The sequence below is a fragment of the Rhynchophorus ferrugineus genome, unplaced genomic scaffold (assembly GCF_030347505.1).
Source record: "Rhynchophorus ferrugineus isolate W39M unplaced genomic scaffold, kcgeb_rfMv2 rfM11, whole genome shotgun sequence".
Lineage (NCBI taxonomy): Eukaryota > Metazoa > Arthropoda > Insecta > Coleoptera > Curculionidae > Rhynchophorus > Rhynchophorus ferrugineus.
Genome location: NW_027472590.1, coordinates 9275659 through 9347747, shown reverse-complemented (window position 1 = coordinate 9347747; position 72089 = coordinate 9275659). Strand labels below are relative to the sequence as shown.

The following is a 72089-nucleotide window of genomic DNA, read 5'->3' as shown; positions in this document are numbered from 1 at the left end:
AATTTTATTCAAACTTTTTCTTTAAATGTTTTCATTAAAATTAGTGTACAACTAACAATTAAACTAAATCTGACTTAACCTACTAACAACAAACTACAAATACAAAGCTATTTTCTACTGAATCACTTAGTGGTCAAACATTTACAAGATCGGAAGGTTTTTTTCGTTTGACACGTCTAATGACATTTGGCACATTTATAAATTATAAACAATTTCTAGGTCGCCATGGAGGTCACAAACGCGTATATAACAGGTCAATTAAAAAGTCCGGTATACCATAGTAAAACATATTTTTGCCAAATTTTTTTTTTTATTAAACATAATTCCCTTCAAGGGTGATACACTGATTATAGCGACCCTCCAACTTTTCGATGTTATTTTTATAGTACAATTTGTCCTTTGCTTCAAAATAGGCCTCAGTTTCGATGATCACCTCTTCATTCGACGAAAACTTCTTCCTAGCGAGCATTCTTTTGAGATCTGAGAACAGGAAATAGTCGCTGGGGGCCAGATCTCGAGAATAGGGGCCATCGTTTTCACAGACTTGTGACACGATGCATTGTCTTAGTGAAGCAGCACTTTCTTTTTCTTCAAATGCGGCTGTTTTTCGGCGATTTTGTTCTTCAAACGGTCCAATAACGCTATGTGAGAGTCGCTGTTGACGGTCCTTCCTTTTTCAAGGTGGTCAATGAAAATTATTCCATGCGCATCCGAAAATACAGACGCCATAACCTGGCCAGCAGACTGTTGAGCTTTCCCATGCTTTGGAGCGGGTTCATCGTGTGCAGTCCACTTGGATGACTGTCGATTGACCTTCGGAGTGAAATGATGGAGCCATGTTTCGTCCATTTTCACATATCGACGAAAAAACTCGGGTTTATTACGCCTGATTATCTTCAAACACTGCTCCGACTCATCAACTGGTCGTTGTTTTTGGTCAAAAGTGAGCTCGTCCGGCATCCACTTTGCACAGAGCTTTCTCATACTCGAATATTCGTGAATGATAAGATGTACACATTCATTTGATATCCTTAGAGTGTCTGCTACTTTATTCAATTTCAATTTACGGTCATTCAAAATCATTTCATGAATTTTTTTAATGGTTTCGTCGGTAACAACCACTTTTGGGCGTCCACTGCGTCCACTGTCTTCGGTACTTATTTCACCACGTGTAAACTTAGCATACCCATCCATGATAGTTAATTTTGCTGGGGAAGTGTCCAGAAACTCGGCATCAAGCCAAGTTTTTGCTTAAATTGTATTTTTCCCTTCAAAAAGCAATATTATCAACACGCGAAATTCCTTTTTATCCATTTTTTTCACGATAACTAAAGTTGCTTCACTCAAAATGCTATAATTCACAAAGTAATGATCCCACAATTGTCAAATATATTCACGCAACTTTTAAGGGTTAAGCCTAACTAAAAAATGTATGGATTTAAATCTAGTAGCGCCGTCTATGTGTCAGGCCGGGAACGTTTCCATTGACCTCTTTCCTAACCGCTAACCAAATAAAAGAACAAACAGTGACTGCAAAATTTTATCCTAGATAAGTCATAAATTACATAAGTCATTTATCATTGCGCAAAATCTGTCAGCAATCTCCTACTGAAATTTAACAATCGAGAAAATATAATTGAATCTCAAAAAAGGTTACAGTGTCGACAAAAGCTCCTTCGTCCAACTGAGAATACTAAGTATAGTTGCATAATTGCTAAACAGCAATTACATATTAACATGCTACCGATGTACCTAGCGAATGAACCAAGTAGGCTAATGGTGATTGTGTGGAAAAATTCACGTCTGTTGTTTTAAATCATTTTGATTTTTTGACGTCGTTATATTGTCCAACTCTTCGGCTACTTTGTTTATAAAGTTGGTGCGGTGTTTTGTGTGTGTCTGTATTATTCTAATTAGCCCTCGATTGGAATGTACTTTAATTAGTCGTAAGGTCAGTGAAATTAAAAGAAAATTAAAGTTAATAATGGCTGACTGGTATCGTTAAGGTCGTAGTTTTGTTTTATTTTAGTTTTTGTAGTTATGTATTAATTTTAAAGACAAATGGAATAAAATAATTGCTAGGATGTCAGTTTTAGTTGATATATCAGCGAAAATTCAATACAAATTCTTATTAATGGAGCATTTTGAGCAAATTTGTTATAGAATTTGAGTGAAATTCTTCCCAGTGTATCAACTATGTGAGTAGATAACTTCTAACTCCTCACTAACTCTCCAAATCTATGACTCATATGAATTTGTGTCTTTAGTAATGAATTCTGTGATGTTAGACATAAAGAAATTTGTTCATTCAGGTATTATCAGATGCAATCTGTCATTTTTCATGAAAATTTTAACATTTTTAATTATAATTTTCCTCACATTATTATTTAATCGAAGTTTGGTTTGATTATAGTAAACTGAAAACTGTGCTTTAGCAAAAATTATTAAGGAAGGAAGAATTAAGGAATTATTTCTTGAATACAATTTATTGTGGTAGTCTGATTTTACTATGATTTTTCGGCTTGGCATCCGGGGTTATGTCCAGGTATTTGTTTGTCTTCCTACACCAAATTACTCTATTGCCAATTATCATTGGTAGGTTATCTATTTATTTGTATGTGAAATCCACATGTGAAGACTTCGCTGCATTCTATTTTATTCGCCAATATTCAATATTTCTTTGTATAATAGTAGTTTATTATATACTGAGGTTTGTGACTTTCTTCCAATTAACCAATACGCTCTCCTATATTTGAACTCCAGTTTTATCTATTTCTTTTTAACATGTTTCTTCCAGAGAAGTTTTGCATCAAGATTCATTTCGAGATATATAGAGTTATTGCTATATGGAATGGTAGTATTATTAATTGTTATTGATGCTTGTACGGTTTTATGATACGTAAACTATACATACATAGATTTATTTTCGTTAATTTTTGGGCCCAATTATTTATATTGTCAATTGCCTGTCGTAATTTTTATGTGGCTTCTTCGCTATTGTCTCCGACAGCAAGAATGGCAATATCGCCAGCAAATGCAACCATTGTTATATTTTCCATTTGTAGTATATCACCGTGAAAAGTAAGTAACGAATTGGCACCAATACACTTTCTTGTGTTATTCCTGCTTTAGCTTATTTTTATTGTAGAGTAGGTTTTCGCTTGTTTGCCTTTTGTTGTATTTTAATAGTTCACTGTATTCTTCCGGTAACATTTTCTGTAGATTATGAACAAAGCCGTCATATCATACCTTATCGAAAGTTTGTGCTACATCTAAGTATATGGTTGAATATAGCTTTTACTTTCATAAGCTCTTTCAATTACAGCTATTTTTCTAAGCACCAGGTCACTTGTTGAATGCGTGCTAATAAACCCAAAGTGGTGTGTAGGTATTAATTTTTTCTCTCTCCCTAGAATCAGTTTTATTCTTTTTCAACAGGAGTTTGTTTAAATAATTTAGATATTACTGGTTGTAGCGAGATAGGTATATAGGTTTATATCATGGTATGGTATAATGTTTCAGCTATCTTCCAAATGTTTTAGTCGAAATAGCTACATTAATCAGGCTGATAAGTTTTTCAATTCCCTTTCTTGATGGTTTTTGAAGCATTTTTCCTGTTATTAAGTTATAGCCTAGTGATTTCTTTGGATTAATGTCAACATTGATAACATTTGTTACTTTCTTCGGCGTGACTATTTGAATCGTCAAATTTTTACATTTTATGTTCAGCAAATTGTACTCATTCTCCACATGTGTGCTTCCAATTTGTGCCCAATTTCCACGTAGGTATCTTGTAAGTGAACTATATAGCCATGATATTTTTAGGTAATTGGTGGCTTTTCAGAGGGAATAACCTATTTTTATTTTCAGGTGTTATTTTTTTCGTAGCTTTCATTTTCAGCTACCATTTCATTGTTTTTTTTTGGTTTCTATAATGGTAAATAAACATTTAACTTGCAAAATGATTTGGTCATTTTAATTTAAACTATCTGCTTTTGTTGAACTTTGTATTTCGATTGAATCTTATTTATATCCAACTGTAAAGTTGTTATTTTTATCCATCTGTGTGTTGTCAAATCTAAAGTATTTATACATATAAAACATATAAATAATTATAATCAGTGTGTTGAGCATGAATCATCGGAATTTTCTCTGATGTCAATGAAAACATTATATTGCTTAACACTAGAAACTATTTTTAAACTAATTGTTATTGTGTGTTTGTTACAACTGAATGATAACAAGCCAAAGGGTGAGGCCTATCACATTAATAAATGTAAACACATTGTGTGTAATTTTATTTATACATTGTATGTATTGTTGTAAAATATACCGAATGAGTCATATAGTCACAAACAAATACACATAAAAAAATCATTGAATGTGTTTATTTCATAAATATATATTAATGAAAGCTTTGAGAGAAGTTTGGCTTTGGAAGATAAGTAGTAACAAAATAGATAAGTTCTGTTAACATTTAGTCAAAAATCTACAAAAATTGGCCTCGTGAAAATGGCTTCCTTTGTTGTTAATTACTTATTCACAAATTTCACTCATTCTTTTTTATTGTCATTAACTTTATAAATATTGCCAAATGTGTGCTGAACTTGATGGACATCAATTGTTTACTTTTTTAACAAATAAATCCAATCCTAATTCGATAAGAAAGTTGACAGGTTATTTCTTCGTTTCGAGTTTGCTCTAGATACCATTGATTTAAATTTGACGAATGTTTCGGGTTGCAGACGCGTTGAAAAAGAAAACTTCGGCTATTTAACATAGTTTCACTCCGGAAGGAATCATATTTACGAGAAGTATTCTCAGGTAATCTTCTTTATTCAGTTTTTCATCAATTTATCTATCATTAATGCTCCTTTTTTAACAATTCCAAATATTTTTATAAACAGTAAAATAACTTTTCTTACAATATACATAATACAGAATAAACATGGATTTATAAAAAAGATGTCCACTAAAAGTTATTTCCGGTAAGCAAGATGCTTGGGTTTGATTCCATGATGCTTATAAATTTCAAAATTGTTTAAAGAATTACCATCAAGTATGTCGATATTGTCTTGGAGCAAAAGTCCAAATAGTTAAAATAGGAATGTTACCTATAAGGCCCTTTCTCAGATAACGGAGCAACATTGATCGTCTATTATTCGGTTTGTTCTAGCCGACTGGTTTAGTTATCAAGTCACGAAGCACCCAAAATAATACGAATTTTGAAAATATATTCTTGAGAGCATATGATTACAAGTCTAATTTTTTAACTAAATTATTAGAGGCCCTAAGTAAATTTAATAATATATTAGGAACAAAGTTTAAAAGTTAATGTTACAAACCTTGGTACTAGTTGTTCCTACATATACATCTGTTATGTTTAATCTACTGTAAATTGTTTTACAGAACTCTCAACTGCGAGATATTTTACGCTCTTTTCAGTTCAAAGAAAATATGCTACTAAATATCTATTAGTGTTATGAGTGAAGACATCTATACTGTGTTAGGAAATATTATTTCATTACAGATAACACATAATGTACAACTCGAACAAAGTAACTATGAATGAATAACATTTTGGAATAAAAAACTTTTGTTTCGAATAAGTAATCTAATTTCTAGTAAATACCATCAAGGACAACTCTTCTATCAAGTCTAAAAGTCGATAGAGAAACGGTGATATACGAAAAATATTATACATATGGGGTAAAACTTATGATGATTTATTTAACAATCCTTAAATAGATCATTCCCTACATGTTATATCCACTAGAAATAGTCTTTTTTGATTAATAATTGTCTGATTCGATGTCACACCATTATATCATTACACCAGCACCATATTCATTCTTCTGAAGATCCGATATCAAGGACCCGTTATATTTTCTAGGTAGAATTTAGATAGTGTCAAAAACATGGTAAAACTATTTCCAATAATGATGTATGTACTTTTTCACAATAACACCTTGAATTTTTTTTAAACATAAATTACATATGCATAAATATGGTTATATTATAAATATATGCCTGATGATGAAACATAATAATATTCCACTGATGACACTACTATTTCTTGTTCAATACTGAAACCTTCAAACTCATATAGATAAAAAATAAGGCAGTACTTACTTATGTACCAAATATCATTTATCATCAATCATATTTAATTTGAGTTTCTATGTTATATTTCAAGGTTTAGAATTGAAATTGTCCACTATATTACTTCGTGTTTCATTTTGTTCTTGGTGATTCTTCTTATTTTCTTCCTTGTATCATCCAGCACTTTTTATATTCATTTAGTAAGTACACACTTCCACTTATATAATAAATTAGTCTGAAACCTTCTTGACACTTTGTAGATGAACAGCCTTATATGAGCCTTTTTATAGCAAAGCTAGCTCACTTCCTGTTTTTTGGAATATTTATTTAATTTTTCCTGTTTGTTTCTCTGGCCAGGTTTTTACCACTTTAGCATCTTCGAACTGCTTTCACACTCTTTAACATTTTACTATTTTACTTTTTCTTCATGCTGATATGTTATTGAATTTCAACATCATGGAAATCATTCTGGAGTAATTCCTCGTGTCTGATTATTATTAGCCAACAGACTCCGGATCTTTCGAGGTTTAGGGGAACTATTTATAACTTATAAATACTTATACAAATAGTGATTTAGGTGTTTATATCATGAATTAATAAATATTGATAGGTAGAAATGAAGGATATTTAAATTAATTACATGATAAATATGAAAATTCATTTATTATAATACCTTGTAATACTTGTAATAAAACTGTTTTATTATTATAATGTTTTTGGTCTTTCACCATAACATTTTAATATGTAATCAAATGAATAAATTTTAAACAACAGTTATAATCTCAAATAAGTGACCTTTTATTTGTTTTTGACCTATATGTTGGTTTTTCTCTCTTTTCCTACGTATATCTAAGTTATTGTATTTATGAGACAATTTAATTCGTATTGATTTATTACTGTTTTCATTTTAATATTTATTTTCTCAGTTATGTACATTTACTGAAATGTTTATTGGAATCCAAAGCATTGTGATTTATAAAAGACTTGAGCCCAATGAAAGATATTCTTATTAAGCACTGCTATTAATCTAAGCAACTCGAAAAAATCACATATTACTAAAATATGAAGTGAATTCATTATTAAAAAGATTAATCGGAATTACATTTCTGATTCTCTCGAGTCCATTAGCTCCCCTACAGGACCCTGTGCAGTCGGAACCACTATGGTTGTTAATATTGTACATGTGTGTTGTACATTTCTATTAATTAAATTGTTCCTTAAACCGGTTTTTTACAGAATCGTTTTTGATCAAATATCTTTATTTTTTACAGAAAACCTATATATTATTAGGTTGTTGCATATATTATTATCATATGTAGAGCAAGACAGCTTCGGTTCTGATATGAATGGATCTCTTTTACTAACCAATTACTTTTTGCTTAGTAGATAGAGTTTTTGACTATAATGATATATATATTATTAAAACAACTTTCAATTGTTGTCTAGTAAAGCACTTAGCAACAAAAATACGTAATTTATAGCAACTTGTATATCTTATAGTGGATATTTCATCATTTTACTATATGCAGCACCATAAAACTCGTTCAATATTTTTCAAAAATCCCATATTCTACTAATCGTGCTTTCTCCTTCTAGCCCGCACGGCCAGACCTAGGCGAAGCTAACGCCCCATCTTGCAAGAGGTACCGGCCGAGACCGAAGAAAGTAAAATCTGCATTATAAATGTACTTGCAATTGGTTTAGTGAAATTGTAAATATTGTAAAATACACTACACTTATTCTTGTGCCATAACCGTTATAGGCTTTTTCGATATAGATATCGAGTAGATCAACGTTTTTAACAGGAAGATTCTCACGTTAATTTTAAGGGAATAATGTTGTTGAGAGTAAGGATTGTCTCGTTGATATACTCAGTATTATTGTGGAAAGTCACATCGCCGAAAAAGCCCAATAATGTCTGTCCTACGATCAGAGATTATTTCACCATGCAGAACAATAGCAAATGCTGGTATGACTTTGCAGCGGAGTCTACAGTGGTAAGCAATCAAGGTTTTACTTAACATTATTAATCTTTTAATCTATAGTATGTCATAGTTTTTGAAAAGTGCGATTTTAATTGATAGCGATATATGACAATAGATTGGTTAGATAACGAAGTGTTTATTATTTATTATAATTTAATTAATATATTTTATTTCAATACTAGAATTACTGGTACGGTCAGTGTTAGAATTAATTTTGAGTAGTTCGTACGTATTCCTTATAAAATTAATTATAATCAATTAATTCAATTTACTGAAAGATTGTTGATTAGTCTATAATAGCTTTGAATGAATTATGTCGTATATTATTTTAATTTAAGGGCTTCATTATTTTTATACCAGGTGTGTCGGTAATTTCTTTCCGGTGAAAATATTCGCATTCAATTAAAAGCAATTTATGGATATTATTTTCTTTAGGAATATTTTCTCTCTTCGGCTGAACTGTTTGTCGCGTCATTTTTAAACTTCTTCCAAATCGGCTAAGTGTTACTCTGCGAGGGCGAGTCCTATCGATGCGAAGAGGTAGCAGGCGGATGGAGCCAGGTCTGGAGAGTACGGCGGGAGTTATAAAATATCCTATTCAAGTCATTTAAATACTTCTTTGACTGGGTTTGCTATATGAGACGACGCATTGTCATATAGAAAAATTACCTTATCGTATCTCTGAGTGTATTGTGGACGTTCTCGGTTCGGCAGTCCTGGTAACAGTTTTTCAGATTTTAATAGCTTTTGAACAACACTATTTTTGAATTATCTTATTGTCTATCTTTCAATTCATTTTAGCAACTTTGTTTCTATACTTTGGATATTGAAATCTTGAAATCACTTGCAAATTGGTAATTGCTCCTATAAAATTGTTCTGATAATTGTTTTTGAGTTAATTTCAGTGAAATGAAATGATATATGTATCAAATCATAAAATTTCACAGTTAAGGCTAGTAAAATCTGTTACAAATATATTAATGTTACAACATTAGGGTTATGTTCTCATTGCAATTCTCAAGTATTGCTTGGTAATATCCTCCATTATTATAGCAATATCTGTTAGTTGACTAATTTGGTTAATTTGATTATTTAACAGTTGGTTAATTTTTGTAAAATGCAAATGTTACTCTGTCACATAATCAGAATCAATCAGATCAAGTAACCATCGAAAAAAAAGTGAAAAAAATACATACTTTTTAAACATTTTTCTATATTTTGCAATAAGGGTGCGAGTGTATTAATGTTACAAAATTGCTCCATTGCATTTTTCATTCTACAGCGATTTTCTTGTTCCAAATTTCTATAATTAACTCACCGTTTATAGTTTCAAAAATATGTTGGGCTAATAACAACTACAGTATTTCTATAACAGATTTTACGTTGTTTATGTTTAGAAAAGGTGTATTTTTAAAGATGTAGTATAGTTAACAATTATCTTGTATTTTTACATATTTTATGCTTCCAAATGTTGTTATAATAGTTATTCTTTGATCTGATCCTTGTCAATATATTTCACCTTGTTTTCTAATTGATATACATTATTAAACTGAATATTCCTTCGTTCTCTTTGCTATTAGAATTAGAATATTATTTAACTGATTTATTTTTTTTTCGGATAATACATTGTTTAAAATCGAGCTTCCTTTGAACTTCCTTTCTTGAACTACCTTCCAAGGGCTCCTAGGACTTTTTCTCTATTTTTTATCGAATGATTTGTTTTTTTTAATAGACCCCAGCTTCTTTATCTTCACGTGAGCCAAACATCTATTTGATCACAGCCTTTGGACTTATTTTTCGATTTGTTATATATAATATATATATATATATATATATATATATATATATATATATATATTGATATTATAAATTAAATTATAATATTTGATATTATTAATTAATCAATAAAATTAATAGACAGTATTATTACTTACAGAAAACGGTGGTTATATCACGAAATTTAATTTATCACTTCTTTATAATCGGAATTTATAGTTCTAGTTAACTGGAATTATGATTCACGATATTGCGTAATTTAAATTTTGTTTAAAATGCTTTTGCAAGTTTGCAGTAGTAGTTTTACTGCTTTAACTTTTATATAATTAAGTTGTAGAACTAACATTATATAATTATTAGGGCATTTCAGTTGTTGCACATTCTGTCTGAGGTTTATATTTATGTATATAAAAGAATCAATTCCTTAACAGACTTTTAATATACAGAACATTACGTGTGATGAATATTCAGTCATGTAATAAGAGCGAGTATTTCCTACTTGTTTAACGCTCATTAAAGCTAATGATATTCATTTGTTTCTTTTCCTAAACGAACTAACGAATCCGTTATATTAATTATGATATTTTTTATCGAAATAACACGGCAATTCATTATATATCCCGCGTATATCACCCAGTTTTTGTTCTAATATTACGACCAATTACCAGAACTCATTACAAAGGAATTTCCATAAATCATTGACACGTAAATTGATTTAAATCGCTTAAAATGTATGATTTAACAAAAATCAAACAATGCAGTATATAATTAATTAATTTCATTAATTACCAATATTAATAATTACAGTAATTTAGTTTGATTATCCCTCAACGTGTCTCGTTTGATATTTCAGCCAGAAATCATTGAAAAAACCGGATATCCGTTGATAAAATATAAGGTGCAGACTGAAGATGGATACCATTTGACGGTATTCCGAATACCGGCGTTCGACCAGCATAAACCACCGATTTTTATGCTACATGGAGTTCAGAGCACGTCCGGCATCTTCGTGGGATTAGGGAAACGATCTATAGGTAAAAAATTTTAGAAAAAGTATTGTTATGTAACGTTTTTTTTGACCTGAATATTTATATTGTGAATTAATAAATATTCATAAGTGGTAATGAGGTATATTTAAATTAATTATGTGGGAAACATGAAAAATTAGCATTCTTTCGATAATGTCTTGTGATAATAGCTATTACAGTATTGTTATAAAAGTTTTTGCAGCTCCTCCGCCATTATTTTTTTTGTAATTAATGTATCTGCAAAAACAAATGTTAGTGTTCTCACTTTATTGGCTGATATTTTATTTCATCTAAATAGGATATTGCTATATATTCTATGTCAATAAATCGATAGAAAATCACCTTTCACCTGTTTTATTGCAGCTTTCCAGCTATCTGACGCCGGTTATGACGTCTGGTTGGGAAACTACAGAGGAACCGAATACTCAGAAGGCCATGAAACGTTAAATGTAACCGACAAAGCCTTTTGGGATCACAGGTACTGTGTTTATTGTTGCCACTGCTTTGTATCTAAGATATAAACTAACCAATCATATTTTTAAATATATTTAACAATAAGCAGACTGTTCTGTTAATGAATGTTGTCTTCTTGACGTTCTGTCGAAGGATATTTTACATGATATTTTACCTTTAAAGCGATTTATTTCTATTAAAATATATTATACTTAAATTAATTTAAATTCACTAAGTTCATTGAGTACATTTCGAACCAATTATATCGGAAAATATTTAGTCAAATATTGTTGTACATGTTTATTAGGGACTATACAGGGAATTGTCAAAATAATTCACCTGTTTTGCATACGTTTGATATCCGGACAGTATCGTGTCTCTTTTTAACTAGAATAAAATGATAATGAAAATATTGTCTGATTCTAAAACGAATTTGCAAATTGCGACAGGCAATACATTAAACATCTTGATGACGTATGTACAAAGAAACCTTGGATGTACTATAATATGTTATTTTTGAGCTTGAAAAGTTTTCATTGTTGGGCAGTGAAAGTCTAAAGTCCAAAATCTTGACAAACATTAATTTCGGCATTGTTTTCTGTATTTTTCCCCTCGCAACATGCAATTATATATCGGGTACGACTTCATATTCGATACCTGAAAGATTGATAATTACAACTGGGTATATAAATATATATTCAGGTCGATATATTGAATCGCGATGCATAATCTCGCCGTTACGACATCGTTGTGATTTCCACTGCCGCTAAATTACGGTTTGTTGCAAAATATCGAGTCGCCCGACACATGTCATCTATTATTAAATAGATCGCCCAATACTGAGCTATGTGTAATAATATCATAATGAGAAATCTATGTAATTACGCGGCTGAAAAAGATTGTGTCTGACAAGAACAGCGCTCTCTGTAATTCACCGATTATTTTCTGGGAGTTTTTTCAGTGTTTTTTTGTTAATAATAGAAACGCTATAAAGATATTGGCAAATTAAAACCAGACATACTTTTTACTTAATGCTCACTATATTATTTACGTCTTTAGCTGAACAGGTATTATTTATAATATTTTAATAACCACCTCTCATATAAGTTACCCACAATAACACATTTGTTAAGTAATGGGACGTGCAGACAAAACTTTTTATTTACTTGAAAATTATTTTATTTTAACGGGGACTTGTTAGAGTCACTGTGCAAACAATACTACTGTTCCAATGCTTAATTCTGAATACTTTACTGAACCAGGATAGTACCAGCCGCGTACTAATTTCACTCCTGAAGGAGCAAACACAGATATGCCCTAGTTGGTGCTCCATTAGGAGATATGGCGTTATATTCAAATTATTTGTTAGTGAAGACTTGACTTTTGTCTGCCAGTTTTCCTTCGATTGTCTTCATAGTGCCACTGTTTTTAGCCAAATATCCTAAATTTTTGTCCGCATTTGTCACGATAAAGGAATTAAGCTACTGTGATGTACAATTGGTGGTAATGGTAATGTAAGAAGTGATAATTATCTATCTAAATTGCAGATATAAAAATAGAACAGGAACAACAAACGCCAGAATTAGAAAACCATTAATTTCTACTTTACTATAAGTACCAATTTTATTAGTATTTTTGTTATTTTTTATTATTTAATTAATATATTGTTACTAGTCGTTTCCGTCTAACCTAAAATTTTTCTTTATAATGACTTAAATCTAGGTATATAACCAGGAGGACCTATCGGCCCTATCTCAGTCTCTGGTGAAATAATGTTTATACATGTCACTGCTGTATTTTTTATTAAATACACAGCAGTACACAACACTACGCAAGATCAGATGGTTTGATTTTTTTGAGTCTGTGTCCTGTTATTGTGGTATCCAATAATTGCAATATTTTAATATTCATATGAGAATGGAGTCTTTCCTCATGCCCCCTTGCAATTCTCTTGATTTCTTGACTGACTGTGGGTATCTGAAGGTATCGATGTAGGTAATCACTCCTATAGTATTTGGGTGCACCAACAATACCTCTCAGGAACTGAAAAATATATATTTGATTTATGTTACTCTTTGTAGAACATCCCCATAATTGATGTTCATATAGGTTTTAGTATTTGTTTATATAACAGCGATTTATTATGTACTGTTAATTGTGATTTTCTTCCAATTAGCCGGTACGTTTTCCTATATTTCAATTCCAGTTCTGTTCTTTTCATCTTTATATGTTCCTTCCAGCGAAGATTCATTCCAAGATATTTAGCGTTGTTGCTATATGGAAGAACTGCACATGTACAGATTTACTTTCATTAATTCTTATTTTCCAAGCTTGTGTCCAATTATTTATATTGTTACTCGCCTGTTGCAATTTTCATTAGGGTTCTTCTCTATTGTCTCCGACAGCTATAATCTCAGTATTATCAGCATATGTAGCCATCCTGATATTTTCATTTGTGGTATATCACAAGTGTAGAGTAGATAAAGCATTGGTCCTAGTACACTTCCTTGTGGTACACCTGCTTTGGCTTCTTTTATCGTAGAGTAAGCTTCTTCTTGTTTGACTCTAAACATTCTGGTTGTAATGTATGATTTTAATAGTTCGGTGTGTAGTTTTGGTAGCATTTTCTGTAGTTTATAAACAAGGAATTCTTGCCAAACCTTATCGAAGGCTTGTGCTACATCTAAAAATATAGCTGAGCATACGTTTTTACTTTCGTAGGCTTTTTCAATAACTTCTGTTATTCTGTGAAGCTGGTCAATTGTTGAGTGCTTGTTAATAAACTCAAACTGGTTTGTTGGTATTAGGTTTTTTACCTCTATGATTGGTTTTATTTTTTTCAACAGAAGTTTTTCAAAAACCTTAGATATTTCTTGCAGCAGTGATATAGGTCTATAGGCTCTTATTTCGTTTGGTGACTTCCCAGGTTTTGGGATCATTATAATTTCCGTCGTATTAGTTTCGTTTGGTTTCAAAGTTTTTTCTAGATATTCAGCAAGTGCTTCTACCTTTTGGTGATTATCACGTGCCCAATTCCCACATAAGTCTTTTATAGGTGAACTGTGTAGACATGAGCCTTTTAAATATTTTGTGGCTTTCCAGAGTGAGTAATTAGTTTCTTTATCATCTGTTAAATTTCTCAGATAGTCATTTATGGTTTTGTTTTTAATTTCCGGTATTTACCTTTTCAGTTTTTGGGCTATATTGTTTAAACTATTTTTATTTCATTAGTAAAAATGAAATATTAAGCCAAACTAAAATGAAGGATTACAAACCAATTTGCAGATCAAATTTTCATCAAAATTCAGTTGCGAGACGTGGTTGTTATCAAAGAGAACTAAAATTAATGTACAAGTAGCAGAAATCAAATCAGTAGTTAACAAAAATGGAGAGTATGAGAATATTTTAGTATTGATTCAGTAGATGAGTACATAGAAAAGAGGCAACTAAGTTGATGGGTTTACCTACTGTGCATGGATGATATAGGACAGGCAAAGAAAATATGAGAAGCATCGGAAGAAAGAAGAAAAGTCAGAGGGCGACCTAAGCGAACTCAAGATGAATGTATTACGGTCAAGTGTTTCAGTGGTCTTTTGATGGCCTTATATCATGAACTGCGTTGCTTATGCCTACACTTCATGGAGTAGCGATATTTTTCAAAGTATATGGATGTATTATAATTCTAATTATTTTGGCTAGTGAACTTTGAGTACCTTCAGTCCATTTTTATTGACCTCTTAAATTGCGATACTAAGCTATGCCAAAAAGTGCGTTGCTATTGGACAAATAACATAACTTGTTTTTTTAATAAATGAGTATCATATTATCTAGGATAGCTCCTTGGTTTCTACTCAGTTTCAAAATAAATGACTTTTTATATAATAAATTAGAAAACATCGATGTTAACTAAACCCTAATACACACTATTATGATACACTTATTAATACACACTAACATATATTCATTACACAATATCAGACCGTGTTATTCTCCTTAACCTGCGTTGTGATTCATTGGATTACCGAATAGAAATAAATTATACTCTAAATTGAACTGACGCTATCAATCATAACAGACAATGATCTCACGAATACAGTTGATGAGTTATTGTCTTCTACTTTTATTTAACTGGTACTTTCTGCTTAGAAATCTTACTAACAAGAACACCAATTATATTTGTTGTAACTAGTTAAAACAGCTATTCATACTGAATACTCAAAACTATAATATATATCTTAAAAAGTCGTTGTTCGATCTACCTCTATACATTTCGCAGAAATTATGTCGAATATAAAATCTGCTTGCTTATATATAATTTTCATCAGGTATTTTCAGTGTCACTAAGTAATTTTCCAAGTTTTGCCAAGTATTAGTAGGGAAATATGGGTATTTGGATCAGTTATGTTTTATTGATTTATTGATAGCTGGTTTCATCGCATTTTGATTTCGTCTAATTCAGTGCAACGTCTTTTGGTTCAGTTATTTATTTGACAAACTGATGTATGTAACAGCAGCTATCTTTTGGAATATATTTCGAATAACAAGATTGTTTCTAGTTGCTGAGCTAGAAATGTGGGTTTCGCTGAATAAAAATGCAAGAAAAATCCCTCAACTAAGCATTTCTAAACTGAAATGGTTAATTATTAAGAGATAAGTATAAGAGAGCATTGACAACTGATAAATTGTCTAATGTTACAAATCTCAATGGTGTCGATAGAAAATTGCAATGCAGAAAATGCTGGAATTCAATATTTAGAACTAGTAGTATAGGGAAAAACGGTTGTCAATTGCGGTTGAAGTGTGGAAGAGTGTAAATATTACAACCAATTGGTTTATTTTATGTATCCTTATTTATAGCTCTAAGACTTCAACACACTGATAGTTGATTGAAATTGACTGAGTTGCAACATGATAAACATTTTGTCATTATTTTACTATTATATTATTATAATACAGTGTTTTCAGTCCATTTTTCATTGATAGATTACAAGACTTTACAGATATTTTTATCCAGCTTGAAGAGCAAAGGATCAGCGATGATGAATATATTTCTAGTGGTAATTTAGTCAATTCATATGGCGTCTAACCATTTTTATTTCTTTTGGATATCTGTTAAATAAATAAAACGCAATTTTTTCATCGCTAAATTCATCATCTCGTAGCTCATTCGCAGTACTTAGTATTATCATGATCCGTAACAAATATCTAATAAACTTCAGTAGCAGACTTTTTCCAAGATCGAGCTTTCACAGCTGGTTTAAAACATCACTCGAATGTGATCATTGTATACGTCATCATAATTATCTCCTATACCAAAAAATGTGGTTAACAAGAAGCTATTTCTGTTCCTACAATAACAATAATCATTGCCGATATTTGCAGGAATTAAATTAATATTTTGAGAAACCAAACTGGAATTTCATTTATGCTAATTGCTGTACTTATCTGGGTTATTAAATAAACGTATTACCGAGCTAACCACGTTAAAATGATCAAGATGATATAGGTATGAAAAAAAGATCCTTTCACTATTTTGTAATTCTATAATAAGCGGTCCTGCTGTGCACAAGACAAGATGGAAAAAAGAGGAAAACGAACTGTACGCTCTGGTTTCTGCTTTTCGCTGTTAACGATTGACCAGCTCGAAATGTATGTTACTAAAAAAAAAACAATCTACACAATCTACATGAGTTCGAAGACTGGCCATTGAAACTACTATACACTGAACATAATTATTTGAAATACATATTATGGTAAAATAATAATTTGGTCTATGTTTGTGTATTTTTTAAAAATATATTTTAAAGTCTCCTTTTACCAACTAGGAGTTTATCTCTACTGGACCTACTGTTTAACGTGGGCCCCGAACAACGATCCTCGGCATTAGGCCCGTCTGAACTGATTTAACAGTTAAAACATATCTATCTCCAGCAGGTAAATATGGGCTTTTGTAAACACATAACTTACGTTTACGTAAATTTACTGAATCAATTGTTAATCATTTAGAATTGTTGCATGTTGACCAATTGTATTTTTTAAATATAAACTCATCAGGAATATTTTATTATTTTCAAAGTTGTTTTACTACGTTCTTTCCACTCCAGGTTACGTCTAATATAACTAATTTTTCAGATATCAGAAAGCTTTTGTGCAGTATGTAGGACACTGTATAACAAATTATTAAGTGCTTGTATATATTCTGATCATTTATTCGTTTTATAAAGGCTACCATTGTGAAAAATTGGGACAATATATATCAGTCAATATGTTTTCCAACATTTTGTATAATAACATCTAATATCAAAGATAAATGTCAAGAGTGTTTTTTTTATTTTTAGAATGTTTACAATATCACTAAAATGTTGAATCTAAATATTTTCCACCGATTTATTAAGTGTTGTTTTAATGAAATATCCAGTACCAATAGTAGCAAATAAATAATTATGTAAATAAAGCGAACGAAGTGTAAATATTTGCAGTGTGACAGACAGCCGGTCAATATCAACATTCCTAGCCTCTTGCACGTCACTTTAACATAAAATATTGCGTTTATTATCGAGTTGACGGTACTAGAATCAATTGTAAACTTTCTAATACCGTTTATAATTAATAATGACAGTCATTAAACAGGCACAATTGATAATAAAATCCATCATTTAAGGTCCATTGCGTGTTTTGTCAGAAGGAAAGAGGTCTAAGGAAGTATTTATGTTAGAATACAAAATAAGTTTACATTCCTAACGTGACATTCTACCTAAAATTGCTGACAGTTGTCTTGCTTTATAATAAAGTTTCTTCGTTCAATATCTTTTCAATTAACGTATTAAGTTGTTCGTTGTTCATTCTGCACTCCAATAAAGTGTTGTCGTATACGTATCACATTTTGGCTGGTATTATTTTTACTGATAATACTCAGCTGTAAATAATTTTTTTAAATCGTTAGCTACCACAATACAGCAACATAGTTTTTTTTATACATCATGGAATAATTAATATGTTGAGTTAAACGTGGAGTTCCTTAATATATCATCAATTACGATGTACCATTTTGCATAGATGGTTCATCTTTAAACAAAACTTCAAACGTCCTTTTCTCAAGACCACATTTTTCGAGAAGTTTGACCTGATAGCTCTAGTTCTATTGAACTGATTTACTAGAAATTTTCTATGAGCCTTATACATTCTTCTTCATATATATTTCATCATAGATTAAAGTGGACAGGTGCGAATATTTCTTCTAATGAGTTGATTATGTTATATACAAATAATTTCACACATGCCCAAATATGTTTGACAGATGCTCTGAATACACAGTGTTGTTCGAATGGGTGATGTGTGGATGTATAATAGCAATGTATAGTATTAATTGTTTCCATTTATTTTTCAAACACAGTATTTTAATTGACAAGAGATGCTAGGACAGTTTGATGATGTTAAATATATCGGAGTTTATAGTGAAGAAGTTTATGGTATATATATATATATATATATATATATATATATATATATAGTTATATATATATGTATATATATATGTATATATATATATATATATATATATATATATATATAGTTATATATATGTATATATATGTATATATATATATATATATATATATATATATATATATATATATATATATATATATATATATATATAGTTATATATATATATATATAGTTATATATAGTTATATATATATATATATATATATATATATATAGTTATATATATATATACATATATATATATATATATATATATATATATACATATATATATATATATATATATATACATATATATATATATATATATATATATATATATATATATATATATCTTTTTATAAGCAAGAATATAATTGCCAGTGCCTGAAATCTAAGAGCAACGACTAGAGAACATGTGGTTTCAGCAAGATGGGGTCGCAGCACACACACCTCGATTAATAATTCAATTATTGAATGAAGTTTTTCCACCAAGAGTAATTTCGCGAAGTGGCGATTTAGCATGACCAACCAGATCTTCGGATTTAACAGCACCAGACTTTTTCTTATGGGGTTTTTGAAATCAAAAGTTTACGTGGATAAGCCCCAAGCGACTAAACGACTTAAAAACAATATTCGTCACAAAATTGAAGAAAATCAAATTGCAGGATGTCGTGAAAAATTCCTTAAAATGAGCCGAAAGCTACATAGCAAAACGCGGACGAAAAAAAATGTATAGACCAAATAAACCCTTTATGAAAACCAAACGTACTTATCTTTGGTAATAAAATGGTAGCGACACTTTTGCCGCACGTTGTATTAAACCATACTCAGAATCTTTTTAAAAAAATAAAATGGTGTCGTTCTTTGTTTTCGTTCCTTAACAACATCTTTTTTTCCATATACCTTTATATACTTTTCATCAAATAAGCTTATTTACTTAATAATTTATGCTGGTTATTGAACTAGTTTTTGATTGGAAATAACTAATTATTTCTATTATATGTCGCAGTGTTCCTGTAGAAAAAACTGCAAAATAATATAGTAAGGTCCCACGCAAGGTCTAGACAAGGAATTGTTAATAACTAGAAAGTAGTTACGACGCTCTGAACGGAGAAAATACCAATATCGATTTATTGTGCTCTTATTTTTCTTCTGGCTATTAGGAAAAGAGAAAGTGCCACTATTTCTGGTATATTTTACACATATTTAAAGGTGTTTCTTACATTTCCTTGAATTTTGTGAGTTTTGCTATTATTATTCCCAGTTTTAACGGGTTTATAACAACTACCAGCACAGTATGAACCATTCTCCTTTCCCTATGGTTAAAAATATCTATTATAAATCAAGTTTTGCTATAATATAGCTTCCGTTCTGATATGCAGCCAGCATAACTTATGTAAGTTGTATAGAAAAAAAGGCAGGTGATTGAAAAAGTGCAAAAATTATAATAAACAAATCATAATGATAGCAATCATAAAGTATACATTCTATATTGCCTCAAGAGACAATTTATTGTTTTAGTAAACGGATTTTGAACAACAATGACTTTCATTCTTTTTAAAATAGTTTCAGTCCACATGTTAGGTAACACAATTATTTCTGACATTGTTTATAGTTCTTTGAATATTTTACTATTAGTTCTGAGTTGCAGGCATATAAATTAATTTTAAGTCATTTTCAACATATTGTGTAGTATTAAATCGCATCTGGTACATTTGTAAGCAACATCATTGTTGGAGGCTTAATTTTTCAGTATGTGTAATTTTGTCCAGGTGTGAACAAAACATTTCCTGACTCTGAATGAATACTCTTTAGTATATATATATATATATATATATATATATATATATATAGATATATATATATATATATATATATATATATATATATATATATACTAAATATAAAATTTAAATAACTTATAAAATATATTTTTCCATTCGTGATATCACACGAAGATATACTTATTTTTCCAACGGTAGTATAAGCGAGACGAAGATGTATCTATTACTTAGCGTATTAACTTTAAGAAAGAAAGGAAAAGAGATACTTACTGAATACTATTACCTTACAATATTATATTTGAATTTTGTGTGGTTCTGTAAAAGGAATGGAATAATAACCCCACAAATATTTTATCGCATTTTATTAATATGTTAAATGCTATTTTGAAAGAACATACTTTAATAAATATAGATAATGCAATAGAACTTAAACAAAACCTGAAAACTAAAAATGTACAATAACCATAAATACTAAATAAAATTTAGACCTATACCAAATCATAGAAAAAAAACTAATCCATGACTGAACTAAAAATGATCAAAAATATAGTATACATGTTCAGCTTTACACCCAGGATGACAATTCCTCTATTGTTAATAATTTGGTCAGATTAAAAAAAAAACAATAAGTGGCAGTACCAAATAGTGCTTAATTTTTAAAGTTGTTGCGGTACTTGGTATAAATATTTCCTTCTTTCTAGCTAGTTTCCTTATCAAAATGTCTTCAGATGTAATATATTCTTCGTCAGTATTTGTGCCTTGAATTTAGAGTTGTAGTACTGTATTTGTATTTTTTGAAGTTAGAATGGAAGATATCTCTTTTGTGATAATTTCTTGTATTGTCTCGGCATAATTTGTAATACCAAATACTGATGTTTTGAGCAGTAGTAGAGGAATATCTTTCAAGGTATTCTCAAACCATAGAATGTTTCGCTGAATGCATCATTTTACTGAAAAAATATAAAATAATAAAAATAGATTGTAAAAAATATTTGGCTGTCTTACCTGCTGACGATTGAGTTGGTCTTATCAATAAATGACACCATTATTATTACCACGATTATTATAATTTATTTTAAATATTTTAAAGTCTTCATTTTACCAACGGGGGTTTATCTGGGCTGGGCCTACTGTTTAACGTGGGCTTTGACTCGCAAGTGACAAACTTGTAAATCATCTCAGAAAACATCCGGTCTCACTCGGCCTAGTTACTGGAGTGACTGGAATCATTTTGCCTAGTACAACACACATATTAAACAAACATAAACATACATTTACGACCATGGCCTAGCAGGATTCGATACCGAAATATCGCAAAATTAGGTAGACCATCCTGTTGCATTTACCACTGTGCCAATCAAGAAGGTATTTCCATTATTAACATGTTTAGTAGAAATATTTGAAACAAATTATTTACATTATTTGCAAAATTTAATGGATGAGGCTTTAAAAAAATACAGAAAAATGGTAATAGCTATCTTAAAAAAGGGTTTTATTCTGATATTGTAGCTACATTTTTTCATAACCGCTGATGCCTAGTGAATTTTTCATATCTGCTTTTCTTATATACTTTAAAGTCTCCTTTTACCAACTATGGGTTCATCTAGACTAGGCCTGAAGTTTAACGTGGGCTTCGAACCACGGTCCTCGGCATTAAGCCTACCGACTGGTGAGTGACTAACTTTAGAAATCATCCCAGAAGGCATCCGGTCTTACCCAGCCTGGGTACTGGCGTGACTGGGATCATTTTCCTTGTCAGATTTTACACTCTTGCCTAGAACAACACACATTTTAAACAATCACAAACATAAATTTACGACCATGCCCCAGCAGGATTCGAACACGCGGCTATCGCAACAGTAGGAGGACCGTCCCATCGCCTTTACCACTGCGCCATCAAGCCGGCAAATTCATATTTTTTCATGTCGGATTTTCTTTTCAGCGTGGATGAAATTGCCTTATACGATGTACCAGCCATGCTACAACTGATACAGCAACATACAGACAACCACCAGAAAGCCATATACATCGGTCACTCTCTAGCCTCCACAGCCGCCATGATGTTTGCTTCAGAGCGACCGAAAACCGCCAAAAGTCTAGTATCTCTATTTATTTTCGTTGGACCTGCATATAAAATGACGCACATGCGAAGTCCGTACCGAATGTTCTTCCCTCTCTTCTATCCTGCATTGGTACGTATATTTTCTATACCAGGAGTGTCCAACATATTTTATTCTGAATGCCAGTATATCTAAAAGTTTTCTTAAATAAAGACGAAAAATAATACTAAGCAATATCATCAATTTAACACTCTTTACTTGCTATTAAAAATGGAGTAATGTATATTTTGCTTTTAAATAATTTATATTAAATTGATATTTTATTAATTATAATGGAACTGAATTGAACTAATAACTCACCGAAAATGGTAGACGAAATCAATATGTATCAAGATTCATTTGGGCTTCTAAAATTCTCATAGTCTTTCGTTGAATTTAATTTTAATTATTTTTATACTCATAGTGAAATAATTTGAACAATCAATTAATTTCATTTTTATTGCATCGTTATCAATATTTTTCAAATGAAGTCATATCATAATATATAAAGTACTTGAGTGTATTTTGGTCATTTGATATAGGACGTACGTATAACATGTACAGTTTTGAAGTTTGATGTTAATAAAATAAAATAACATAAGTGTCAAATTATAACATTGCGTTTTTAGGATTAGGGACTTCAGTTAAAAAAACCGCTAATAACTTTCCGGCACATCTGGTATAATTTTAAACAATCGTTAAACAACCTAAAATTTAAAATTATTGAGTTCTTCATCGTATACAAGTGCTTATCGTGTAATGCCCAATATTTTATTTTCAATATGCATTAAATTTATTACTTGATTTGACGAAATCTGCAATTAAAGTTCACCAAACACTATTAGAAACCTACTGCTTCTGTTAGTGAATGTTACTGAATATATATCGACTTTGATTTAACATATATAAGGTGTTGAAGCCGAATAAACGGCGCATTATGAGAGTTGTAATAATAATAGCAGAGTGAATAATAACAGTTTTGAAAGAGACGCAGTTGCAGCTGAAATAGGAAGTTCTACCGCAGACAGCGTACTCACCAGACACAGGCCTTCTGATATCTATTTGTTCAGATCGATGCAGCTTAGCATGGTGGGCACACGGATTCCAACCAACATTCTTCGACTTCTTCGGGCACGGTTATTAGAAATATGAGAAAAAATTGCAGAAATGATGAAACATATTTTGTTTAATATAAGTTTTAGCGATTTTTCCGAATCGCCTTTTTATTACAGTTCAGATGAATACAAGATACCTTAGCAAGCAAACCGTTTCGAAATCCTAAATAATAGCGGAAATGGATCTATGATTAGATCATTGCCAACCAACATTCTTCGACTTCTTTGGAGACGGTTACCATAAATATGTGAAAAATTTGCAGAAAATCATAAAATATATTTTGTTAATTAAGATATATATATATGTTAATTAAGATAATAGGTACAATTCATTATAAAATCCTCATTGCTCATACATCCTACACACATTAAACGAATGCAAATTATTTTTTCAGGACATAACGGCGAATCTGAATCTAGTTCAGGTATTTTCAAGGGGATACTCGCGACGATTGTCAAGGCCTACTTGTCTGGCGTCGCCAGTTTTGATGATGGGCTGCTCGACATTGGTCAATATGTTCGTCGGACCTTTCACCGACATCGCTCCTGTAGGATGCCGTTGGAATCCGTTTAACACTGATCATTAACTGTTGCTGATTTTATAGGAAACTATACCCGTGTATTTCAATCAGTTACCAGGAGGCACGTCTCTGAAAACACTAACGTTCCTGCGAGAGTCGACGCGAGGGAATTTCCGGAAGTTCGATTACGGGGAGGGGAAGAACTCCTTCGTCTACGGTTCCAGGACGCCACCGGAGTACGATATCAAGAAAATCGAGGTTCCCATTTTTATTATTTACGCCAGAAGTGATTGGGCTACAACAAAGCAGGTAATTATAATATATAAACTGAATCATCCCGGTTCTATTTGATTTACATTTAACGCAATCAAAATGTAGTAAAGTTCTTAAAACAAAGCGCAAGCTGGTAATTTATATTGTCCCCTTTAAAATAAATCTACTGGGATAAAATGCATTTACTTCATATAATCGTCTTTTTTCGGTGCTTTATTTGAGTTTATTAAATAAGCAGAAACATTTTTTGATGCATAATTACACATTTGAAAATCCATGTCTTCTTATGCGATGCATAACCATGAAATAATAATTCTTTTTAACGATTTTGTCCAGTGGAAGGAAATCATAATGAATAATGAATATCTGGGCGTAGAGTTATAGCATATTTGTCACCAGATTCTTGACATTTAAGTCATGCCTCACTAAAGCATTTATTGAGAGAATTTGGTACAATATGTGTTAATCAAAATATTTTGAATATGGCGGTACCGTTTCGAAAGAACGATGCACGATGTGGTTTGTAATTTTCGGACTTTTCTAGAGTTCCAGACAAGCCATACCGTATCGATATGAACAAGCAGTAATCAGAAGGTACTATGGCAATAAATAGTCTATATAAGTATCTAAGTATCTAATAAATAAATAGTATTTCCCATAACTAAAAATTATCGAGTTTTACAGTTGGGCTATGTTAAGGGTTTTTGTATGTATAAAATACTCCAATTTTTCACTCTATACATGCAAGCAATGAAAATAGTTAATGTAATATTTCCATATTTTTCTTAAAATATCATATATCTACAAATACTTTTGTTTTTCACTATATATTACTGGATTGAGCTAATTTTAATATCAATTATTATTAGAAATAAATATGGCTGGTACAAAATGATAGCAAGCAGTTAATGTACATTTTACCTCCCAAGTCTCTAATTTATCGTATATTAATGGTATATAGAATATTCTAAACTATACGCTTCGTTATTAGGTGTAAAAATATGATTTCGTATTAATTTATTACATTTAGAAACACATGGGCAAGAGTTACTTTTTACTTTTTATTGATAAGTTATTTTTTAATCAAAAGGGCTACTGGATTTGCTAGATATAAAATATTTAAATTGCTGCCAACAACGTGTCAATTGCTGGATATATTATTCTGAAGATTTTGGTGTAAACAGGATGGTATATGAGTATATTACTAAAATATGCTACATGAATAAATACCATATAAATATTTATTTCGAACAAAATCACTCAAACTTTATACCATTTTTCATAGCATATATAGAAGATCAGATACAATAACCTAAAATTATTGAACATAAAAAATATTGTACTGAATTATAATATTGAGCAGGTTCCTCATCACTGTAATAAAATGATCAATACCTCAAGTAATTCTGTGAATTTATTGATAATGGGAAAATGTTATGAGTGTGACAGAAGTAAAATAATGCTTGAATAGACTTCATAATTTGATTTGTTGTAAGTGGCCGACAGCCAATGTTGTTTCTTTTCTATATATTCTTCTACAGGTTTTATATTGAGCTCTCTTCTTAGTGCTTCTCATCCTGTTCATTCTTGTTACTCTTCTCATGCTCTGTTTTATGTTGTATTGAACGTTATATATAATGTTTGATCAAATATACTTAATTTAAACATTTATATATACGCAAAGGGACAACATATTTGTATACTAAGTAATTTATTTATTTAAAATACTATATAATAATATTGATATCTTGTAGGACGCTATTGTATTATACAAGGAACTACCGGAGTCCATAAGAGCAGGAATATATGGCGTTGAGAAATTCAATTTCAACCATAACGATTACTTCTTCGGAAAGAACTCGGACGAATTGATCACCAAGCCCATTATGAAAGTGATTGATAATTTTATTAGTAAAAATAAGGAAGAAAATGCAGATCATGGTGAGAACGTACAGAAAAATAAAATTTAAGATTATCTGTTTTGTTTGGAGTGTTTATATCAATTCCATTTTTGTTCGCTTTTTGATGTACATATATTTTTCTACAATGCAATGGATAAAATATCGTAATTTTATAAAATAATTAATAAAACTTTTGTAAAAATATATTGTGTATTTCAATATTCCTCCTTTATTCCAGCTAGTGTTAATCTGGACTACATTTACCCTTATAAATAGCGTGGGATTCAAACCACGGTCCTAGGTATTAAGGTAGTACCAACTGCGTTTTATATCGTTTGTTAAAGATTTTGTTACCTTTTAAAATGTTGTTTGTAAAGTGTCATCGACTACCAAACTTAATTATTTTGAAGGGGTTCATTTACTTGAAACAAATGTATGTAATCCGAGATAAACTTTTCAACAAGGATGTTAAAAAAGACGTTAATACAATATAAAATAGTACAATTGGTAGACCAACAATATGAGCTTAATATTATAGACAAGAGATTCATCATGCTGGTTTTATTGTATTGTTAATAGAAGCTGCCTCTTTAGCTCCTCAATTTTACCATAATACTACAGTAGTAATTTCGATATATAACATACATTTTAATTTTCAGTTGCTGTTGTTTAAAGTATTGCTTTTTGGTATGTTTTCTCCATTCTTACGTTTAACATACTATTTATCAGTTTTAATTATCCGTTCCAAAATTTTCATTATATCATTGTAAAAATAATTATAACGTGCCTCAATACATTTTCGTGTTGAACAACTAAGTAAAATATTAACAAACAGACATTTTCAACTGTGCTACTCTTCTTTTAATATGAGGGAACAAAAAATAAGAACTTTAAAATATCTTATTTATAATATAAATATATATATATATATATATATATATATATATATATATATATACTTATATACTTATATTTTAGCTTTTTGATATTTTACAATATTTGTATTTATATAAAATTTTATTTTAATAAATTGTATTGAAAAATTACGTTTGTATTTTATTTCAAATTTAATGAGTCGATAGAAAGTGATGGCAAAGGTTAATCACATGATGCGTATGAAACCCTCGACCAATGAAGTGCTTTCCTAATTTTATTTACAGGTGTCTGTAATGGTAATTTAAACTAACCAATGAAATGCACCGACATGACGTTCTCAGCGCCTTTTTTCTGAGAATACGGAAAATATTTCTGAAATAATTTTTATTAACTTAATACCCTATATGTTACTCTATGGTTACAACTTCATATATGGAAGTCCGCATTTTATGCCTCTTTATTGATTGTTTAAAATGTGTAAAAATAAATTCGTTTTTAATAGTTATGAAATAATTTTAATTTACCTTAAATAATATTATATTTTAATTGCAATAAATATATTATTATATTTGTTATGAATTATGATATCAAAAACTGTTATTTACGCTACAATTAATATGATTTTTCCCTTTTGTTTGACTCCAATTGGTTCTTTCACTTTTAAACGGTTAAATTACACTTTTCATGTTACGAACGATTACGCAACGATTTTAGTTGGTACCGCACGTGTACTTGGATCTTAACGGCGCTGGTATTACTTTTCATGTGTCCGTGACCGTTCACTTTGGATATTTTTCATCGGGAGCTTAATTATCGCACTTAATCAATTTCCCTTACATCGGACATGTTTTACGGTTGATAGTGAACAGAACGATCGCCATAAGTCACTAATTAATTACAAATTGCTTATTTTGAATGTATTAGTGTTACCGCACCAAATAAATAATTATCAGAACCGTATTGTAATTTATTTTAAAGTTATTTTCCGAATTTTTAATAGTTTCCTTATAACTAATTTAACCGTGCATTCAATAGTAAATGAGCTCAGATAAATTTGAAACAATTATACTCGAACAGTTTAACAACATTGTGAATTTATGTTAATGAATATTCCATTTTAGCAATCCCGAACTCCCTATTAGCTCTTTGACCTTTTGTATATTAGTTATTAATTGCAGTTGCCTTAAGATGTTAAAAACCTCAAGAAACACTACTGTTGCAACATATACTGACGATATAGCGCTTTTATCATTACACAAGGATACAATATCAGCCACAAGAAACCTCCAACGTCATCTTAATAAAGTCGAATTGTGGTTGAAAACGTGGCGTATCAAAGCAAATGAGACATAATCTACCTATGTGACATTCACCCTTTATCGAAAAGCACGTCCCTTAGTAAAATTAAATAATCATGAACGTCCGCAAGCAGACAACGTTAAATATCTGGGAATCCATTTTGATCGACGTTTGACATGGAAAAAACATATGGTGGCAATCAGTTAGGGCTTGAACAATGTATTTGCTGATTGGGCGTAAATCTAAATTATCATTATATAACAAGATTTTGCTGTATAAGTCAATACTCAGGCCCATTTCGACCTATGGTATTGAACTAGGAGGACAACTAGCAAATCTAACATAACTATCCTCCAGAGGTTCCAGAATAAAGTGTAGCGAGTCATTGTCGATGCCCCATATTACGTCTTCGACAAACTGATTCAGCAATATCCTTAGAACCCATAACTAGTGCGATTAAGACTATTAATGCATTCTAATGCACTCGCCAAACAGTTAAATGTGTGCGATGACAGTGTAGTGTATACGCCCAAACGCAAACTACCATACGAACTGAATAGAGACATAGAGTGAGAATTAACAATCCCTAGAATAAGTTAGAATAGCCTTTAAAATAAGTTAGAATAGAATCTAGAATAAGATTTAGATTATAAATTGTACAGCAGATCATTTACTGACGCGATCTTCTACATGCTGAAAAATGCCACCTAAAAAGAAGAATGGATTTCTCGATTTTATATAATGTGATATTTTTAGTACTTCTTCAAATATTGATAGTGTTATTTTTATAAATGTAATGCCTCACGAAATATTACGAGAAAAAATTTAAAAAGGTTATAAAATGAAAACTATGTTTTACCTTACTGTTAGTATTAATCAGCCATGATACCAATATATCTGGTAATATTTTGTTATTAGGTAATATATTTCCATATATTTTGCCGAGCAATATCTATTGACAAAAAATGCGAATTATCAATGTAAACACTATAAACACACTTTTAATTATTAGAAACACTTTTAATTCAGTGTTATTGAGGTGTTTATTATATATAGATGTAAGCTATGCAAAGCTCAAAATTATATATTCAACGTTCAAAGCTTTTGTCTGATTTGAAGAAATGGACTGTCGAAAGACAATGAATTGATGAACTTATAGGACAAAAACCCAACTAACAATCTCAAAGTATTTTTAGATAGCTTTGTAGTTTATAAATCTACTAGTTCCGGGCGTTTACATGTAATGGGATAAACAATTAAATGCAATGACATTGACATGACATACAAACACTAAAAGACCTCAAATAAGTTTGAAACAAGTATTCTCCATTTTAGTAATCCCGCACTCTCATTACATTTTTGACAATTTTGAATATAATTCTTAATTCCAGGGGCTGTTATGATGTTAACAGAAGATTTTAACGGTGCCAAACTTAAGAAGTTAAAAATGTTAAGTAATGTTAATGTAGTATTTCTAAAATTAAATATTCGGTTGGAGAAACTCCTTTATACCAATTAAGACTATAAAACAAAGTTTTAATATTAATATTGTTTAAAAAGTGATAGATTTAGAAATATATACTACGAATCAGAGTACAGGTGGCCAATACAGCTCAAGCTAAACTGAACGGCTGATATGTTTCAAAATAAATTAGACGTGGAATTGTTGAAAAACTTAAACTTAAAAGAAAATATCACCATTCGTCCAAAACCACACAGCAATTACGAAATTAAGGAAATCATTCAAACATCAATCGCCAGATTCCTCCGCCGAAACACTCTATGGATAGCCAATGCCGATTATTGATTATATAGAGCTACTAAACATCTTAAGCATCTAAAGCAAGATATAATTTTGAAAAGCAAATATATATGCAGAATATTTGGGGGAAGTATTCCATCCAAGCCAAGAAGACAATATATTACCCAATAATTGTTCTAGGTGGATTCCTACAGCAACTCTTGAGAAAGTGGGGAAGCGATACTTAAAACACTAAAAGAAATTTCTTGGTTAAATGCTTGCATTTGGAAAAACTCCGTTCCTGTGCTGTGCGATTATGTTCGCGTCGGATCCCATACAATTTGCCAATCGCTCAAAAAAGGCTTGTCTCAATTGGTGCAAAGAAATGATTCAAAAATTCAATCGCGGTTCTTCGAAAGATCTTTATAAAATCGTGACAGGTGGCGAATCATGGATATATTCGTATGAGCCCGAAAATAAGCAGGAGTCGACGAACAAGATGAACCAAATCCAACAAAAGTTATTCGCGCACGAAACACTTCAAAGAAAATGGTGGCCAGTTTCTTCGGAAAAACTGGTCATATTGCAACAGTGCCTAGAGGATCGTAGAACAGTAAATTCTTATTGGTACACAACCATTTGCTTGCCAGAAGTCTTCGGTAAAATAAGGAAAACAAGAGACTATTTGAGCCCTCAAAACATCGATTTGATGGATGATCCGCCGTACAGCCCTGATTTGGCACCCAATGACTTCTTTTTGTTCCCATCCATGAAGAATAAACTGCGTGGACAACGATTTTCATCGCCTGAAGAAGCTTTTGAAGCGTTCAAAAATCATGTTTTGAAGATGATGCTTTGAAAATAGGTTTAAGCGAATGCAAAAGTGTATCGATCATCGTGGCAAGTACTTTGAAAAACAATAAAAATATATTCGCAGTTTAACTATTTGTTTTTTTGCTATTTCCGATATATAAATAGTGATCCTCGTACAACCTCGTACAAGTTGATTCCGAAAAAGAAATGCGATAAACTCTATAACTAAGTCCAAGAAAATTGCCGAAATTGCGAGAATTACAAGAACTTACAACAAACTTATTTGTTTCTTTGTCGTCAGTAGACGTCTGCAGTAATAGATTCATTTGGTTTTAGGCTTTGTTAGATATCGTTATGAAAGGCTGTCCTGGACTACGTCATGACGCTTTGTACTTGGGATTATCATGGTATCGACTTTTCATTGCCAATCACAATACTGAAATCGGCTATAGACTGTTTAATAATTGAATACTTTTTACTGTCGACTGTTTCAATCGGTATTTTTAATTCCACTGATTTTATTACTTTTTACTAGTGAATTTTTCAGTCGCTATTTTCGGTTCGACTGATTTTGTTACTATTTACTATCGACTGTTTCAGTCGTGTACTTTTAGTTGCTATTATTGGTTTTACTAGTTTCATTCGACTGATTTTTCAAGTCCTGGCTCTGTCCTAGCCGCGACCTCGACAAAAATATGCTGAACTTAGGCTTATATGATTTATATATATATATATATATATATATATATATATATATATATAGCTTTTTATTATATATTATAGCTTTATGATTTCTTTGGTAGTTTGCTTGAAAATAACAATATATTGTATATTAATATAGCAGCATTTTGGAACGGTATTTTTCAAGATTGTTAATCTAATAGGGTAAAAAACTTGTTAATGATAAATACTAAATTCTTTTGACTACTTTTATGGAAATAATAGGAAATATTTCGATTTTTCTTAAAACTTATTTCCGTTCAATAATAAATAAAGAATTTACTTTATTTAGAAAAGCTCCAGCTGTTATTGTGGGATCATTTTTAATTTCATTTTAATTATGCCATTGTGTTTTTTTTTTAATTAGGTATATTTCTAATTTTTATTTAGTATTTATTGTTATTGTACATCTTTAATTCTTAGGTTTTATTTAAGTTCTATTGTATTGTCTATATTTATTATAGTACATTATTTCAAAATATCAATTAACATATTAAAATACGATAAAAGATTTGTGGGGTATTAATCAATTCCTTTTTACAGATCCACAGAACATTCAAATATAATAGGAATTCTACTTGGTTTACAATGAAATTATTAACTGCATATTATTAGTATTCAGCAATTACTGCTTTCCTTTTCCTTTTTTAAAGTTAGTACGTGAAGGAATATGTACATCTTCGTCTCGTTTATACTACCGTTGGATAATATCAGCACATATAAAATTAACTGATCCAAGCAATTATCTCCGTCCTTTCCTTTCTCACAATTGACATCAGGAATTGAAAAAAACAGTCGAACCGTGTTTTTGAATGAAAATAGTAATTACTAGTTTTTTGACTATCGACTGTTTCTGCAGTTTGGCGACTATCGACTGTTTCGATAGTTTTCAGTCGATTGTTCCCAACGCTAAGCTTCAGGTTTTCCTGTGGTAGCCATTTCCCCTCTTTTAAATCTTTCCTGTCCTATATAAATGTCTCGAAACATCAGCTATGAATTGGTGCTTGAGTTGAAATTTATTTAAAAGCTACTTCTTTTTACTTGTACAGGCCGATAAAATCAAAACAGATAAGTGGGATATCACAGATCAACATAACCGTAAGTTTTTAAAACTGTCTGATAACATTCAAAAGCAGATTTATTCTTATCAAACAATGAAAGCAATGAAATCGATATTTATTCTGCAACGTTATTTATATGACGATTTTAATAGTGTTACATCACAAAAATTATAACCACTTATTGTAATTATAATTTGAAAAACAAACATAAACAATTATGATTCGATTCCCAGGCCTTCATTAAGTAGCGCCAATCACGTTATTACCTTCAGCCACGTTTTTTTATCAAATGCCACCTAAAAAGAAAATTGATTTTCTCGATTTTATTCATAAAAACATTTTATTGTCCCATTAAAATGTAACTACTGTTAATACGTGCAGTTTCCCGCTGACAAGCGAAGTTTTTACGGTATAATATGGTATTTTCAGTGGTTCTGGGTGTGAGATTTTAATTAAATTATGCTAATATTGATAATGTTACCTGTAGAAATGTAATATCTCACGTAATTTTACCAGAAAAAATCTTTGGAGCTTATAAAATGAAAAGTAACAAAATCAGACATTATCTCAATATCATATAAAAGTAAATGGACATTAAACAACCTAGCCTAGCTGTTATTTATGTACATAATTTTTTTTTAAATTTAGTACTATTGTTATATTATATGTTCGTTATTTATTCACTTGGTTGTTTGATTGGAAGAAATGTAGTGCCGAAATCTATTAAACTCCTTTAGATACTTATGATGATGCTGCTCCATCATATTACATTTTGTCGATTTTAAAGAATTGTTTTGAATTTAAGGAATTAGGAGTGGCGATTTTGATGTTAATGACAAAGAACTACCTGTTGGACTACAAAACTTGTAAGACAATGGACTGCAAAACTTATGGGGCAAAAAGTCGTCTCAAACTATCAAAGAACCTTCAGATAATTTAAAAGTCGATGAATCTTCTACTAGTTCTAGATATTTATATGTGATGGAATAGATCTAAAAAGTGGTAAAGTGGCTACCACGATTTCATTGCTTGCCAGAAGAGTCGACCACATCGAAATCAAAGCTATATATTCATAACCATATTATATTCTTGTGCTTATAGTGGAGTCATCAAGGGGTAGTATGTTACAAGCTACCAAACCCAAATGAAGTTGTACTTGTAGTTGCCTACCGATGTCAATTGTAGAAAATTAATAACTTATTGCTACAAAAAAGACCAGCAATAGTCAGTAACTAATGAAACATCATCCTCTTAAGTGACAATGCGCAGCCACACTATGTCCATTTGGATAATAACAGGTCAATTGCAAAGTTCCAGGCCAAAATAGAGACGCCATAACCTTGCCAATCGAATGATGGAGCTATGTCTCATTCACTATCAGATATCGGCGCAAAAACTCGGATTTATTACTCTTGATGATCTTAAAACACTGCTCCGAATTGTCTCATCATTGTTTTTGGTCAAAAGTGAGCTCGCGCTGCACCCACTTTACACAGAACTTTCTCATAACCAAATATTCGTGAATGATATGATGTACAAGTTCAGTTGATATCTTTAGAGTGTCTGTTAATTAATTAATTTCGATTTACGGTCATTCGAAATCATTTTGTTAATTATTCGTTTGTTTTCTTCGGTAACAAACTCTTTTGGGCGTACATTGCGTTCACCGTCTTCGGTGCTCATTTCGCCACGTCTAAACTTAGTATACAAATCCTTGATGGTTGATTTTCCTGGGGCAGTGTCCAGAAACTAGGCATAAAGCCAAGTTTTTGCTTGAAGGGTATTTTTTCTAAGCTAACTAAAAAACATATGGATTTAATTCTAGTAGCGCCATCTACGGGTCAGGTCGGGGACTTTTCAATTAACCTGTTATTTATTCATGTTTAATATATCGTTTATATCTAGGAAGGCTTAAAGAATTGCAGATCTTCTGAACCATTAATGTACGATTCATATGACAATTTTTGACCAAAAATTTACTAATTCGGTTAAGACGTATAATTCGTCGCTGACCTTTACCTTCAGTAACTATGAACATTTAATTCAAAAAACAACTATTTAAATAAACTAATTCTATAACTAGTTTCTCAAATACAAAAACAGAGAGCTTTCAAAATTTTAATCAACAAAAACATCAAATGTTAACGTATTCAGTGACAAGATTTGTTACTCAATATAATCAAATAAACCTACTGCTAATATCCTGTTACTAATCGACGTGTATTTTAGATACCAGTTTCCATTATTCCATCTTAAACAGTGACTAAAATATTCTGGAATACCACTCTGCGGTGGTTCGAATGGTCGAACTCGGGCAGTCGTAGGCTACCAACAATTTTTATCACACGGGACAAATTTATTGCAACAGTCAAGGCCTTTACAAGAACCGACACCGCCGACTGCTGGTTCCAAGAGTCAATATGAACCATTTACCCAATTAAATGGTACGTACAGTCGTCGCAGAACATGTTGCGATTCGTTGCGAGCACGGTAAGGGTGGTACTGTTCCTCTTCTTGCTTATCCCGGTGTTGCGGGTACGCGGGGAAGCTACCGGTGAAAGAAACAATGTGTGTCCGACGTACGACGATTATTATACGATCAAGAATAATTCGAAATGTTGGTACGATTTGGGTGCTGAATATATTGCAGTAAGTTCAATTTTCTTTCGTTTTTCTCTTTGGTTACTTTTCAATTTTAACATAAACGTTCACTTAAAACATTCAGTTTGCTTTGTATCGCATATAATCTCTTTTAAAAATAATTAATTTTATTAAATTATAATCAAAATATTTTTCCCATTTTTAATGATTCTAATATTAGTTGTAAATTGATTATTTGCTTAAAAATGTGATAAATAAATCGATATTTGATATATAATATTATTTAAGTATTCTGAAATATTTTAATAATTATTTAAAAAAAATTTAATTAGTACATATTATATAAAGCTTTCTTATGTTACATTACTTACATTTATTAAATATGAGTCAGTTCACTTACCACATATATAAATATTCAAAACAACTGCAAATTAAAGATATTCTCTATACCAAAATCACATAAATGATTACTAAACTACAGTTTAACTGAACTTCTAATGCAGTATTTATAGTTTTTAGTGCTTAGGTATAATACATAATAATAATACATAAGCTATAAAGATGGTAAATTTACTTTAAATGACTAATAATACATGAGTTACATTATACCTCAAAATATACAGTTGAGTATATAATAATATATACTACCCGTAGTAATACTTATGAGTTAATAGCCGAGTTTTAACATATTTATAAGGTAATAATCTGGATAATCTTGAGTTATCGAACTTCCTGAACGTCATCATCGTCATTTTACTTGAGAAAATTGAACCATACAGCACAGGCTTCATTTAGTTCTTAAGTGAATGAGAGTGTCAGAAATGATTTATTTGTTTTCTTGTCTCTTGTTTCGCAACCTTGTCCTGCAGGTTAATCGTGAAAATATCAACGAAATATCGAGCAATTAAATCCACTGAGGCAGACATCAACTAAAAGTGAAATATTCAGTGGATATTTAGTGAAAAGTTGCTCATTTTCGAAAATAATGTTCAAGAAATATCGTTTCCAAGGCCTATAGAAATTTGACGAACGGTCGCAGAACCCTTATTGATGCCAAATAATTGGTAAAATTAGAAAGGAAGTTTTCATTATGAACTCTTCAAAGTTGACCAAATAGCTAATGCGACTGAAGCAGAGGAAAAATGACCAGAATTAATGGAAAATTTGATCGATATGGAAAGAAAATAGAATTAGCGGATTTGCCTTCCATTACGACATTGCCCGATAACGTCAGTTATAATATACGAAGGGCTTAGAAAACAAAAACCACTAATTTATTTGAAAATATTACTTTATTTGGGGGAAAGAAGAGGCGTCTGGTTGAACGACGATACAAAGCGACACTGAAGTTTAAAACAGACTTACCCGTCTCACCCGTTCACCATTCAGATAATCAAAAACATCATAGCCGAATAATCTAGGCTGAATTTCATAATATATCTTCGGTGGTTCGGTAAATATTGAGAGAAATTGCATGGAAAGTTTTAATGCATACACCGTATTATCCAGACCTCGATCCGTCCGACCACCAATTATTTCGGTCTCTGCAAAACGCTCTTAATTATAGAAAGTTGGCTTCATAGGATAGTTTTTTGCAAGGAACTCCCAGAAGTTCTAGTGTAGAATAAATATGGTTTTACCAGAAGAAAAATCGAAACTACCTTTTGCCCAACTCATTAGGAATATCTATATTCTTATATGAGAAATATTTTCAAAAAATTTTGTAATAATGTAGGAGGCCATAAAAATACACCAGCAAATTATAAAAAAATGTCTAAAATTAGCAGTAGAAAAGTCGCTAATAGAATTACAGAGCATATGTTTAGTATAGAACAAATAGTGGAAAAAGTACAATTGCAAAAAAACAATAGCTATATTGATTTGGATAAATTTGTCAGAGTAGAAAGAGAAACACTATGGATTATATTAGAACAAGGAGGTGTAAGTAGTCAAATTGTAAGAATAAATAAAGAAATATGCGGGATGAACATCAATGTCGTTATTGCAGACAATCTTAAATAAAAAACCTTCAGGGCAGGACTAAAAAAAGGCAGAAGTGGAATGCTAATAATATTAATAATATCAATGTTAATAATGTTAATAATATTAATGGATGAACTAATAAATTAATGACAATTACAAAAACTAGGAACATATAGTATATAAAAATACGGAAAAATAGAAATGTAGGTAGGAGAGTTTATAGATGATATGATAATAACATTTAATAGGCCAGAATACTTACTGAAAATCTTAAACAGATAGAATATGATAATAAGGGAATAGGTAATGATAAGTATAAAAAATCAATTTCCAGTGGTCATTATATTAATATCATCAATAATTCATGTAAAATACGTATGTTTTTAACGGACGATACATCGTCTACAACCGTATACAAAGGCAAAGGAATATATAAGCAATGATATATCTCATTCATCTCATCATATGGAATAATCAGGGATATAATAACGATGGGCAAGAAGGAAATCGGAAAGGACTAACATGATTTAAGGTATTTAATTTACAATATAGTGGCTACTCTTCTACTAGGAAGGTTGTGACACTTACAGCATATGAAGAACGCAAGAGAGGTAAAAAGAATATGAGAAACTAGAACGATGATGAGATAAATTGATTTATACCATTATAGATTTATACTTCTTTGAGAAAATGTCAAGTTTCGTGCCTGAAAACATGCTTAAAGTCTTCGTTTGCTGGTAGAAAAGATTGAAGATGCGAATTTGCAAGAGTTATGGGATGAAGACCAAACCCAAATTCAAAAACAATTGGCAGAAGCGTTAAATGTGGCCAAAGAAACGATTAGTCATCGATTACGAGCAATGGGGACAATCCAAAACATGAGAAGATGGGTACCATTTCAATTGAATGAGAAATTGAAATCATTGAATATTGAAGTCATTTCTGTATCGAATATTGGCGAGCAAATAAAAGTGGATTTATTTTGAAAAACTTAAGTGCAAAAAATAATGGTTATGGCCAAGCCGGCTGATGGACTTCAAGGCGAAATCTTTTTGGTCGTAAGACAATGCTTTGTGTTTGGTGAGGCCAGAGTGGTAAGGTGTGTAACGAACTACTGAAATCTGGTGAAATAGTTAATAGTGACAACAAATGATGGACCCGAAGACATGGTAAGTGATTTTCCAGCACGTGCCGTCTCATAAAGCAAAACCAGTCAAGGAAGCGTTGAAAGCGTTTAGATGGAACAGTTACCGCACCCGCCGTACTCTCCAGACCTTGTCCCGTTTGATGATCAATTTTTCGCATCAACGGAATATAGGTTTGCAGAGGAGTACAAGAAGTTAGAAATTAGTTTTGCTTCAAGGACGAACAGTTTTTGGGATGGCAATTCTTTTATACATACCTTACATACCATTTTATTGAAAAGGTAGTTTTTATTTTCGAATAGCCCTGTTTCTATCACACCTGGTATATATAAAACATATAGACATTGAGTTTACAGAAAGAAGCCTTCAACATTATACAGTTATTACAGAATAAGTTATATAAAAACATGATTGTTTGTTGTAGGCTAATTGAAGTAATATTGATATTCATACTACAAAATTTATTAATATTTATTAATAAAATCCGCTCGGTTATAAATATAAAATAATCAATTATCATCGTTAGTACATCGCTATAATAGCTAATTTAATAGAAAAACCCCAAGTTATTAATGTATTAAGAACAATTCTAGCCTTTGGTTATAAATAATTTATTCACGATATGTGCTACAAGCGATACTTGTCAATTATTTAACGAAAGAGCGCCAGGCTATATCACCAATAGCATCTATCTCGCTAATAAAGTAAAATAAATGATGCATGCGATACGAATACAAGAGAAAATTATTATCTCCAATTTAAAATCCAGAAAATAGCTTAAAATATTTAGTTTCCCTGAAAAATTGATGGAGGAATCGATACAATAATATAATCGGTTGGAGACGATGTATCGTCCGGGAAAACATACGTATTTTTCAGGAATTATTGATGATATTAATATAATGTCTACTGGAAATTGATTTTATGATTACCGACTGAAAAACTTGTATTTTTTTAAAGGATATTATGTCTTGTATTTTGTGTTTTATAATTAATTAAGACAATAATGTTTGTATTAACATTTTTTGCTGAGTATTTTATTATATGGTGCTTCTTTCCGTTAGTACAATGTTATTAATTGTAGTTATTATAAAACTGGCTATATGAACCTTTTTATTATGTGAAATGTGTTACTTTTTGTAGAGAAAATGAATATTGACGACGAGTTTTTAAATAATATGTCAAACAAAACACAATTTTTTTATTAAACCCATCAAAGGTCATTTTATACGCAGAATTGCTTTAGACAATCTAAAAATTACCATCTTAAGATGTGACATCATATAAGCGAAGAGATGTAAGACAGAAAATAGTAAAAACTGATTTCGTAACCTAAATTATTAGGGTATTATGGTATTAGGTGCTCGAATAATTTTTATTAGCAATATCTAGTGTTGAAAATGCAAAACGAGACCTAAACTAAGTATTAAATTCAATAGTTTTGATATCTCCCTACATCATTTAGCATTCATTCATGGAACGACATTGTATTTTCGACATTCATTATTTTTAATGTTTCATTTGTCATCCCAAGTCATCTGTTGCCTATCCCAACTAGTACTTTTAGAAACTTTTAGAAAAGGACGTCCTGGGAGGCCAAATCAGTACGAAGAGAAGGAAATCATTATCTCAAGAATTGATTGAAAATGCCATTTCTAGACATTTCAGCGAATTCTTTACTTATCGGGCTAAAAATAAAAGTTTTCTGTGGTATACTGTGATTGACCATGAAAATTATCTACTGTGACAATGGCAAGCGCAGAAAGTCGTGGGTTAGTCCATTGAAGGCATTGTTGTAAATAAAGAATAGCAATAGCGACGAACAGTCACATACTCATCTTCTTGTCATTGCAGCTCTTATCCGATTCTGTCTCACCAGACATCACTTGTGCAGGTCGATGCAGCATAGCTTGGCTAGTACATGATTTTGAAATATGTCGTGTTACCAGAAATATGGAGATAAGTTCTAGAAAATGCTGGAAAATATTTCGATTGATATATGTCTTAACAATATTTCCAAATTTTAAAATTCCAAGTAAAAAACTATCAAAATACTTTTAACCACCTAACAGTTTACAACATATATGATTCATTGATACTATTGTATACACGAAAAAATATGATATGTTTCTTTAACATAAATATTGTTTTTTCTAGGAGATAAAAATAATCAATAACCAGTGTCTATATATGTTTAAAATGACGTACCTCGAACTTGAAGTCTCACTCTGTTAATGTTGAAGAAATTTGACGTGATTATTTTTACTTATTTACAATTTTAAATTTACAGTACTGATATGATGTTGGTAAAATAACAGATGACCTTGGATGAAGATGTTCTCAATTTTATTCCTCTTCTAATTTTCAGTGTTTCAGTTCACTGTATTATAAACATCTTTTAAACTCTAATATCCCTAACTTTAATAATATTTCTATTAGAATTTTTATATAAGGCATTAAAATTAAGTAGGAACAGTAACATCAAAGTAAAAGTTTATTCGTTAACGCAAAATCAAGAATTCAAAGTCATATTAATATTTTATTAATACCATAACCATAATTTCATTCACATCTTTTACTGCGTTCTTAGTTTAAAAGCTGCTTAATGTTGATGTGTTGAGTGAGTGAATTTTTAAGAACGGGTTATTTTGAATATTCGCTTTATTTAAATCCATAATTTTAGAAGCTATGGAAACAAATATAAGGGATGAAAAATAAGTTGGTGATGAATATGTACCTTCAAAAATAATGGTACAAACATGATGGAAGAGTTTGGTATCTAGAATGAATTTAGGTAAGAAGCTATTAACATGAATTTTTCAGAATAAGGAACTAATTTTGGTTCTGCATTATTTCCAAACTAATAAGATAATAAATCCAGACAGTAATTGTTAAAAAAAAACAAAAGAAAAATGCTGGGTTGACAAAAAAAATGTTCAAAAAATTCGCCTGATGATTTCTTAAAAGAAACCTTGCTAAAATTAATGGTTTGAAATGAAAAACAAATTACATTACACTTAAAAGTAATAGCTTCTGTAAAAAGATATCTTGTTCTCTAGTTTTCTAGTGAACCACTGTAGCGTCTTTATATTGAGGGACATTATTATGAAATATATATTTTGCTACTATGGTTTCTTTAAATTTCCGCTTCATTCCCGAGAATATATAGAAGTGCTGAATAATTAAACTGTATTAATTAAGAACCTAGTATAGATCAAACTAGCTATTAGGCCGATTCTTAGGAGGTATAAAATACATTAAAAAAGTGTGTGAAGTGCACAGGTCACTTATAAAAGGATACTACCAATAGAGTGCCTAATAATCCAAGAAATAGTTTACAAAACCTTCAAATTATTGAAGACCATCAAGAATATAGGTATAAAAGCTGAACAATCTAAACACTGCAGTTTCTTTTATTAATAATCATACAATTTTTTCAGGTTACGAACTTTAAGGTAATTTTTGAGTTACAAGTAATAAAATAGACGTGCATCTATAAGCCAACACTTTAATTTAATTTAAAATAATATAAGTGCATAAAACCAATATTAAAATAATTTAATGATATTCAGGTTACTGAGAATTTTCAGTTAGCTTCACACGCAACAAAAATTGTATATACCTCAACTAAGCCAGATTAAAATTGCGGATAATTTTTCTACTCTTTTTCTTTCCACTCTCTTTCTAACTAAAAAAATTTATTGCTCTGAAATATAAACCCCATACAACAGAGAACATATTATGCTTTTTGCATAAATAATGCATATGTATAGCTCAGTTTGTACATATATAACAGTGACTCTATAACGTCATGACACTATACAAAACGTGATAAAACTACATCGATGAAAAGAATACTGGAATAACTCAAGCATAACTGACAGAAATCGATGAATATTAAAAAGGCATGTGGAAAGACAATATAAAACTATCTCGGCAAAAGTGAGAACAGTGACAAAAACAGTAAGACGAAAGCTGCACAATGCTAAAATTGGTGGAAAATCTGAGAAAAAGAAGTGGTATAACGATCACAAATCCTCGATAAGCCAATTGGAAGAACGTGGTATGGTCCTAGAAATTATCATTGACATTGTATCCTTCAATCGGCCGTATTTAACCCCAAAAGCCTATGATCCAAAGTGTCTGATTCCTACATTCACGTATAGAGGTGATTTGGGAGTCAACATCGTGGTATTCAGGTTATTTTATTCACGTTATTGGCCGGATTATTGCGAATGTATAACTCCATATCCTCAATGATGAAGTTTTTATTACATTTTAAAATGATAATGTGGTCATAAATATTGACAGAAAAATTGGACCTAGGTTTTGGAATGATCAGAATATCATCAAACAACTTTTCTAGTTAGCACAATTGCCTGACCTCAAAATAATTGAACCATTATGGGAAGTTTCAGAACAGGGAGTGAGGTGTAGGTTCCTTCTCCGACTACTTGGCAGCAGTTGGGAGATGCTACAAGAATGGGACAAATATTTAGACATTCCTCGAATAATTATAGCTATTTTAAAAGGAAATGGTGGCTCAGTATCTTATTAATGAAAATATATTATGTATATGTCAGATCTCCATATTATTTTATCCAAAACGTTTATTGTTTAAATCAAGTTTGTAAATGCAAATATTTCGATAATGTGAACTATACTTGGTTTGAATTAGTTGATATCTGATATACATTTATTGAATACGATTTGTTTCCCTTATTTCAGCCAGAAATCATTCACCTCCTGGGCTATCCCGTCCAAACCCACAGGGTCGTCACTCCCGATGGATACATCCTCACCGTCTTCCGGATACCCAACGACGGACACAGGAATCCGAAGGCCAAGAAACACCCGGTGTATCTGCAACACGGCCTGGTGGCCACTTGTAATAATTTCCTAGCTTTGCAAAAAGACTCTCTAGGTAATTACGGTCAAGTGATGCTTAAAGTTGGTTTCGTTTTTAATCCGTGTTATGTAATGGTTAAATATCTAGATATCTTTTCTGTTTGCTAAACTGACTTTCATTTGAAAATACACAGTTCATATTTTGTTAATTCTAATATTAGAACATCCACTTACTTACAAGGAATTACCGATATTATGTTTTGTTTTATAAAGATGTACTAGTTTTGTATTGATTTCGAGAAAATGTGGCTTTTTTTAATAAAATTCAACTTGTTTTTTTAGATCGTAAAAATAAATATATAGTGTTATGATCGTGAATACTTCACAATTCGGTTTCTTGTAGTTTCTGGGTTGGAAGCTGAATCGAGTAGTTTTCATTTCCTTTAAATAGTTTGAGTTAACTACCGTAATTGATATATGCAAGATTTTATATTAGGCATATAAATTAGTTTTAAAGAATTCTTTTAATTTCAAGTTTTTTGTCAAAAATCAGTCAATGTACTTTTCCAAAGTATTGTCCATCGATAGTCGCTACTTTTTCCCGGCTTCCAGGCACTTTATGGATACTATCTTGTAAGGTACATATCTTTTGAGGCTATCCACAAATTGTCCCATTTTTTGGCACCTTCATAAAGAATGAAGCATTGCTCAAAAGGAGACAAGAATAGTATGTCGAAAAATATAGTCATCAAAATGAGCAAGGTCTGGAGAATATTGCGGGTGGGATAACACTTCTAATGTAAAGGTTTTCAAGTGTATTTTCACCGGTTTTGGAACAAATGGTCGAGCGTTGTCTGCTGTCGAGTTGAAGAATAACAATTTTGTGCCTTTGTTCGTATTCCATTCTTTGTCTTCGCTATCAAAATGAATCTTCAATATCAGTATTCACATATTGAAATCGATAAAACATAGTTGCCATAGGTTTCACAAAGCATTGGATGAGCTATAGCTGCCTTTTTATTCAAGTTAAAGTAAAAATGTAAGCATCCCACTAACGCAATTTACTCGGTAATGACACCAACTAAAGATTGAAAAGTGTCAGTGAGGCTTCAACTTTAAGTTGGTTATAAATGTACCTAATGCAATTTCATATAGAGTAACATCAATTTCTAAATCATTTAAAATTAATTTATAGCCCTGTTATTATAATCATTTTCCACTTAGGTGGACATGGAATTTGCTTTTGTCTTCTTCTACTGTTAACTCTAATTATCGTAAAGTAGCGTCCTTAACTTTTTGTGGGTATAATCTACTGAAGTCACTTGATGATGAGGGTACTTTGTTAAGGCAGTTACTTGTTGAATGGATGATACTATCTTTTGGTAATCTCTTTTTAATTCAATGCAATTACACGAGCAATTTTTTTCATTCCATCCAAATTACAGGTTATCTCGGGATCAAAATGTATGTTTGCTTCAGTGATGACCTCTTCATCTGACATAAATATCTTACTGCCCACTAATTCCTTTAGGTTTGGCAACAGGAAATTAATCGCACGGAGCTAAATCTAGAGGATATATTAGATGGGACAGAAATTCGTCGCCCAATGTATGGATTTTTCCATGGTGTTTTGGTATGTGTGTACCGGTGCATTTTCTTGATTGAATAACTCCTTTTATCCATGCCTTGAAACAGTCCAAAATCTCATTGATATTGGTGCTGAATATCTCCAAACACTACTTTAAATAGGTTACTTGGTGGCGCTAATGGTCGAGTAAAACCATTGCGTAGATAGATTTTTCATGTAACATAAAATTTGATCTCAGTTGCGATGCCTGAAGCTTCAGCCATCTTGTGTCAATCTCCAAGTGTCCAATATCACTTGATGCATTTTATCGACAATATCTCATTATTTCTTAGGCATTCAAATTGATGGTGCTTAGCCAACGTAGGATTTATCAAGCCGGTCCTTGCTTTCGATGATGGTTTGGTATTTTTTTTTTAAATTCGACAGGTTTAATGGTTTCAATTTCTGTCAAACACAAACTAAACAGCCCAACTTACTCAAAATATCTCAGTAGAATATTAATATGTGACTTAATACTACATGAGAAATTAAAAAAGGCAATGACTATTCAAGCTGGTCTTATATTTTCAGTAATGAATGGCTAGAATAATATTTCCTACAGTTATCGTATATTAATTATATACTGACATTAGTTCTTTCCCCTCTCATCAGCTTGTCTTGTAATTGTTACCATTGAATCGTAATCCCATAGTCAAAAAGTGAATTTCAAGTGAATAAGTAAGCTGTTAATTTCCAATCCATCTAACATTCGTTCATGATTCCATTATTGGTCAAGTTCTTCTTCTTCAATGGGTGTGATCAAGTTCATTTAAACTGAAGTTATTGTTAACTATTCCTGTTTCCATAAAGAACAATATATTTGAAATCAATTATTAATAAATGTTATGAATAATAAAACCAAATCAATTGTTATTCCAACGTTTACCTTTTCCCATCAAATAGTATTCACTTAACAGTATTGTTATTATAATCTCGACAAGAATCTCACTTGAGTATACAAATGGAAATAGTAAGTCTTCCTTGATTTTATTATATGTTTTTAAAAACAATGTCTGGAAGATCCATTAAACCTCAACGTGGGTTATCTTTACACGATTTAAATCCTATATTATCCAATGGTATATAAGAAAATGTACTAAATACCTCAAAGAGTTGCATAGCTCTAAGCTCTCTCTGAATATTTTTAGACAAACAGTTTCCTCTGACATGATTGTATCAGATTATGTTCATATTGAAGCAATGACTCACAGTTTTTATACATTTGATATATTTGATCTCTGATAGAGCTAACATCATGGCGATCTTGATCAGTCACTCGCAGCGTATGAGGACGGTTTGTTTTCGGTGAATCCAAGATTGTTCATCCAAAATTTTCCAATTTTGTGATATATTTCGGTGACCATCTCCATACTAATATTCGGTACAACAGCAACTTCTAAAAACAGCAAAAATACTTGCTTCTTTAACGAATTTTGCTGGCAGAGAAGGAAAAATTTTCGATTTTAAAACGAGTTTACAAATTGCGGCAGACAATACATTAAACGTCTTAACGTGATGACACTTTTATTTTGAATAGACATATATTCATTTTAATTTCATCATTAGTATCATGAAATGAGTCTGACGCAGAATGAGTTGTACATCTATTGTCTGTAAAATAACATATTATAATATGACTTTGAATGAATTTTAGCTTTTGTCCTTTGGGAAGCTGGCTATGACGTATGGTTGGGGAATTACAGAGGAACGTTTTATTCAGAAGGTCATGTCAATTTGACGGTTAGAGATCAAGCATTTTGGGATACCAGGTAAGAAGTGACAAGGTTAATACTTATAACAATACACTTGATATACTGTCCAGATATCCTTGACGTTTAACACATAAAGACATCATGTTCTTCTAATAAACAAGATTTAATGATATTATACCAGTTTTGACCGGATAATATCTTTTCATTTGTATTATTGTGTATAATTAAATGTAACTACCATATCACGATATTCAACGTCCTGATATAAATTGGTGCTTAATTCGAAACTAGTTTTACACTAGTTGAACAGTCTTATGTAACTAGTTTTTTTTTTTTTTGGTAAACAACCATGGATATGAAACACACTTTTAAGTTAAGAATCATGTAGATTTCGCCGTTCAGAGTCAGATTTCTTCAGCCGCAATTTTTTTTTGTATGCAGTCAGTGCATTTTATCTGACTTCAAATTATAGTAAATTCAAAAGCAGCGTAAATAAACAGTAATAACCGGAAAACAATTATTCAAATCATTGTTAATTGGGCCAATTAAAATTGCTATTAAGGTCGATTTCTGCAAAAAGATACGAAACGTGATATTATTCGTCATATTATAAAACAAAAATTATCGAAAAGAAATAATGTTAACTCTATAATGAATATATAACAACAAAGTATGTTATTGTATATTATAGCACTGTGGGTAAAATTACCAATTTTTCGGTTATATATTACAAATCAGCTGAAAAGTCCTCGTCTTAACATTAATATTGTTTTTCGCGACTTTAGTTCGAATCTTCTCAAGTGTTCGTGTATTATATTCATTCTATAACTTTGTTTTGTTAATAAATCTTAGAACTTCGATCGAACAACCATCTGCCTGTGGGCAATAAGCATTATTATATGATTTTCGTTATATAATATAACCATCCTGACACGTAGAAGATCACTTCAGTAAGTGCTCTGCTGTACAACTTATAATCTAAATCTTATTCTATATGCGATTGTTATTTTAAAGTCTATCCTAACTTATTCTAAAGACTATTATAACTTATTCGAGATTAATAAATCTCATTCTATGTGTCTATTAATACTGTCTATTAATCTCTATACTTAGACGCTCTATGTGACTCTTAATCAGTTCGTATGGTAGTTTGCGTTTGAGCCTATGCACTACACTGTCATCGCGCATATTTAACTTCTTGGCGAATGCATTACTAATAGACTTTCAGAGTACTTTGCACTATCACTTCAAGTTACACTCGTTATAGGTTCTAAGCGTATATCGCGCTGAATCAGTTTGTTGGAGACGTAATAATATAATCGACGATGACTCACAACACTGTTTTCTGGAACCTCTGTTCAATACCATAAATATTAACTTAAACAGCAAAACCTTGTTATCTAATGATAATTTAGATTTACGCCCGATCAGCCAATACATTTGGTTTAGTTTATGCCCAAGTTGTTTGCGTTTTGTCACTATATCTTTTTCCAGGTCAAACGTCGATAAAAATGCATTCCCAGATATTTAACGTTGTTTGCTTGCGGAAATTCATGATCATTTATTTAACCACCTATTCGTAAATTTGTTGTAATGATATGAAGGTTCCTTATCAATTATGTTGGTATCATTGCTTGTAACTAATTTTTTGATATGTTTACCTGTGATTTTAGCAGTGCATTAGATAAAATAGCAGTACGTAGATAAAATATAACAATTGTTGAAGATTTCACATGTTTTAAAAATTATATTCATATAGGTAGAATCATTAGTCTAATTAATCAGACTTCTCTGAAGTTTTTACTGTGAAATTCTATTAAATTATTTCTGTTATAGACGACATCAATCGAGGATTTTCAGCAAACATATTGCTGCAGTATAAGTTCGCTGACTAAATAATAACAGGTCAATTGAATAGTCCCCGCCCTCACACACAGATGGCGCTACTAGAATTAAATCTATTTGTTTTTTAGTTAGCCCTAACCTTCAAAAGATACGTGTATCAATTTGACAGCTGTCGGATCATTAGTTTGTGAATTATAGCATTTTAAGTGAAGCAACTTTTGTTATTATTTTAAAATATTGCTTTTTGAAGGGAAATCGCAACGGTCGACTGGCAAGGTTATGGCGTCTGTATTTTGGGATGTGCATGGAATAATTTTCATTGACTACCTTGAAAAACGAAGGACCATCAACGGCGACTATTACATAGCGTTATGTGACCGTTTGAAGGACTAAATCGCCGAAAAACCGCCGCATTTGAAGAAAAAGAAAGTGCTGCTTAACCAAGAAAAAGCACCGTGTCACAAGTTAGTGAAAACGGTGGCAAAAATCCATAAATTGGGATTCAATTTACTTACTCATCCACCGTATTCTCTAGATCTGGCCCCCAGCGATTTCCTGTTCTCAGGTCTCAAAAGAATGCTCGCTTGAATGGAATTATGTTAAATTAAAAAAACGAATTTTGCCAAAAAAAGTGTTTTACTATGGTAGGGCGGGGACTTTTCAATTGACCTGTTATAAATATTGGTAAATGGATTTTAGTCGCTTGTTTTTGTTTTAGTATGGATCAAGTAGCATTGATCGATATTCCGGCAATTTTTCAAACAATTTTATCTCATACCGGAGCTGACAGTCAGATTATTTACATCGGTCACTCGCTGGGGACCTCGTTCGCACTGATGTATGGAAGTGAATTTCCAAAAGAATCCAGACGCATCGTTAAAATGTTCGTCCTACTGTGTCCAGCTTATACCCTAGGCAACATGATATCACCCTATAAAGTATTCGCACCCTACGGAAATTGGATAGTGGTAAGTGTTCTTGTACCTTTCTTTAAGAGTCATCAAAATATAAGGTTGATGTAAGTTTGTAATTTTGTGTCATAATTTTTAATAATTGCAATAATTACTCTATTTCTTGTATTTCTATTTCGATGCTTTTATTGACGATGCTCTTTTATATAACAATTCCACTATAAATAAACAAAATATCGCATTACTCATTTTTTTGAATTTTCTTTTTTCACTTCGGTTATTGTTAATATATATATATATAACTATTTTTTTTTCAAATTCTTCCTCATGTTCCTTTTCTTTACTCCTCACTACTTGTATGCTCTCTATATATACCATCCTCGACATTCCGTCCATCTTTCCTATCTATGGTATTTTATCTTCTATCCCACTTTACACTGTTGAATTTCTTTCTTTCTTTAATTTTTTGAGCTTTTTCCATTTTTATTTGTAATGCCTCATTGACTAATTTCTTAATATCTCCCTCCATTCCTCTTCTTATCTTCCTCCGATCCAAGTATATTTCCGTGTTTTTTTCAGTTTTTCCCATTAATACAATCTTGGCCTAAACAAGAGAGCAATTATTTAGTAATCAGTATTCAATTCGACTTCATTTTCCATCTTCTTTTCAAGGAATGCGAAATTCTTCAATGAATAATTAAATTGCATCTTCTCTCTTCATCCAAATAAACAGTTATATTTCTTCTGTTTCCTATTATGCCTCATTCTTTTTCTTACACCCACTATTTGTTCCCCCTTGATTGATCTTTACGTTGACTTCCTTCCCTGGCCTTGTTCAGCTTCTTCCTATGTTTTCGAGATTCCTCCCCCATTTCCCCCAAATCGTGTGCTCGGGCATTCAAAAATTTGACTGTGTTAATAAGAACGCCTAACTTGCCTTCCGTATTAGTCTTTCCAAACGCACTCTCCCTTCCAGCAGTTGGTTTTCTTCTGTCTCCTTCGTCCGTGCTATATTCTTATTCGCCGTTTATTTTGCTTCAATATCACACAGTAATAGGCGAGCTTTCCAAATTAATTTCTTTGAGGAAGATCGTCTTTTAGCGCCTTTCCTTCGCTTCGAGATGTATAGGTCAGTTCGGCAACAGCGCGCGCAGTAATCGCTCTTATCTGTATTCTTACAACGCACCTCTAGTAATTACGCTTTTTTTTCCTATTCTTAATACAGAAACAACTGTGCTTTGTCACAATAACTTTGTGAATTTGTTTTTCACTGCCCCTCTAGTTTTAAGGGATTTAGAACAAGTGATAAATGAAGACTATTTGCTATGTTGCCACTGTTGCTCTCTTATCGCCAATTTATATATTTTTCTAATCTTTCTGTTTTTTTTTTATTTTCATAAAGAATTGGTGTAATTACAAACATTTACAGAGAATTACTTTAAAATCTGTGTTTGATGACCAATTGTCTTTCAGTGTTGAATCGTCCTTCAACTTGTGCATCAAAACGTAAGAGCGCAATATCATATTATTTTAAGCCAAATAGTCTCCGTTAAAGCTAATTTACATCCAAATCTAAGAGTCCTCCATAATTTCTTTACTTTTATTTTAGTACAAACTATAGTTACTCTATAGACTCTATTATATTTTCACAAAATCAAATTCAACCGATTTATGTTTACGACTTTGTATCAAGTCATTTTCAATTTAACACTGTTTCTGATAATACAATTAAGAGTTTCTTACACTTTATGGTCTATAATTTAACATACATTATGGCTTTTATTTATTGCTTAAGGTACCAGTAAACGCCGTTAAATATTAATGGATTGTTTATTACTAGAAACTAATTATTTTTTATTGCTAATAACTTGCTTTTTATAGTTCTTTTTCCTCACAGATATTGTAATTTATCAGCTGAAGTTGTGCTAATTTGATTAAAATTTTATTTCGTTACTTGCAAGTTTGAAGCGTTTTTTCCAAGTTTTATTGTAATAATGTATTAAATAACAGGTCAATTGAAAAGTCCCTGGCCTGACACTTAGATGGCGCTACTGGAATTAAATCCATATGTTTTTTAGTTAGCCATAACCCTCAAAAGATGCGTGTATAAATTTGACAGCTGTCGGATCATTAGTTTTTGAATTATAGCATTTTGAGTGAAGCAAATTTTGATATTGTAAAAAATGGATAAAAAAGAATTTCGCGTGTTGATAAAATATTGCTTTTTGAAGTGAAACAATATAGTTGAGCTTGGATTGATGCCGAGTTTCTGGACACTGCCCTAGGAAAATCAACCATTAAGGATTGGTATGCTAAATATAGACGTGATGATATGAGCACCGAAGACGGTGAACGCAGTGGACGTCCAAAAGAGGTTGTTACCGACTAAAACATTTAAAAAATCCACAAAAACGATTTCAAATGACCGTAATTTGAAATTGAGTGAAATAGCAGACACTCTGAAGATATCAACTGAACGTGCACATTATATAATTCACGAATATTTGGGTATGAGGAAGCTCTGCGCAAAGTGGGTGCCGCGCGAGCTCACTTTTAACCAAAAACAACGACGAATTGATAATTTGGAGCAATGTGATGATCAAGCGTAATAAGCCCGAGTTGATATGCAATAATGGATAAATCATGGCATCATTTCACTCCGAAGTCCACTCGACAGTCATCCGAGTGAACTGCACACGATGAACTCGCTCCAAAGCCTGGGTAAACGCAACAGTCAGCTGGCAAGGTTTAAGGAATAATTTTTATTGGCTTCCTTGAATAAGGAAGGACCATCAACAGCGACTATAACATATCGTTTTTGGACCGTTTGAAGGACGAAATCTCTGAAAAAACGTCCGCATTTGAAGAAGAAGAATGTGGTGCTTCACCAAAACAATACATCGTTTCGCAAGTTAGTGAAAACGATCCATGAACTGGGCTTCGAATTGCTTCTTTATCCACCGTATTCTCCAGACCTGGCCCCCAGCAACTACTTCCTGTTTTCAGATCTCGAAAGATTGCCCGCTGGGGCGAAATTTTCGTCGAATGAAGTGGTGATCCACAAAACTGAGGCCTATTTTGAAGCAAAGAACAAATCGCACTACAAAAACAGTATTGAAAAGTTAGAGAGTCGCTATAATCAGTGTAACACCCATGAAGGGAATTACGTTGAATAAAAAAAACTCATTTTGCCAAAAAAATTTGTTTTACTATGGTAGACCGGGGACTTTTCAATTGACCTGTTATATGTATTCTTTAAGCTAGATATATTAAAATAGCTACCAAATGATTTTATTGCTGACTGAGTTTTATATTACAAATGGCATTAGAATTCACAACGACAGAAATATTGAAACAGTATAAATATATAAATATATACAAATTTATATAATTAGAAACTTGTTTTTCATTTTGCTCTCGAATTAAAAATAAACTCAAGACAAGCCACAATGTTGCTAGTTTACTAGTCAGTGGTACTTAATTGACCCTGCAAAACTAAAATTAATTTCTTGTCAACCCAATAAGCAGCGCTATATTTAAACCCAGTCAAACAGAAATGTATCGAACATTATGTAGCACATATTTGCGTCAAATAATGAATAATGTATCACCTTATTAGCGACAATTATGGCTAAACAATATCGGACAGGTTAAGATATGAACAAGCAAAAAATACCATTTCATATTCCAGATAATATAGTAATTATCTTGTAATCGTTGTTAATACCACTGATGCAAATATATCAGGTGATTTAAAAAATACATATATACTAGGTGCATTAAAAGTTTTAAATTCGTGAAAAGAAATCAAAAATTGCAAATGAAGAAAACCGATTTTATATTTACAAAATTGTTTCAGTATAATTTTATTCCACTTTAATGCGCTTTTAACGTCATTCTTATTCTGAACGGAAAATATTAGAATAAATAAAGTACTCATATTGTACATACAGTTCGAACCTCAACGTTTTCAAATAAGATTGATCGTAATCATGAAATTTTCAATACCTGAAGGTCTGATCTACTATAAAGGAAATGAACCCATTGAACAACGTATTATAAAAATAGTATTCTAAATAATTATAATAAAAATGATTCTTCAAATATCATTGTGCTGTACACATATTTTTACAAGTAGTAGAAAGAAATATTAATAAATAACCTTTCTATATGTTGCTGTTACTTATCGTTTATAGTCTACACAAAGTTTTGAATTTCGCATTTTAAGATAATAAAATCAAGGAATGCAGCATTTTGGTTGTTGAAAAATATTTTAAGAATAATGACAATTCTGCATTTTTAGCACTACACATTTTAGAAATACTAATTTCAGTTCACCAGCGTCGATAAAAAATATACAAATTCAGGGTAAATTATATTTATTAATGCCCTTAGATATAACAGCTCAATTGAAATGACCCCGTTCTACCATAGTAAAACACATTTGACTGGCATTTTTTAGTTTTTTTATTCAACATAGTTCCCTTCAAGCATGATACATTGATTATAGCGATCCTCCAACTTTTTGATGCCATTTTTCTAGTACGATTTGTCCTTTGCTTCAAAATAGGCATCAGTTTCGGAGATCAGATCGATGGAGAATACTGTGGATGAGGAAGCACTTTGAAGCACACCAATTCGTGTATTTCAGCCATCGTTTTCGATGTCGTTTTCAGTGACTCGAAACACGATGCATTGTCTCGGTGAAGCAGCACTTCCTTTTTCTTCAAATGCGGCCATTTTTCGGTTATTTCGTCCTTCAAATGATTCAATAACGCTATGTAATAGTCGCTGTTGATGGTCCTTCCTTCTTCAAGGTAGTCAATGAAAATTATTCCATACGCATCCCAAAATACAGACGCCACAACTTTGCCAGCCCACTGTTGCGTTTTCCCACGCTTTGGAGCGTGTTCATCTTATGCATCCATTGTCACATATCGTCGCAAAAACTCGGGTTTATTATGCTTGATCATGTTCAAACACTACTCATCAACGAATCATCAACTCGTCGTTGTTTTTGGTCAAAAGTGAGCTCGTGCGGCACCCACTTTGCACAGAGCTTTCTTAGACCCAAATATTCGTGAATGATATGATGTACACGTTCGGTTGATATCATTAGAATGTCTGCTATTTCATTCAATTTCAATTTGTGGTCATTGATAATCATTTTGTGGATTTTTTTAATGTTTGTGTCGGTAACAACCTCTTTTGGGTGTCCACTGCGTTCACCGTCTTCGTTGCTCATTTCACCACGTCTAAACTTAGCATACCAATCCTTAATGGTTGATTTTTCTGGGACAGTGTCCAGAAAATCGGCATTAAGCCAAGTTTTTGCTTCAACTGTATTTTTTCCTTTCAAAAAGCAATATTTCATCAACACGCAAAATTCGTTCTTAACCATTTTTTTCACAATAACAACAGTTGCTTCACTCAAAATGCTATAATTCACAAACTAATGATCTGACAGCTGTCAAATTTATATACTCATCTTTTTAGGATTAGGGCTAACTAAAAGCAATGGATTTAATTCTAGTAACGTCATCTATGTGTCAGGCCGGGGACTTTTCAATTGACCTGTTATGCTTAGCTTGCAGAATGTATTTTCATATCTTCGTTCAACATATTTTTAACGAATTTTGGGTCGTTCAATTTGAATTTAAAAAAAATATATTTTTAGAATATTTATCAATTTTTGTATATCGTATATTACCTACTTTCTTGTTCCCTATTACTATTAATTTTTCTGATAGACTTGTATGTTAATGATAATAGCAGATATTTTGCATAAAACGTTTTTATTCGCCAGTATTAAATAGATAATTAACTATTATGTATCCTGCTAATATGCATTCAAATTAATTATATATTTACATTTTACTGTTGAAAAACATACATATTTTATAATAATGATAAATGAGAGTAATTTCTGTTTTGTTTACGTATAGATTTAACACGGTTCGTCCAACTGGTAAATTTTAATGACTTAAAATGTTTTAACAGTAATTTCGTGATAGTAAATAATTGGGATGTATCAGTTGGTAAGGAGATAGGTGTTAAAGACTTGACTTGCCATTGTAGCTTTGTCAACTTTTTAACCATAATTCTTTATCCTATTCAAATTCGATCCTTTCAATAATCCTCATCTGTTTACTGATTCTAAATATAATGATCCTAAACGTTTCTAGTTTAGTGCCATGTTCTTTTAGCATCTTCACTTTTATTATATCCTTAATTTTAAGAAGATATTTAAAGTACAACAGGTCAATTGAGAAGTCCCCGGCCTACCATAGTGATACACATTTTTTGGCCAAAATCACTTTTTTATATATATTTAATTTATTTATATTTAATCAGTCAATATTCAGTTTCGGCCATCACCTTTTCATTCGATGAAAATTTCTTCCCAGCGGGCATTCTTTTGAGATCTGAGAAGAGGAAAGAGTCTCTGCGGACCAGATCTGGAGAATACAATGGATGAGGAAGCAATTCGAAGCTCAATTCATGGATTTTTGACGCGGTGCCTTGTCTTGGTGAAGAAGCACTTTGTTTTTCTTCAAATGCGGCCGTATGTCGGCGATTTCGTCATTCAAACGGCCCAATAACGCTATGTAATAGTCGCTGTTGATGGTCCTTCCTTTTTCACGGTAGTCAATGAAAATGATTCCATGCGCATCCCAAAATACATATCCTATAACCTTGCCAGCCGACTGTTGCGTTTTCCCACGCTTTGGAGCAGGTTCATCGTGTTCAGTCCACACGGATGACTCTCAGATTTCTTTAGAGGGTCTGCTATTTCATTCAATTTCAATTTACGGTCATTCAAAATCATTTTGTTGATTGTTTTAATGTTTTTGTCGGTAACAACTACTTTTGGAGGTCTACTGCATTCACCGCCTTCGGTACTCATTTCACCTGAAGACTTTTCAATTGACATGTTATGTATATAAGATATATATTACAAGATATAACTAAGAGTATTAGTTTAGAGTCCTTTTGGGAAGCTCTCAACATAGATCAAGTAATTTTGATGAAAACTAAGAGGATGAAACCCTTCATTCATATTAAAATGAGGCTATGAACAGGGTAAAAACAGATTTTTTGCAAGGAAATAAAATAATTTTCGGCAAATTTTGATGCAACAGTACATCCTACAATTAATCAGGCAAGCTATGACTTCTGCTGTTATTAGTTTCTTACAATTGATACTCAGAGGTCTCTCAGTTGATATACATTAAGAAGCAATGGGCATATTGGCAGTGACTAATGAGCAGACTGTTTAATATAATTTGCAAACATTTCTTTCTTAAAGAATGTGTAAGGAAACCGAAGTATTTCTTAATGGATCAAAGCTTTCCCCCTATCAATCTACGATTTATCAATTTTATGATTTATAAATGGGAAAATAGCCTTATAATAATAATGTACTTATAACTTGTAGACCGCATCCTTGCCTAGGTAATCAGCTAATTCGTTCCCAACTATGCTCTAGTGACTGGAGATTTACACGAGTACGATGATGCACAATTAACGGATGTGAGGGAAGTACATTATCGATAGTTTGTAGGGAGTGCCGCGAGTCACATAAGCCAAGTTTTAACATTGCTATTAAGTGAGATTACAAGGTCTAGTGTTTCTTTTATTGCGAACATTTCATCTACGAGATTATTGGAAACAGACTGAAGAGTTTATTGTGAGATTTATCATATATATGAGTGCTTCCTTTATACAAGGCTACCTTTTAAACTACCTCATAGTTTGGGAACTCTGAGTTGAAAAAATCACTTCTGCAATGTTAGTGAACAGATATTTTGTTTATCATAAAATACTAATGATCAATTTATTTTGATTAAATATATTGAATCCTGCCTTAGTGATGAAATATTTTCATCATCTGCATACATATAGCCCTGATGACTGTGATATATTAGATATTTTCTTTAAGAATCGGTCTCATTCTTCGAAATTCACGTGGTTCCTTAGATGTGAGACATAACATGCTAGTTGCAGGAGTATATTTAAAGTGTTCAGTGTTGTTTCTAATCTTTTTAATCATTTCTAATCTAACCTAGGGACCTAATCAGAGATGTATAAGCACTTAATTTCTATAGCAACACAAATTTGAATTTGTTGCTCAAAATCATCTACAATTTTAAGTTTTACTCTTAAGATTATTTCTTCCTCCATTTTTAATGCAAACTTTTTCTTTCTTAGTTTTTTTTCAGGGTTGCTGCGCTCAATGTTGATATAAGTTTCATCAGTTTACACATAAACAAATTATTAACGGTTTAATTGGACCCAATTTTATTATTTTCAGGATACTGTGATGGATTTGAAGCTGCAGCGAATAGTATCCGAAGCGAAGGAATTGGGAAGACTGATAACGCCAGTCTGCTTGGAGTCTCCTCCACTAATGAGAGTGTGCATGCAATTCTATAATTTATTTTATGGAGCGAAAGCAGACTTTGGTGCCGTAAGATTCACGAAGAACCCGCATTCGTCCAAGTTCTAACTTAATCATATTCGCAGGAAATAGTTCCTGTATACTTCCGACAACTACCCGGGGGTACCTCGATCAAAATCCTAAACCACGCCGCCGACCTGGTTCTGGGAAACTTTAGGAAATATAACTACGCACCAAAAATCAACCTCCAGAAGTACGGCAGCCGGAAAGCTCCGGTTTTTGACATTTCCAAAATAGAAGTTCCTACCTACATCGTTTATAGTACTCAGGACTGGGCCACGCCAGAAGCGGTGATGATAAAATAATACCTAACCTCATTCGTTTCGACTAATCCATAGCGATCTTCTTTCAGGATGCCAGGATATTGTACAGAAACTTGCATCCCAGGGCAAGACACGGTATAAGGAAGGTAGATTTGCCAAATTTCAATCACATTGATTTCGTGATGGGCAGACACGCCCGTAAAGTTGTTTACGATCCACTGATTCAAGTCATAAACGACGCCATAAACTGATCAACACTATTTCTTGTATAAAGTAAAACATCAAGTTACCATTAAAATAATATAACAAAACAGTGTATTTATTTATTATCGAATATAAACAAAAATATATAATATTCTAGTTTAAAAGACAAAGTTGTTTTTGGAAAACTATAACATATTGATAATATAGTCCTTCCAATAAAACAACCAATGAACATCATCAAAATGTGACGTCGGCAAGTCGCAATGTTGCCGCATCAAATTAGACATTTGGTTGATCATTAATATTTTATAAATAAAATAATGGCACAAAAAATAATGTTATGTGTACTCCTAGAAGAGCTTTATACAGCGACAGTAGTTTTTCATCTAGAATAGTTAGAATGGGTTATATTTACATTCAACTCTTTTCCATACCACCTATGAGGTAAAATTTTAGATATGTTTTTAAGTAGTGGTAATTCCTGGATGCCTGATTTTAGTAATAGACTATTTCATAATAAAATAATGGATTTTCATTAGAGTGTATAATTATCTTTTTACAAGGGGTTCTTGTTTACTTCTTTCGCAATGTAAACTTCCTTGTCAAGTAATTTTGACATCACTTTATTGTCCTTAGTTTCTTATCTTACTGCCTGTATACATTTTTGTTAATAAAATTAGATTATATTACTATATTCTTCCTAATTCAGCTTCTACATCTGCAAAACTGTTAATATTCATTTTCGCCTCATACATTAGAACCGATTGCTCATGTATATTCTGAATAATTATACTCTCCACACTCCAACATATCTCTGCACATAAATTTTTCACACTCTACAAAATATTTTTCTACAATTGTGAATCACAGTATTACTACACACTACTAATGACCTTGTCGTGGTAATTGTCAACATTGACTGATAATCACACATCCAGCTATTTCACAATTCCACCATTTATCAATATATTCTTCAGTGTGCCTGAGAGAGTTCATTCAAACCGAATGTGTTGAAGACAGATCTTGTTTGTATATCCTTTTAGACCTGAATATCGATTGTCATAATTTTTGCCAAACCCCATATCAATTTGACTGGCCTTACTTATACAGTTACAGGGAGGAAGACGTAACACTCGACGGCTATTTTGTTCAGCCATCTCGTCTACAATTTATTCTTTTTCTGGCCTATTTGTTAAAAAGCAAAAGATATAAAACACAATTAAATATTTCATTTATATTCACAGAGTAACAATTTGAAATAATTAATTCTTGATCATGGTGTCTTCTTCAATTTTGCATGCTATGAAAAGTACCAATTTCTTTTCACATACTATTGAAGATGAATGCATCAAAATGAACTTAGAAATATTTTTTGTTCAACAGAAGAGGAGGCCACCAGTTTAGTATTGTATACTTGTTTGATTTAAAATATATCCTAGCATTATACATCCATTAATATCTTCAAATTTAATTTCAAACCTTTTGCTACACTAGATTTTACATCCACATAATATTTTTTGCTTCTTCAATCAAAGTTAAATTTAGAAGAACTCTTAGGAGTTACCAAACTTAACAGCAGATACATAAGGATCTATCTATTTTTACTGGATATTAACCAATTCGTTTAATAATTTCACACGCACCCTCGTATAAATGAAGAAGAAGCAGTTACAGAGAAATTAAGGTCAACGACAACGTTTGTGTGTGTGTGTTCTTCAGTTGACTTTACGGAGTCAAGTTCACGGTGAAGAAAATAATTTCTTGGTGCATCACTTAATAGAATGTATCTTCTTGTAATTAGTATAAACCGATTAACTGTTGAAGTGTTATAAAGACGTTAAAGATGAAGTTAAATATCACAGTGCTGGTGATTCTTGGTATTGTTGTGAGTGTTCGTGGTGGAAAATTCGTTCCAAAATGGAAGAAGCAGGTAAATACTTGTCATTATTAGCATAACAGAAATACTGAAGTCCCACAAACTTTAAAATTAACAACAGTTTCTAAATAATGCGAAAGAGAAATGTTCATTTCATTACTGCAAATAATTATTTATTGTTATTGAATTTCTCATCCTAATAGGTTCATTTAAATTCAAAGAAAATTGGATGTGGGAACAATATGTGTGAAATTTTACTGTAAATATGACATAACAACGTCTTTAAAGCTAAATAAAAAATAAAATAAAATTAAATTAATTAATAAATTTAAAATAATATTAACAGTTTTATTGATGTTGATGATAAATTAAAACCAATTATCATTATTATGGAAATTTATTAGAAATTCAGCGGACCTTAAAACATTTAATTTATTTATAACCTATATTCTGAGAAACTGTATATATATTTGCAGCATTTAGCGTATACTTGTTAATACTATATAATTCATGGTGACGATGTTGATAAATGATCATAATGATTGATTGTAGGCATGCGAAGTACCTACTTACAGAAATGAGCAATCTCACTATGTGTGCACTGACGATGGTGAGGTTAAATGCTTACCGGGATGGACCGGAGATGTTTGCGATGTCCCTATATGTAAACCTGGATGTGATCCCTTACAAGGGTAAATATAAAATAGTTGATTTATTTTATATTACAAAAATCTTTAAAGCAAATACAGTGAAGGAATGTGGGAAAAAAGAATGTGATAATCCTTTTCGACGATGATTATAATTTTAGTTTAATGCCCAGTTTTACTAATAATTATTAAGCATAAAATTTAGCAATGGATTAATTGGATAAAACTAGAAATATCCTTTTTTTAAAGCCTTTTGTAATAGGACCATTGCTTATAAATCATTGTTAATTATTTGTTAAAAATCTCCTTCACCATAATGACCTGATTGTGGAGGAGAATGTCTCAAAAAGTTATAAAATATATTCTAAATCTATTTTTCGGGTTTAAACAACTTTATAAACGGAAAATGCTGTAATAAGTAATAAGGTAAAGAGTAATACTAGGCGTAACGGAAAGTTATTACAGACGTTGTCGGAAAAAATCTACATAATTTTCAGGAAAATGAAAAATGTATGACCAAAAGTGTACCGTTAGCCATTTGATACTATACATATTGTCTATCTCTCAAGCAGTTTATGGATGCCATCCCAGAAAAACTGCTTATCCTTTGAGCAAAACTATTCATCGAGCATTTTCAACCTTCTTCGAAATTAGCGAACTGCTACTCTGCAAGCACGTGTCCCATCGACGCGAAAAGTTGATAGTTGGACGCGGCAAGGTTTGGAGAGTACGATGGGTGTAATAGTATGTCACATCCAAGTGCTTTCAATGTTTCCTAGGCCAGTTTTATTTTATGAATTTTGGACGTTTTCTGAACAACTCATGGTTCAAATTGATTATTTGTCGTCGGTAGCGATAACTAATTGTTTCACCAGGTTTCAATAGTCTTGCGACCAAAACGATTTGACTTTGAAGTCGATCAGCCCGTGTCGTCTGGTGATGAATCATGATTTCTTGCACTGAGAGTTTTCGAAATAAATTCACTTTTGATCACCCTTGACTATTCTATACAGAAATGATATCCAATGATACCTTTTAAGCAGCATTTCACTGAAGATTTTTCCATTTTCCATTTACCTGTCATTGAACTAATGTTCTTCCTTTCTGACAATCTTCCCATCATTTGGATTTCCCCTATTCCTCGTAGTCGGTCGCTAATCCTTCCTTTGTTTTTGGGTTTGGATTGGGTCCTCGACCAATAACTTTTGCAGTCTCGCTTTAACAAACTTTCTCACTCCACCAAAACTTTTTTTCTTGCACATCGAAATCACCACTTTTGTGCAGGGCCTTTGAATGTGTTTCACGTACCACGGTATATGACTAGATTTTCGCAAAATATAATGTATAGATTTGAAGCTTGATGGCAGTAAAATTAAATGACATATGTGTCAAATCATTACATTGCATAGTTGATCCCAGCGACGTTGTTTAGAAAAACCAGCACCGTAAGTAGTAGAAAAAGCAAGTTTTGTTTTTCATAGGAACGTAAACATACTTGAACTTTATATAAAAAAATTTATTTCGAGAAAAAGAAGTGGATACTACGGCCATTATATATTTGATGTAATTTATAGGAGATCAGGCGGCATCAGTTTGATGAAAGACTTAAATTTCTTAAACATATTTGTAAAATTCGTTAAAATAGACTTTGTAACATGGCATATACATACAATTTTTTTTTATTTAATGCTATATCTTATTCTATATATATATATATATATATATATATATATATATATATATCATCATCAGAAGGAATGTTTCTATTTTAAAAATAATAGTAAGCTCCCTGAACTTGGTTCAATATTGACCGGTGAATTCTCCGCTATATTCAAAGCTTTTTCTAACATCACAACACAATCCTTCAAAGAATGGCTAGTCCTGACGGACTCGCGAAATGCTGTCGAATGTTTCCTGGAACAGAAGTTCAACCATACCCTGGTAACCGACTCACTGTAAATCATCCTATCATTTTCTCCATAAAATATGGCCCATGCTTAGTTTAGTGTTACTAAATAACCATCACTTCTTCGGTATAGGTGCTGATGTATACTGTCTGGATAAGACATCTACTTCGTTTTTGTTGTGTTTCTAGTCCTGTTTTTGGTCATCCTCAAATTGTATATACTCTATTTATACTTTTAGCCCCCCTGTAAATTTTATTTATTTATTATTATATTATATTACATAAACACTTTATGTCTGTCCCCGTTCCCTTTTTATCAACACCGTATTATTGTACAGTCGCGAAATGACATCCGTCAAAGCAAAAAAGTACAATTTTGGCTTGTGTAGTAATTTACTATTTTCAACTAAAATAGTTGTTGCTTATAGTATAGTGCTTACAGATACAGTGAATTTCCAAAATTAAAATTAAATTATACCATTTAAGCTAACAGCTATACTAAACAAGTTCGTGCAATTTGGTTCGCTTCAGTATTCTGATTTCCTGCGTTTTGTCCACTTTTTTTCACACCCTTTGATTTTCAGCACAATATCGAATAATTTCGTAAATCCGCTCGATTTCCTAAAAGATTATAAGGACCGCATATAATCTATTTAACTAATCAACATAGTTGTTTAATTTGAAGTTTGGTCTGTTCAGCTTTTATCTATCATGATATTTCCTATTTAGGATTTCATCGAGATGAATGTCGAGGTATTTCGTTCATTTTTCTTAACAAATCGAACATACCCCAAGTGACATAATTAGGTGTCTATCTCTTCACCATAACGGAAAATTGACAAGGACCGGATTGGTTGACACAGTGCTAAAGGCGACAGGACGATGCTCCTGCTGTTGGTATAATCGCGAGTTCGAATGCTGCTGGGGTTCTGATTTTCCTTAGCAAGAGTGCAAAATACGACAAGGAAAATGATCCCAGTCGTGCCATTAACCAGGCTGGTTAAGACCGTATGTTTTCTGGGATGATCTCAAAGTTCGTCACTGGCTTATCTGGACTGGCCCACGTTAAACCGTAGGTCCAGTCCAGATAAAATCTAGACGGTAAAAAGGAGACTTTCATATATTAAAAAAAATTGATATGAGTAGATTTCGAATTATTAAGCTTTATTTTGCACTCCCTATTCCACTTGTAAATATTGTTGACTGCTCCACTTGTAGTTTTTACAGGCAGTATTTATTCACATTCATACCAACTCACACATCTACTAAGAGAAACAATACTGACGATTGTTCTTTAATCACCCAAGGTACAATTTAATTATCGTTCTCATTTTGTAATTTGATATTTTCACAACATCTCGCGTAAAAGTTGTACTCGCTAAAAACGACCGTAATCCGTTCATTTTACAGTTACTGCAACCGACCGGGAGAATGTCTCTGCAAATTAGGATTCTATGGCGAAAAATGCAACAAATGCATACCGTTACCCGGGTGCCAGCACGGTTATTGCAACACCAGTTTCGAATGCATCTGTCAGGAAGGATGGGACGGTCTATTTTGCTCGGAACGTAAGGAAACATTCATTTTTCAGGTCATATTGTACATTTTATATTATTTTTCTTAGCTACATGCCGACAGGACTGCCATCTAACGAGGGGATACTGCGACAATCCCGGAGAATGTAAGTGCAGGATAGGTTGGGCCGGTAGGACGTGCAAGGACTGTCAGGTACTGCCGGGATGCGTTCACGGCTACTGCGACAAACCTCTGGAATGCAAATGCAAGCCGGGATACACGGGACTCTTATGTCAGAACCGTAAGCATCACCGTAAACGTTTGCCAACGACATGTAAACAATATATTAACACTTTCAGCGATTTGTTCGAAGACGTGTCACAAGGAACGAGGCTATTGCCGCAAACCTGGCGAATGTAGGTAAGTGTAACTCGGGAATAGTCGATCACCTTAACTATTGGTATTGTGTTTGGATTTTTAGAAAGTCGGACGCTACTAGAATAATTAATTTACGCGCAGATCTATTAGTGGCTCATACGTTATCATGATTCATACATCTACACCTCTAGCGTTAATTAAACCGTTACTTTTTTTTAGTTATTTCTTACAGTTTTACAATATATTGGCGAACGCTATTGATTATAAAATATGTTTAACAAAAAAATTAGACCGACCTCAAGAAACATATAAGAAACTCACTGAAATTTAAAAAATTATGAAACTTAGATGTATATCACAGAAACAAACATTTTAAAATAAAATATATAAATAATAATCGTTGTAATAACTAAATTAATAAAAACAAAATCTTCATTTAACCTATCTACTACACGAATTTTATATTATACTATATATACACCATTTAGCTTAATACCTACCTAAACCTATTTATCTATTTACAATATTATTTTAACTACTACCAACTTATCACTTTGAAGTCGGTGATAACCAATAAATCAGATTTGTTTTATTCGTCATGTTATTTAAAGAACCCAACCAAACGCAAAAATATTAAATTATATTTATTTTGTTGGTAACTTAATTTTTTGTATATGTCATAAAATTATATTATTCCTCTTGTTTTATTTGGGCTCGGTACTTCGTAGCACCACTTCTCACAGCCTCCTATTGAGAGCTAAACCCTTTAACATTTCCATCATAGAAACAATTGTCTAGAAGGTCTCTACAAGGTCTCATATACTAGAGGTAGAGCTTAAAAAGCAAACTGAATGGCTTGTGCACTGAACGACTTCGGATTTTCCATCACAGCAGTACAGCAATAACATTTTCCCTCGATTTTAACCCCTCCCCTTTACGATCCTGACTTGGTTTTGAAAATTTTGAAAATCGGTCCATAATTGATGGAGAAATCGGCGAATATACACTAAGAAAAATATACAGCCGAACAGCACCACCTCAATTTTCGAAGCCGGTTAATAATAATAAAAAGCATGTCCATAGTCTATCCAAAGTAGCAGTTAAGTGTTTACATTCAACTCTTTTCTAAACCACCTATGGTATACCATGGAGACTTGATCGACCTAATTAATAATTGTACATCCAAGTAAAGTATTTTATTTTCATTACAGACATATTTACCTTTTTATGTTTAGTTCTTGTTTTTCCTTCGTTGCTGTGTTTTTTGTTAAATCATTCTGATATCACAGTATTTCTCCATAGTTTCTAACTGTGTAAATTTTATTGATAAAATTAGATTTTATTATTTTAATGCTTTTGCTATAGCTGTATAATAGTTAGTATTCATACAGCTCATATGTATTCCGAACAATTACACCTATATTTTGCACATAAATCATTCACTATCTATATTAACTATCCTTTAGTTGCTTCCACCCTCATCATTCTGTCTAGGTGTTATCAGTATCACTACATAGTATAAAACAAAGTCGCCTTTTCTGTCCCTATATCCCTATGTGCGCTTAAATCTTTAAAACTACGCAACGGATTTTGATGCGGTTTTTTTCAATAGATAGAGTGATTCAAGAGGAAGGTTTATATGTACAATACATGCATAATATACTAAGGCAACATTGCTAATTTTAGAGGTTTCTAACGTGATGTCGTAAATTAACCTATTTTTTTAGGCTTATTTAGCAATTAGCAAAAACGCTGCCTAACCCTACGAGTTAGATCAAATTAATGTACTACAGTATTGTACACCATAAAAAGGTCTACAAAAAAGTCCGCGATGGTATGATGTCTATCTTTTAGGGATAACCCACATTAACCATTTTTATTGTTTACTTTTTACGTGAGAAAATGGCTTATTTACGAAGCTATTTTAAGCAATACGGCATTAATCCTTATCGAATTAAGTACCTTAAATACAGTGTGCAATTAATATAGATCAATATGGTTCCTTACAGCATGTAAATTAAACAAATATTTTCGGAGATATTACAAATTTAAAATTTGCGTTTAAAAATGTGTAATGTAATAAAAATTGTATGAATTTAGATATTCCAAAGATAGCAGGAAATCTTCATAGTAAGTATAGGGGAAGAGGAATTGTTTTACTCCAAATTTAATGCGTGCAGGCCAAGGGCAGTAATGAATGAACCAAAAATACTGGATCGATTTTAATCATGTTTTCATTGAGTGACATAGGCATATATATTTTATGCCCGTGCAAAGTCGGAGCGGGCCGCTATGTTTTTATATACAACGTTCATATTTTTTCTGTAGTGTATTTAATTTAGTATCAGCATTGCAGCCGTGCGAAGCCGGGGCGGGTCGCTAGTTGAATAATAATCCCCCATCCAGGAGGTTTCACTCACTCACTCACTCACTCACTCAGAAACTTTCATTCTCAGACACTATTCCAGTCTAAGCTGTTAATTTACTTTCTAACACTAAATTCCACCACTTGCCAATGTCTTCTTCTGTGTATCTGATAGAGTTCAGTTTTGTAGGCCAATCCTCAATTATATCCTTTGTCGACCACTTCTTGGGATCTTTCTATTTCTAGCATGAAGTACAATATATCTGCAATGAATTCGATAGCAGATATCTTCGAATCAAGCAAAATTAATGAATGCCGAAAATGAAAATTGAAGCGTTTCATAATTCTAGCCTTTATACATCGGATAGTTCAATAGTACTAATTAAAAATATGTCATTTTGTGTAGAAATATGTTAAAATTATCGAATTTAACTAATATGTTAACTTGTTTACATTTGCCTATATTGATACTTTAAATTTTCACTAATAGATGTATCATGAGGTCATTTTTACTTGGATTAGATTTAAAATTCTGTACTTTGTATATGTATGGTCATGTTAATAAGGAAATATTCTCCTGTGGACATTGTACTACTTAGCTTTTTATGTTGTTTGTATTTTTGGAGTTATGGTCATGTTAGTTCTTCCGGTCCGGGTGTACTTATTATAATATCACAATGTTTGAAATGAACTATACTATTAATAGTATGTAGGTTCTCTTTTGAAATAAAATATTTCTTTTTGTATTTTTCTATTTAGTTATAGTGTGTTCAAAATATCCAAGTCTTCTATATGTATTTCGTCTCTGGTATAGAAGCATGTTAACAAAATACAGTTAAACATTTTGTTTTAAACAATATCAGTATTTATTCTCGTTATTTATGGAGTATATGTATTTCCAGAATCATTTTATATATACCAAAGCTGTGCAGAGGTGTATGAGTAATCAGTTATTGAGACCAACAAAGATTATTCTTTTAACACTTTCTGCTAGAACTGCATACTTAAATTTTATACTATAAAGCCTGTTACTATGCTACAGAAGTACTTTGGGTTGGTAGATAGTGAACCTTTCAGTCCCCTGCATCCTCATATTTGTACAGTATTCATGGTATTCTCACTCCTTTAGTTCTTTCTAAAAAAAACAGTAAAATCCCTTAATATTATCTTAGGCTATTTGAATTTATTATAAAGACTTAAATAATTTTTGCATTATTGAAAAGTGTTCAACTTTGTGTAGCAAGGTTTAAAAGCAATTAAATCATTGAAGTGACAACTGCAGGTTATATAAAACCTAAATTTGAATTATCGATACACTAACATGAAAAAATAATTATTTCTTCTTTCAGATGCAAAGTCGGATGGTGGGGAAAGAACTGTGATAAGTGTTTCGCATATCCCGGCTGCGTGAATGGAACTTGTAACAAACCATGGGAATGCAACTGTAAAAAGGGATGGGGTGGAATGCTTTGTGATGAAGGTAATATCATTAATTCACCCTATCATTAACTGTAATATCAAATTCTATACGGTAACCGAAAATACCATCCAAAACATATAGTTAATTAATATGCAGCTTAAAATAATATTAGGTGTAGTACTTTGATCTAGTTCTACTTCTAATTTTCTAGCACACTCTGAAAAAAAACTAAAACCATTCTCTTTATCGATAGGGTAAACATAAATTAAAAAGATCGTCCTTGTTCGAGATATTATTAAGATAATTAATTAATACGTTCATTTTTTTTTAATAAAAAGTAATTAAATTATCATATTTAAATGAAACTTTCAACACAATCAAAAAAATTTATTAAAATATTAAGATATAATAAAAATTACTTAACTTTAAATCTATACAACACTATAGAATTTGTTTTATGTAGGGTTTTTCAGTAAGGACGGGTCGATATTCAAAGAAAATGTTCTATATAAGATGTTAACGAAATTCTTGTTCTACTTTAAAGGTCCCTATGTGCCGGTATAGTATTCAAGTGATCCAATCTTAAATAACTCTGTTTCATACATCGAACTGTGTTCCTAGGCAATCTGTTTTGGTCGTATTCTTCTCTGTTTCTCTTTTTGCTGTAGTTAAGCATTAAATTTTATAGCTCACTTGAAGGGTTTTTTTACTTATATCTTTCAAGCTGTATCAAATTTGACAAAGAGCATATCTGAAGTTTATTGTCTAAGGGCTCTGGTTGGGTACTGATCAAGGCCCTATAATTTAACGCTTTTGCGGTAGATAATATTTGAGATTGGTAATGGTCTGACGTAGCTTTTAAATGTTGATTTCCTATAAACCAGGTATCCTAGATGGTCCTGTTTTTTTTTTCGCGTAACAAATGTATCTAAGAAAGGAATTATCTTCTGTCTTCATGGTGAAGTGAACATTTGTATATGTTTGTTCCTTGATTCCATGATTTCAAATGATAAGGGGCCGTCCACTTATTTAAACTAGCTAGTAGGTTTTAGTGTTGTACTGGAAAATGCCTTGTTTTCAAAATATTCCATGTAATGTTGACTATGATAGAATATGTTGGCGAATCCATAACGGTGCTGGATATTTGTTCATAGAGATTTTCCTGGAAGTAGAAATATGTGTAGAAGAGACGATGTTTTATGATTCTTTGATTATTTCTAAAACATAACAAGAATATCTTCTGAATTAGTTCGCATCTTGCTTTTAAAATCATGGGAATTTTTTATTTGATACAGATTAGTACGTTAGTTCTTTCAGGGATATTTAGCAAGACGTTAGTTTGGAACTTCGATGATACTGATAATTGGGCAAAGAGAGATGGAAAGTTTATGAATATCTGGAAGTCCATATATCTTGGATGTTACATTATTCATTATTTTTCAAAGCATTGAAGTAGATTCTTTCATGATGTCTTCTTGCGAATTACTTGATTTCCTCTAGGACAGTTGGAATCCAAAGGTATCTTATATAGGGATCTTCTATAGTATCTTGTGTATATTATAGTTAGTATTTTGTAGTATAGTATCCAGGTAGTATCTTGGGTGATCTTTTCAGGACTCACTTCTCAAGACTTTATCCTGACATATTTGTCTTATATTGATATTACTTTTCACAAAACATCCCCATATCTGAATTCCATAAGTACGTAAAGGTTTTAGTATTTGCTTGCACAGCAGAAACTTTTTATATACGGACAATTTATATTCTTCTTTTAAATAACGACTAAATTTTTTTGTATCTTAATGCGAGTTCTTTTCATTTTGTGTTTGATATGCCCCTTCTATCGAAGTTTTGCATCAAAATTCATTAGAAGGTACTTAATGTTGTACATGGAATTATTCATATTTATTGATATATAAACAGTTTGGTTATAGGTGAGTTAAATATGCACTGGTGAATCACTGGGTTCACTTATTTGAATTAGTACGCAGCAGATTTTTGATTGGTTATCACCCGAAATAGCAGTTATCGCATTGTAGTCAGAAAATGTAGCTATAGATACATATTCTATTTGTGGTATGTCACATGTATAGAGTAGGTAAAGAACTGGACCCCAAACACTGTCTTGCAATACATCTTTTTTTGTTTCTTTCAATGATGAACAATCTTCTAGTTGTTTAATTGTAAACATTCTGGTTGAGATGCAGGAGGTTAAGAATTTAACGTATTCGTTCGATAAAATATTATGGAGTTTTACATAGCAGCGGAAATATTCTTAACAAATAAATAATCGACTGACTTTATATCACAGTTTATCGACATTTTATCCCACTTATATAATGAGTAATTTAATAATTTCTAAATTCATATTATATTATTCCACCGAACATTTAGTAACCGCGTTCCGAAAATAAAATCGAAACAAAACTGGAAAAAATCCATTTGAACGTTTTAAACTAATGTGTCTCGACTCGGATCGCTTTTTTCTCGTTCTTAACAGAAATCAAACGAAATACACTTACGAAAAGTGAAAATTCTCCGCTTACCTTGACCCACTGTTTTGTATAAATAAAATAATTCGTATTTCGAATCAATTATTAATCAATAAACGACCGACTAACGGTATTACTCACGAATGTTGTGCTTGTTTGTTATTTCGACTGAGGGTTAGCGAAGTGTTAAATTTGCAGTTTGATTTTTTATTGGGTCTGTTGCAGAACTGACTTATTGCGGCGACAATCCTGATGCGTGCAAGAATGGAGGAAAATGCATTTCGTTAACGAGAGATGACGGATCTTACAGGTGTATGTGTCGAGAAGGATTCTACGGCAGGAATTGTGAGAAATCTGAGTATCCAGTTACAGTGAAGCCGATTAAAACTACAACAACATCTCCTTCTACGACTGAGGCTGACGTAAACGTCGAAAATACAAGCGAGGATAGCACGGAGGAGACATCACTGGAGGTGGAAGGCGTAGATAACGCCAACTCGACATTGATTAAAAAAAATAATACTATAGTGAAAGACGTTTAAAACATATTAGCACAATAATTTTATTTAAAAATATTTATTTATTTATTTTCATTTATTTATTAAATTAAGATATTCCCAAGATTTAAAAATAAATTTCATTGATTAGTCTAACGGTTCTCTTATTATTTCCTATGCATCAAAACTGTGAATAATTTTTTAGGTATTTTTAAATAGTAATATTTTTCATACCCTATAATTTCTGAAAATATTAACTAAATCAAATAATCACTACCTTTACGTTCTTTCTGATAGTGCAGGTTGTCTAAAAAAAAACTGCACAAATATTTTAAATGATTATTTTATTGAATAC

General features: G+C 31.6%; 3 protein-coding genes across 4 annotated transcripts; all 3 read left to right on the top strand.

The window, feature by feature from the left end:
- Positions 1-7793: 7793 nt before the first annotated feature.
- Positions 7794-26732, top strand: LOC143205265 (lipase 3). Its single transcript, XM_076418451.1, has 7 exons — positions 7794-8099; positions 10717-10897; positions 11255-11369; positions 22562-22811; positions 24229-24381; positions 24439-24663; positions 26382-26732. Exons 1-7 carry the CDS (start codon positions 7938-7940, stop codon positions 26595-26597), a joined length of 1302 nt encoding a protein of 433 aa, XP_076274566.1. The 5' UTR covers positions 7794-7937; the 3' UTR covers positions 26598-26732.
- An 8439-nt stretch (positions 26733-35171) lies between these two features.
- Positions 35172-58745, top strand: LOC143205266 (lipase lipl-1). Of its 2 annotated transcripts, none has more exons than XM_076418452.1 (7): positions 35172-35687; positions 43496-43691; positions 46897-47011; positions 49518-49767; positions 58025-58180; positions 58237-58461; positions 58524-58745. In XM_076418452.1, exons 1-7 carry the CDS (start codon positions 35505-35507, stop codon positions 58683-58685), a joined length of 1287 nt encoding a protein of 428 aa, XP_076274567.1. In that variant the 5' UTR covers positions 35172-35504; the 3' UTR covers positions 58686-58745. The 2 variants fall into 2 exon arrangements, with proteins under 2 accessions (XP_076274567.1, XP_076274568.1); XM_076418453.1 differs by having other exon boundaries at positions 35342-35482.
- Positions 58746-60342: 1597 nt separating this feature from the next.
- LOC143205337 (notch receptor 4 protein C901) lies at positions 60343-71885 on the top strand. The gene is made up of 7 exons (XM_076418580.1): positions 60343-60568; positions 61067-61206; positions 64478-64635; positions 64692-64883; positions 64942-65002; positions 68675-68805; positions 71463-71885. Exons 1-7 carry the CDS (start codon positions 60482-60484, stop codon positions 71777-71779), a joined length of 1086 nt encoding a protein of 361 aa, XP_076274695.1. The 5' UTR covers positions 60343-60481; the 3' UTR covers positions 71780-71885.
- The last annotated feature ends 204 nt before the right edge of the window (positions 71886-72089 follow it).

What these genes read in the sequence shown, in the direction of transcription:
- LOC143205265 (XM_076418451.1), top strand. Translation starts at nt 7,938, where the DNA reads ATGTTGTTGAGAGTAAGGATTGTCTCGTTGATATACTCAGTATTATTG. An exon ending in CTCTCTTCTATCCTGCATTG is followed by an intron (nt 22,812 to 24,228) that starts GTACGTATATTT and finishes TTATTTTTTCAG; the next exon opens with GACATAACGGCGAATCTGAA. An exon ending in CTTTCACCGACATCGCTCCT is followed by an intron (nt 24,382 to 24,438) that starts GTAGGATGCCGT and finishes CTGATTTTATAG; the next exon opens with GAAACTATACCCGTGTATTT.
- LOC143205266 (XM_076418452.1), top strand. Translation starts at nt 35,505, where the DNA reads ATGTTGCGATTCGTTGCGAGCACGGTAAGGGTGGTACTGTTCCTCTTC. An exon ending in CAAGCATTTTGGGATACCAG is followed by an intron (nt 47,012 to 49,517) that starts GTAAGAAGTGAC and finishes TTTTTGTTTTAG; the next exon opens with TATGGATCAAGTAGCATTGA. An exon ending in CCTACGGAAATTGGATAGTG is followed by an intron (nt 49,768 to 58,024) that starts GTAAGTGTTCTT and finishes TATTATTTTCAG; the next exon opens with GATACTGTGATGGATTTGAA.
- LOC143205337 (XM_076418580.1), top strand. Translation starts at nt 60,482, where the DNA reads ATGAAGTTAAATATCACAGTGCTGGTGATTCTTGGTATTGTTGTGAGT. An exon ending in CGGTCTATTTTGCTCGGAAC is followed by an intron (nt 64,636 to 64,691) that starts GTAAGGAAACAT and finishes TATTTTTCTTAG; the next exon opens with CTACATGCCGACAGGACTGC. An exon ending in CGCAAACCTGGCGAATGTAG is followed by an intron (nt 65,003 to 68,674) that starts GTAAGTGTAACT and finishes TTCTTCTTTCAG; the next exon opens with ATGCAAAGTCGGATGGTGGG.